General features: G+C 54.3%; 3 protein-coding genes and 1 pseudogene across 8 annotated transcripts in view; 1 reads left to right on the top strand and 3 right to left on the bottom strand.

The window, feature by feature from the left end:
- Positions 1 to 28,986: 28,986 nt before the first annotated feature.
- LOC147100664 (uncharacterized) lies at positions 28,987 to 31,744 on the bottom strand. Of its 2 annotated transcripts, none has more exons than XM_085967157.1 (2): positions 31,657 to 31,744; positions 28,987 to 29,388 (listed from the first exon to the last, which is right to left on the bottom strand). In XM_085967157.1, the coding sequence occupies exons 1-2, from the start codon at positions 31,742 to 31,744 to the stop codon at positions 29,054 to 29,056; spliced, it is 423 nt and encodes a 140-aa protein (XP_085823283.1). In that variant the 3' UTR covers positions 28,987 to 29,053. The 2 variants fall into 2 exon arrangements, 1 of the variants encoding a protein (XP_085823283.1); XR_015073533.1 differs by lacking the exon at positions 31,657 to 31,744 and adding an exon at positions 31,341 to 31,650 and having other exon boundaries at positions 29,302 to 29,388.
- A 69-nt stretch (positions 31,745 to 31,813) lies between these two features.
- LOC147100663 (uncharacterized) lies at positions 31,814 to 33,657 on the top strand (annotated as a pseudogene).
- Positions 33,658 to 33,784: 127 nt separating this feature from the next.
- On the bottom strand, positions 33,785 to 59,647 carry miip (migration and invasion inhibitory protein). Of its 2 annotated transcripts, none has more exons than XM_085967155.1 (10): positions 58,657 to 59,647; positions 58,277 to 58,513; positions 53,932 to 54,654; positions 52,628 to 52,730; positions 52,284 to 52,395; positions 49,577 to 49,644; positions 47,956 to 48,082; positions 43,059 to 43,155; positions 37,691 to 37,816; positions 33,785 to 35,358 (listed from the first exon to the last, which is right to left on the bottom strand). In XM_085967155.1, the coding sequence occupies exons 1-10, from the start codon at positions 58,714 to 58,716 to the stop codon at positions 35,191 to 35,193; spliced, it is 1,821 nt and encodes a 606-aa protein (XP_085823281.1). In that variant the 5' UTR covers positions 58,717 to 59,647; the 3' UTR covers positions 33,785 to 35,190. The 2 variants fall into 2 exon arrangements, with proteins under 2 accessions (XP_085823281.1, XP_085823280.1); XM_085967154.1 differs by having other exon boundaries at positions 53,932 to 54,657; positions 58,657 to 59,645.
- Positions 59,648 to 68,203: 8,556 nt separating this feature from the next.
- mfn2 (mitofusin 2) overlaps positions 68,204 to 71,249 on the bottom strand; it is a 23,007-nt gene continuing 19,961 nt past the window's right edge. For all 4 annotated transcript variants that reach the window (XR_015073532.1, XM_085967152.1, XM_085967151.1 and 1 more), the window contains one exon: positions 68,204 to 71,022. Coding sequence is in view for 3 of the 4 variants with exons in the window: in XM_085967152.1 (XP_085823278.1) it covers positions 70,953 to 71,022 (70 nt within the window). In the remaining variant the exon portion in view is untranslated. The remainder of the gene's footprint in view (positions 71,023 to 71,249) is intronic.

Genomic DNA, 71,249 nt, shown 5'->3' with positions numbered 1-71,249 from the left:
TTTTAAACTTCTGGTCCTGCCTGACCTCTGCGCTGCCATCCTGCTGGGGTTAGATTTTCAGTGCCACCTTAAAAGTGTTACGATGGCGTACGGTGGACCCCTACCCCCACTCACAGTCCGCAGCCAGCAGCTTCCAAACTGCCCGCCGCGCACCAGGTGCAACCTCTCCACACTCAGAGTCACCCCCCCCCCAACTGTTTGCTAACCTCACCCCCGACTGTAAGCCCATCGCCACAAAGAGCAGGCGATACAGTGCCGGGGACAGGGTTTTCATTAAAACCGAAGTGGAGCGGCTCCTGAAAGAAGGGATTATTGAGGGCAGCACCAGCCCCTGGCGAGCCCAGGTTGTGGTCGTTAAGACCGGCGAGAAGCAGCGCCTGGTCATCGACTACAGCCAGACAATAAATCGCTACACCCTGCTGGACGCCTACCCACTCCCCCGTATAGCTGATATGGTCAACCAGATCGCGCAGTACCGCGTCTTCTCGACCATTGACCTGAAATCAGCGTACCACCAGCTCCCCATCCACCCTGAGGACCGCCAGTACACTGCCTTTGAGGCAAACGGCCGCCTCTATCACTTCCTTAGGGTTCCCTTTGGCGTCACCAACGGGGTCTCCGTCTTCCAAAGGGAGATGGACCGGATGGTAGATCAAAATGCGTTGCAGGCCACTTTCCCATATCTGGACAATGTGACCATCTGCGGCCGTGACTTGCAGGACCATGACGCAAACCTCGAAAAATTCCTCTGCACCGCCCAACTCCTAAACCTGACATATAACAAGGAGAAGTGCATATTCCGCACAAACCGCCTCGCCATCCTTGGCTGTGTTGTGGAACACGGAGTCATCGGCCCCGACCCCGACCGGATGCGTCCCCTTATGGAACTTCCACTGCCCCACTGCCTCAAGGCCCTGAAGAGGTGCCTAGGGTTTTTCTCCTATTACGCCCAGTGGGTCCCCTACTATGCGGACAAGGCCCGTCCGCTGATCAAGTCCACCTCTTTTCCCTTGACGGCAGAGGCCCGCTTCGCCTTCCACCGTATCAAGGAGGACATTGCCAAAGCCACCATGCACGCAGTGGACGAATCCATCCCCTTCCAGGTGGAAAGCGACGCGTCTGACTTTGCCCTGGCCGCTACCCTCAATCAGGCGGGGAGACCCGTGGCCTTCTTTTCACGAACCCTCCAAGGCCCGGAGACCAGACACTCCGCTGTTGAGAAGGAGGCCCAGGCGATTGTGGAGGCTGTGCGTCATTGGAGGCACTACCTGGCCGGAAAACGATTTACCCTGCTCACTGACCAGCGTTCAGTTGCTTTTATGTTTAACAACAAGCAGAGGGGCAAAATCAAAAATGACAAGATCTTGAGGTGGAGAATCGAACTTTCCACCTACAACTACGAGATCTTGTACCGGCCCGGGAAGCTAAATGAACCCCCGGATGCGCTATCGCGTGGCACCTGCGCCAGCGCGCAGATCGATAGACTGCGGGCCCTCCACAATGACCTCTGCCACCCGGGGGTCACCAGGTTCTTCCACTTCATCAAGGCCCGCAACCTGCCTTACTCTATTGAGGAGGTCAGGACCATGACCAGGAACTGCCAAGTCTGCGCTGAGTGCAAACCGCACTTTTATAGACCAGACAGGGCCCACCTGATAAAAGCCACTCGCCCCTTCGAGCGCCTGAGCGTCGATTTTAAAGGGCCTCTCCCCTCCTCCGACCGCAATGTGTACTTCCTCAATATTATTGATGAGTACTCCCGTTTCCCGTTCGCCTTCCCCTGCCCGGACATGACCAGTGCCACGGTCATTAAATGTCTGAACAACCTCTTCACCCTGTTCGGCTTCCCCAGCTATATCCATAGCGACCGGGGCTCATCGTTTATGAGCGACGAACTCCGTCAGTACCTGCTAACTAGGGGTATTGCCACAAGCAGGACCACCAGTTACAACCCCCGGGGGAACGGACAGGTGGAAAGAGAAAATGCGACAGTTTGGAAGGCCGTCCTGCTAGCCTTAAAGTCTAGGGGCCTTCCAACCTCCCGCTGGCAGGATGTGCTCCCCGATGCGCTCCACTCTATTCGGTCACTGTTCTGCACTGCCACTAACGCCACCCCTCATGAGAAAATGTTTGTCTTCCCAAGGAAGTCCACATCGGGGACATCGCTACCGCCATGGCTGACGTCCCCAGGGCCGGTCCTACTGAGAAGACACGTGAGGACCCATAAAACGGACCCCCTGGTCGAGAGGGTCGACCTCCTCCACGCCAACCCCCAGTATGCTTACATCGCATACCCGGACGGGCGGGAGGACACAGTCTCCATAAGAGACCTTGCACCCTCGGGGGCCGCAGTAACCCACTACCACCCCCCCCCACGATCCGATATCCAGCCCCAGCAGACGGCAGGCCTGGGCCCCGCGACCCGCTCGACATCTACGAGGACGACACGCCTGTGCCACAGCCTACGCTGGACTCGACGCCGGAAACTTCACTACCCCTGCCGTCGCCACGCAGATCACAGCGGCAGACAAGACCTCCGGAGAGACTCCAATACACTAACTTTTAATACACTTCACCCCGCCGGACTCAATTTTAAACAAGGGGTGAATGTGGTAAACCACTGTTTGTATTCCTGTTTGTCCTGTTTGTATTCCACTGTGTACATGCCTGGACATGCCTCGGCTGACTCCTCCCACAGGTCCTAGTATAAAGGTGACTGCTCCCCAGCCCTTAGTATCATGGACCGGTCGACCACGCGAGGCAGACCTCCATTCTGTTGTTAATAAAAGCCTTTGGTTACTCTTCTAACTCTCAGTCTTTTATGAGTAATTGATAGCGCATCAGTTACTCGCTTAACCTCAGTCTTTTGAGTAATTGATGGCGCATCAGCGTGGTGGCCAGAACTGGATGTTTTTCAGACTTCAGGAAGTGCGCAGTGGTGTTCCCCAGGGGTCGGTGTTGGGATCACTGCTCTTTTTGATATATATTAATGACCTGGACTTGGGTATACAAGACATAATTTCAAAGTTTGCAGATGACACAAAACTCAGAAATGTAGTAAACCGTGAGGAAGATAGTAACAGACTCCAGAAAGACAGAGACAGACTGGTGAAATGGGAAGACACATTGCAGATGAATTTTAATGCAGTGAAGTATGAAGTGATACATTTTGGTAGGAAGAATGAGGAGAGATGATATAAACTACAATTTTAAAGGGACAGAGACCTGGGGGTGTATGTACACAAACCTTTGAAGGTGGCAGGACAACTTGAGAAGGCTGTTAAAAAAGCATATGGGATCCTCGGCTTTATAAATAGCGGCATAGAGTACAAAAGCAAGGAAGTTATGCTAAACCTTTATAAATCGCTGGATAGGCCCCAGCTGGAGTATTGTGTGCAATTCTGGGCACCACACTTTAGGAAGGATGTCAAAGCCTTGGAGAGGGTGCAGAAGAGATTTACTAGAATGGTGCCAGGGATGAGGGACTTCAATAATGTGGAGAGACTGGAGAAGCTGCGGTTGTTCTCCTTAGAGCAGAGAAGGTCAAGAAGAGATTTGATAGAGGTGTTCAAAATCATGAAGGGTTTTGATAGAGTAAATAAGGAGACACTGTTTCCAGTGGCAGAAGGGTTGATAATCAGAGGACACAGATTTGAGGTGATTGGCCCAGTTTAGCATTTTTAATTCAGTGATCACTCGAAGGTTGAGCATTTATCCTCTCAGTGACAGAATCGGTTTGAAAGGAAGGTATTGGCTATTGAGTTCGATACTGGGAGCTACCAGCTGCTTTAGGAGCCAATTCTAGCTGGTTACCAAGAGATTTGATTGAAAAACTCCATTTTTCCCAAAGTCCTAGCGATGACAGATAACAGGGTTTGGCTCCCTGCACCTGCACCATCTCAGTGCCCCAGGGCTCATGGTGTCACAGACCCACATCTACACCAATGACTCATTCACTAACACTCAGCACTCTCCATATCTACATCTTCATACTGCAAGGCACTTCAGTCATCTCCCTCCCGCATCCACTCATCTGTAAACTGCAGGACACCGAGGTTGGTTAGGTCTCGGTTAAAAAAAGTTAGAATGGAGTGCCTCACACAAGTTTCATTTTGCAGCATGTTTCCCAAGGGTTGGCGTGTGATGCATCTATAGGAAATACAAAAATAAAGACAGACCTGAAAATTTGGGTCTTTTCTCAATAGAACAGCACAGATTAAAAAGACTTATATTTCTATAGCGCCTTTCAGAACCTCAGGACGTCCCAACGCGCTTTACAGCCAATGAAGTACTTTTGAAGTGTAGTCACTGTTGTAATGTAAGAAATGCAGCAGCTAATTTGCGCACAGCAAGCTCCCACAGCAATGTGATAATGACCAGATAATCTGTTTTAGTGATGGTGATTGAGGGATAAATATTGTCTAGGACACCAGGGATAACTCCCCAGCTCTTCTTCGAAATAGTGCCATGGGATCTTTTACATCCACCTGAGAGAGCAGACGGGGCCTCGGTTTAACATCTGATCCGAAAGAAGGTACCTCTGACAGTGTAGCACTCCCTCAGCACTGCACTGGAGTGTCAGCCTAGGTTTTTGTGCTCGAGTCTCTGGAGTGAGGCTTGAACTCACAACCTTCTGGCTCAGAGGCGAGAGTGCTACCAACTGCACCACGGCTGACACTTAAGGGAAACATGATTGAATAAAATTTTGAAAGGATGAAACAGGGTAGATAAAAGCAGATTGTCTTCAGTGGATGAAGGAGTCATAGATGCAAGATTAAACAGTGATCGTGAGAAACTTCTTCACGCAGTTGAACAATAAGGGAGTGATGGGTTATGGGGAGCGGGCAGGGAAATGGAGCTGAACCCAAGATCAGATCAGCCATGATCTCAATAAATGGCGGAGCAGGTTCGAGGGACCAAATGGCCTACTCCTGCTCCTATTTCTTATGTTCTTATGTTATGAGGCTGTGGAATTCACTTCCAGGTTTAGTGGCTGAGGCAGAAACTGTCACAACATTCAGGACTAGATTGGATAGGTGGATGAAGGAGAAGGGGTTGAAGGGTGAGGAAATAGGATTAGTGTGCACAGCCCACGTGTAACACACAGGAACGAACTAGTCTGGGGTTCCAATATTCAGCTGCAGTTATCACTCCCACAGGAGAGAGGGAACTTGTGCTAGGTCACTGGGGCTCATGGTCACACCCCGGGCTGGGTCATTAGGACTCATGGTCACACCCCGGGCTGGGTCACTAGGACTCATGGTCACACCCCGGGCTGAATCACTAGGGCTCATGGTCACACCCTGGCTGGGTCACTGGGGCTCATGGTCACACCCTGGCTGGGTCACGAGGCCTCATGGTCACACCCCGGGCTGGGTCACTAGGCCTCATGGTCACACCCCGGGCTGGGTCACTGGGACTCATGGTCACACCCCGGGCTGGGTCACTGGGGCTCATGGTCACACCCTGGCTGGTTCACTGGGGCTCATGGTCACACCCCGGGCTGGGTCACTGGGGCTCATAGTCACACCCTGGCTGGGTCACTGGGACTCATGGTCACACTCCGGGCTGGGTCACTGGGGCTCATGGTCACACCCGGGCTGGGTCACTAGGCCTCATGGTCACACCCCGGGCTGGGTCACTAGGCCTCATGGTCACACCCTGGGCTGGGTCACTAGGCCTCATGGTCACACCCTGGCTGGGTAACTAGGCCTCATGGTCACACCCCGGGCTGGGTCACTGGGCCTCATGGTCACACCCCGGGCTGGGTCACTGGGGCTCATGGTCACACCCTGGCTGGGTAACTAGGCCTCATGGTCACACCCCGGGCTGGGTCACTGGGCCTCATGGTCACACCCCGGGCTGGGTCACTGGGCCTCATGGTCACACCCTGGCTGGGTAACTAGGCCTCATGGTCACACCCCGGGCTGGGTCACTGGGCCTCATGGTCACACCCCGGGCTGGGTCACTGGGGCTCATGGTCACACCCTGGCTGGGACACTGGGGCTCATGGTCACACCCCGGGCTGGGTCACTGGGGCTCATGGTCACACCCCGGGCTGGGTCATTGGGGCTCATGGTCACACCCCGGGACGGGTCACTGGAGCTCATGGTCACACCCCGGGCTGAGTCACTGGGGCTCATGGTCACACCCTGGGCTGGGTCATTGGGGCTCATGGTCACACCCTGGGCTGGGTCACTAGGCCTCATGGTCACACCCCGGGCTGGGTCACTGGGGCTCATGGTCACACCCCGGGCTGGGTCACTGGGGCTCATGGTCACACCCCGGGCTGGGTCACTGGGGCTCATGGTCACACCCCGGGCTGGGTCACTAGGCCTCATGGTCACACCCTGGGCTGGGTCACTGGGGCTCATGGTCACACCCCGGGCTGGGTCACTGGGGCTCATGGTCACACCGAGGGCTGGGTCACTGGGGCTCATGGTCACACCCCGGGCTGGGTCATTGGGGCTCATGGTCAACACCCCGGGCTGGGTCACTGGTGCTCATGGTCACACCCCGGGCTGGGTCACTAGGCCTCATGGTCACACCCCAGGCTGGGTCATTGGGGCTCATGGTCAACACCCCGGGCTGGGTCATTAGGCCTCATGGTCACACCCCGGGCTGGGTCACTGGGGCTCATGGTCACACCCCGGGCTGAGTCACTGGGGCTCATGGTCACACCCTGGCTGGGCCACTGGGGCACATGGTCACACCCCAGGCTGGGTCACTGGGCCTCATGGTCACACGCTAGGCTGGGTCACTGGGGCTCACGGTCACACCCTGGGCTGGGTCACTAGGCCTCATGGTCACACCCTGGCTGGGTCACTAGGCCTCATGGTCACACCCCGGGCTGGGTCACTGGGGCTCATGGTCACACCCTGGGCTGGGTCACTAGGCCTCATGGTCACACCCTGGCTGGGTCACTAGGCCTCATGGTCACACCCCGGGCTGGGTCACTGGGACTCATGGTCACACCCCGGGCTGAGTCACTGGGGCTCATGGTCACACCCCGGGCTGGGTCACTAGGCCTCATGGTCACAACCTGGGCTGGGTCACTAGGCCTCATGGTCACATCCCAGGCTGGGGCACTGGGGCTCATGGTCACACCCTGGGCTGGGTCACTAGGCCTCATGGTCACACCCTGGGCTGGGTCACTGGGGCTCATGGTCACACCTGAGGCTGGGTCACTGGGGCTCATGGTCACACACTGGCTGGGTCACTAGGCCTCATGGTCACACCCCGGGCTGGGTCACTAGGCCTCATGGTCACACCCCGGGCTGGGTCATTGGGGCTCATGGTCAACACCCCGGGCTGGGTCACTAGGCCTCATGGTCACACCCCGGGCTGGGTCACTAGGCCTCATGGTCACACCCCGGGCTGGGTCATTGGGGCTCATGGTCAAACCCTGGGCTGGGTCACTGGGCCTCATGGTCACACCCTGGGCTGGGTCACTAGGCCTCATGGTCACACCCTGGCTGGGTCACTGGGCCTCATGGTCACACCCCGGGCTGGGTCACTGGGGCTCATGGTCACACCGAGCGATGGGTCACTGGGGCTCGTGGTCACACCCAGGGCTGGGTCATTGGGGCTCATGGTCAACACCCCGGGCTGGGTCACTGGGGTTCATGGTCAAACCCCAGGCTGGGTCACTAGGCCTCAAGGTCACACCCCAGGCTGGGTCACTGGGGCTCATGGTCACACCCCGGGCTGGGTCACTGGGGCTCATGGTCACACCCCGGGCTGGGTCACTGGGGCTCATGGTCACACCCTGGCTGGGCCACTGGGGCACATGGTCACACCCCGGGCTGGGTCACTGGGCCTCATGGTCACACCCCGGGCTGGGTCACTAGGCCTCATGGTCACACGCTAGGCTGGGACACTGGGGCTCATGGTCACACCCTGGGCTGGGCCACTAGGCCTCATGGTCACACCCTGGCTGGGTCACTAGGCCTCATGGACACACCCTGGCTGGGTCACTGGGCCTCATGGTCACACCCCGGGCTGGGTCACTGGGGCTCATGGTCACACCCCGGGCTGGGTCACTGGGGCTCATGGTCACATCCCGGGCTGGGTCACTGGGGCTCATGGTCACACCCTGGGCTGGGTCACTGGGCCTCATGGTCACACGCTAGGCTGGGTCACTGGGGCACATGGTCACACCCTGGGCTGAGTCACTGGGGCTCATGGTCACACCCCGGGCTGGGTCACTAGGCCTCATGGTCTCATGCTAGGCTGGGTCACAGGGGCTCATGGTCACACCCCGGGCTTGGTCACTGGGGCTCATGGTCACACCCCGGGCTGGGTCACTGGGGCTCATGGTCACACCCTGGCTGGGTCACTGGGGCTCATGGTCACACCCCGGGCTGAGTCACTGGGGCTCATGGTCACATGCTGGGCTGGGTCACTAGGACTCATGGTCACACCCTGGCTGGGTCACCCGGGCTCATGGTCACACCCTGGCTGGGTCACTGGGGCTCATGGTCACATCCCGGGCTGGGTCACTGGGGCTCATGGTCACACCCCGGGCTGGGTCACCGGGGCTCATGGTCACACCGCGATCTGGGTCACTAGGCCTCATGGTCACACCCCGGGCTGAGTCACTGGGGCTCATGGTCACACCCCAGGCTGGGTCACTAGGGCTCATGGTCACACCCCGGGCTGGGTCAGTAGGCCTCATGGTCACACCCCGGGCTGGGTCACTAGGCCTCATGGACACACCCTGGCTGGGTCACTGGGCCTCATGGTCACACCCCGGGCTGGGTCACTGGGGCTCATGGTCACACCCCGGGCTGGGTCACTGGGGCTTATGGTCACATCCTGGGCTGGGTCACTGGGGCTCATGGTCACACCCTGGGCTGGGTCACTGGGCCTCATGGTCACACGCTAGGCTGGGTCACAGGGGCTCATGGTCACACCCTGGGCTGAGTCACTGGGGCTCATGGTCACACCCCGGGCTGGGTCACCGGGGCTCATGGTCACACCCTGGCTGGGTCACTGGGGCTCATGGTCACACCCCGGGCTGGGTCACTGGGGCTCATGGTCACACCCTGGCTGGGTCACTGGGGCTCATGGTCACACCGCGAGCTGGGTCACTAGGCCTCAAGGTCACACCCCGGGCTGAGTCACTGGGGCTCATGGTCACACCCCAGGCTGGGTCACTAGGGCTCATGGTCACACCCCGGGCTGGGTCACGAGGCCTCATGGTCACACCCCGGGCTGGGTCACTGCGGCTCATGGTCACACCCCTGGCTGGGTCACTGGGGCTCACGGATCACAACCCGGGCTGGGTCACTGGGGCTCATGCTAACACCCTGGGCTGGGTCACTGGGGCTCATGGTCACACCCCGGGCTGGGTCACTGGGGCTCATGGTCAACACCCTGGGCTAGGTCACTGGGGCTCATGGTCACACCCTGGCTGGGTCACTGGGGCTCATGGTCACACCCTGGGCTGGGTCACTGGGGCTCATGGTCACACCCTGGCTGGATCACTGGGGCTCATGGTCACACCCTGGCTGGGTCATTCGGACTCATGGTCACACCCTGGGCTGGGTCACTAGGCCTCATGGTCACACCCTGGCTGGGTCACTAGGCCTCATGGTCACACCCCGGGCTGGGTCTCTGGGGCTCATGGTCACACCCCGGGCTGAGTCACTGGGGCTCATGGTCACACCCTGGCTGGGCCAATGGGGCGCATGGACACACCCCAGGCTGGGTCACTGGGCCTCATGGTCACACGCTAGGCTGGGTCACTGCGGCTCACGGTCACACCCTGGGCTGGGTCACTAGGCCTCATGGTCACAACCTGGCTGGGTCACTAGGCCTCATGGTCACACCCCGGGCTGGGTCACTGGGGCTCATGGTCACACCCTGGGCTGGGTCACTAGGCCTCATGGTCACACCCTGGCTGGGTCACTAGGCCTCATGGTCACACCCCGGGCTGGGTCACTGGGACTCATGGTCACACCCCGGGCTGAGTCACTGGGGCACATGGTCACACCCCGGGCTGGGTCACTAGGCCTCTTGGTCACAACCTGGGCTGGGTCACTAGGCCTCATGGTCACATCCCAGGCTGGGGCACTGGGGCTCATGGTCACACCCTGGGCTGGGTCACTAGGCCTCATGGTCACACCCCGGGCTGGGTCACTGGGGCTCATGGTCACACCTGAGGCTGGGTCACTGGGGCTCATGGTCACACACTGGCTGGGTCACTAGGCCTCATGGTCACACCCCGGGCTGGGTCACTAGGCCTCATGGTCACACCACGAGCTGGGTCATTGGGGCTCATGGTCAACACGCCGGGCTGGGTCACTAGGCCTCATGGTCACACCCCGGGCTGGGTCACTAGGCCTCATGGTCACACCCCGGGCTGGGTCACTGGGGCTCATGGTCACACCCTGGCTGGGTCACTGGGGCTCATGGTCACACCCCGGGCTGGGTCATTGGGGCTCATGGTCACACCCTGGGCTGGGTCACTGGGCCTCATGGTCACACCCTGGGCTGGGTCACTAGGCCTCATGGTCACACCCTGGCTGGGTCACTGGGGCTCATGGTCACACCCCGGGCTGGGTCACTGGGGCTCATGGTCACACCGAGCGATGGGTCACTGGGGCTCGTGGTCACACCCAGGGCTGGGTCATTGGGGCTCATGGTCAACACCCCGGGCTGGGTCACTGGGGTTCATGGTCAAACCCCGGGCTGGGTCACTAGGCCTCAAGGTCACACCCCAGGCTGGGTCACTGGGGCTCATGGTCACACCCCGGGCTGGGTCACTGGGGCTCATGGTCACACCCCGGGCTGGGTCACTGGGGCTCATGGTCACACCCTGGCTGGGCCACTGGGGCACATGGTCACACCCCGGGCTGGGTCACTGGGCCTCATGGTCACACCCCGGGCTGGGTCACTAGGCCTCATGGTCACACGCTAGGCTGGGTCACTGGGGTTCATGGTCACACCCTGGGCTGGGCCACTAGGCCTCATGGTCACACCCTGGCTGGGTCACTAGGCTCATGGACACACCCTGGCTGGGTCACTGGGCCTCATGGTCACACCCCGGGCTGGGTCACTGGGGCTCATGGTCACACCCCGGGCTGGGTCACTGGGGCTCATGGTCACATCCCGGGCTGGGTCACTGGGGCTCATGGTCACACCCTGGGCTGGGTCACTGGGCCTCATGGTCACACGCTAGGCTGGGTCACTGGGGCTCATGGTCACACCACGGGCTGGGTCACTAGGCCTCATGGTCACACCCTGGGCTGGGTCACTAGGCCTCATGGTCACACCCTGGCTGGGTCACTAGGCCTCATGGTCACACCCCGGGCTGTGTCACTGGGCCTCATGGTCACACCCCGGGCTGGGTCACTGGGGCTCATGGTCACACCCTGGCTGGGACACTGGGGCTCATGGTCACACCCCGGGCTGGGTCACTGGGGCTCATGGTCACACCCCGGGCTGGGTCATTGGGGCTCATGGTCACACCCCGGGACGGGTCACTGGGGCTCATGGTCACACCCCGGGCTGAGTCACTGGGGCTCATGGTCACACCATGGGCTGGGTCATTGGGGCTCATGGTCACACCCTGGGCTGGGTCACTAGGCCTCATGGTCACACCCCGGGCTGGGTCACTGGGGCTCATGGTCACACCCCGGGCTGGGTCACTGGGGCTCATGGTCACACCCCGGGCTGGGTCACTGGGGCTCATGGTCACACCCCGGGCTGGGTCACTAGGCCTCATGGTCACACCCTGGGCTGGGTCACTGGGGCTCATGGTCACACCCCGGGCTGGGTCACTGGGGCTCATGGTCACACCGAGGGCTGGGTCACTGGGGCTCATGGTCACACCCCGGGCTGGGTCATTGGGGCTCATGGTCAACACCCCGGGCTGGGTCACTGGTGCTCATGGTCACACCCCGGGCTGGGTCACTAGGCCTCATGGTCACACCCCAGGCTGGGTCATTGGGGCTCATGGTCAACACCCCGGGCTGGGTCATTAGGCCTCATGGTCACACCCCGGGCTGGGTCACTGGGGCTCATGGTCACACCCCGGGCTGAGTAACTGGGGCTCATGGTCACACCCTGGCTGGGCCACTGGGGCACATGGTCACACCCCAGGCTGGGTCACTGGGCCTCATGGTCACACGCTAGGCTGGGTCTCTGGGGCTCACGGTCACACCCTGGGCTGGGTCACTAGGCCTCATGGTCACACCCTGGCTGGGTCACTAGGCCTCATGGTCACACCCCGGGCTGGGTCACTGGGGCTCATGGTCACACCCTGGGCTGGGTCACTAGGCCTCATGGTCACACCCTGGCTGGGTCACTAGGCCTCATGGTCACACCCCGGGCTGGGTCACTGGGACTCATGGTCACACCCCGGGCTGAGTCACTGGGGCTCATGGTCACACACCGGGCTGGGTCACTAGGCCTCATGGTCACAACCTGGGCTGAGTCACTAGGCCTCATGGTCACATCCCAGGCTGGGGCACGGGGGCTCATGGTCACACCCTGGGCTGGGTCACTAGGCCTCATGGCCACACCCCGGGCTGGGTCACTGGGGCTCATGGTCACACCTGAGGCTGGGTCACTGGGGCTCATGGTCACACACTGGCTGGGTCACTAGGCCTCATGGTCACACCCCGGGCTGGGACACTAGGCCTCATGGTCACACCCCGGGCTGGGTCATTGGGGCTCATGGTCAACACCCCGGGCTGGGTCACTAGGCCTCATGGTCACACCCCGGGCTGGGTCACTAGGCCTCATGGTCACACCCCGGGCTGGGTCACTGGGGCTCATGGTCACACCCTGGCTGGGTCACTGGGGCTCATGGTCACACCCCGGGCTGGGTCACTAGGCCTCATGGTCACACCCCGGGCTGGGTCACTGGGCCTCATGGTCACACCCCGGGCTGGGTCATTGGGGCTCATGGTCACACCCTGGGCTGGGTCACTGGGCCTCATGGTCAAACCCTGGGCTGGGTCACTAGGCCGCATGGTCACACCCTGGCTGGGTCACTGGGGCTCATGGTCACACCCCGGGCTGGGTCACTGGGGCTCATGGTCACACCGAGCGATGGGTCACTGGGGCTCGTGGTCACACCCAGGGCTGGGTCATTGGGGCTCATGGTCAACACCCCAGGCTGGGTCACTGGGGTTCATGGTCAAACCCCGGGCTGGGTCACTAGGCCTCAAGGTCACACCCCAGGCTGGGTCACTGGGGCTCATGGTCACACCCCGGGCTGGGTCACTGGGGCTCATGGTCACACCCTGGCTGGGCCACTGGGGCACATGGTCACACCCCGGGCTGGGTCACTGGGCCTCATGGTCACACCCCGGGCTGGGTCACTAGGCCTCATGGTCACACGCTAGGCTGGGTCACTGGGGCTCATGGTCACACCCTGGGCTGGGCCACTAGGCCTCATGGTCACACCCTGGCTGGGTCACTAGGCCTCATGGACACACCCTGGCTGGGTCACTGGGCCTCATGGTCACACCCCGGGCTGGGTCACTGGGGCTCATGGTCACACCCCGGGCTGGGTCACTGGGGCTCATGGTCACATCCCGGGCTGGGTCACTGGGGCTCATGGTCACACCCTGGGCTGGGTCACTGGGCCTCATGGTCACACGCTAGGCTGGGTCACTGGGGCTCATGGTCACACCCTGGGCTGAGTCACTGGGGCTCATGGTCACACCCCGGGCTGGGTCACTAGGCCTCATGGTCACACCCCGGGCTGGGTCACTAGGCCTCATGGTCACATCCTGGGCTGGGTCACTGGGGCTCATGCTCACACCCTGGGCTGGGTCACTGGGGCTCATGGTCACACCCTGGGCTGGGTCACTGGGGCTCATGGTCAACACCCTGGGCTAGGTCACTGGGGCTCATGGTCACACCCTGGCTGGATCACTGGGGCTCATGGTCACACCCTGGGCTGGGTCACTGGGGCTCATGGTCACACCCTGGCTGGGTCACTGGGGCTCATGGTCACACCCTGGCTGGGTCACTAGGACTCATGGTCACACCCTGGGCTGGGTCACTAGGCCTCATGGTCACACCCTGGCTGGGTCACTAGGCCTCATGGTCACACCCCGGGCTGGGTCACTGGGGCTCGTGGTCACACCCCGGGCTGGGTCATTGGGGCTCATGGTCAACACCCCGGGCTGGGTCACTGGGGTTCATGGTCAAACCCCGGGCTGGGTCACTAGGCCTCATGGTCACACCCCAGGCTGGGTCATTGGGGCTCATGGTTGCACCCCGGGCTGGGTCACTGGGGCTCATGTTCACACCCCGGGCTGGGTCACTGGGGCTCATGGTCACACCCCGGGCTGGGTCACTGGGGCTCATGGTCACACCCTGGCTGGGCCACTGGGGCACATGGTCACACCCTGGGCTGGGTCACTGGGCCTCATGGTCACACCCCGGGCTGGGTCACTAGGCCTCATGGTCACACGCTAGGCTGGATCACTGGGGCTCATGGTCACACCCTGGGCTGGGCCACTAGGCCTCATGGTCACACCCTGGCTGGGTCACTAGGCCTCATGGACACACCCTGGCTGGGTCACTGGGCCTCATGGTCACACCCCGGGCTGGGTCACTGGGGCTCATGGTCACACCCCGGGCTGGGTCACTGGGGCTCATGGTCACATCCCGGGCTGGGTCACTGGGGCTCATGGTCACACCCTGGGCTGGGTCACTGGGCCTCATGGTCACACGCTAGGCTGGGTCACTGGGGCTCATGGTCACACCCTGGGCTGAGTCACTGGGGCTCATGGTCACACCCCGGGCTGGGTCACTAGGCCTCATGGTCTCATGCTAGGCTGGGTCACTGGGGCTCATGGTCACACCCTGGCTGGGTCACTGGGGCTCATGGTCACACCACGATCTGGGTCACTAGGCCTCATGGTCACACCCCGGGCTGAGTCACTGGGGCTCATGGTCACACCCCAGGCTGGGTCACTAGGGCTCATGATCACACCACGGGCTGGGTCACTAGGCCTCATGGTCACACCCCGGGCTGGGTCACTGCGGCTCATGGTCACACCCCTGGCTGGGTCACTGGGGCTCACGGATCACAACCCGGGCTGGGTCACTGGGGCTCATGGTCACACCCTGGGCTGGGTCACTGGGGCTCATGCTCACACCCTGGGCTGGGTCACTGGGGCTCATGGTCACACCCCGGGCTGGGTCACTGGGGCTCATGGTCCCACCCCGGGCTGGGTCACTGGGGCTCATGGTCACACCCTGGCTGGGTCACTGGGGCTCATGGTCACACCCTGGGCTGGGTCACTGGGGCTCATGGTCACACCCTGGCTGGGTCACTGGGGCTCATGGTCACACCCTGGCTGGGTCACTAGGACTCATGGTCACACCCTGGGCTGGGTCACTAGGCCTCATGGTCACACCCTGGCTGGGTCACTAGGCCTCATGGTCACACCCCGGGCTGGGTCACTGGGACTCATGGTCACACCCCGGGCTGAGTCACTGGTGCTCATGGTCACACCCCGGGCTGGGTCACTAGGCCTCATGGTCACAACCTGGGCTGGGTCACTAGGCCTCATGGTCACATCCCAGGCTGGGGCACTGGGGCTCATGGTCACACCCCGGGCTGAGTCACTGGGGCTCATGGTCACACCCTGGCTGGGCCACTGGGGCACATGGTCACACCCCAGGCTGGGTCACTGGGCCTCATGGTCACACGCTAGGCTGGGTCACTGGGGCTCACGGTCACACCCTGGGCTGGGTCACTAGGCCTCATGGTCACACCCTGGCTGGGTCACTAGGCCTCATGGTCACACCCCGGGTTGGGTCACTGGGGCTCATGGTCACACCCTGGGCTGGGTCACTAGGCCTCATGGTCACACCCTGGCTGGGTCACTAGGCCTCATGGTCACACCCCGGGCTGGGTCACTGGGACTCATGGTCACACCCCGGGCTGAGTCACTGGGGCTCATGGTCACACCCCGGGCTGGGTCACTAGGCCTCATGGTCACAACCTGGGCTGAGTCACTAGGCCTCATGGTCACATCCCAGGCTGGGGCACTGGGGCTCATGGTCACACCCTGGGCTGGGTCACTAGGCCTCATGGTCACACCCCGGGCTGGGTCACTGGGGCTCATGGTCACACCTGAGGCTTGGTCACTGGGGCTCATGGTCACACACTGGCTGGGTCACTAGGCCTCATGGTCACACCCCGGGCTGGGTCACTAGGCCTCATGGTCACACCCCGGGCTGGGTCATTGGGGCTCATGGTCAACACCCCGGGCTGGGTCACTAGGCCTCATGGTCACACCCCGGGCTGGGTCACTAGGCCTCATGGTCACACCCCGGGCTGGGTCACTGGGGCTCATGGTCACACCCTGGCTGGGTCACTGGGGCTCATGGTCACACCCCGGGCTGGGTCACTAGGCCTCATGGTCACACCCCGGGCTGGGTCACTGGGCCTCATGGTCACACCCCGGGCTGGGTCATTGGGGCTCATGGTCACACCCTGGGCTGGGTCACTGGGCCTCATGGTCACACCCTGGGCTGGGTCACTAGGCCGCATGGACACACCCTGGCTGGGTCACTGGGGCTCATGGTCACACCCCGGGCTGGGTCACTGGGGCTCATGGTCACACCGAGCGATGGGTCACTGGGGCTCGTGGTCACACCCAGGGCTGGGTCATTGGGGCTCATGGTCAACACCCCAGGCTGGGTCACTGGGGTTCATGGTCAAACCCCGGGCTGGGTCACTAGGCCTCAAGGTCACACCCCAGGCTGGGTCACTGGGGCTCATGGTCACACCCCGGGCTGGGTCACTGGGGCTCATGGTCACACCCTGGCTGGGCCACTGGGGCACATGGTCACACCCCGGGCTGGGTCACTGGGCCTCATGGTCACACCCCGGGCTGGGTCACTAGGCCTCATGGTCACAACCTGGGCTGGGTCACTAAGCCTCATGGTCACATCCCAGGCTGGGGCACTGGGGCTCATGGTCACACCCTGGGCTGGGTCACTAGGCCTCATGCTCACACCCCGGGCTGGGTCACTGGGGCTCATGGTCACACCTGAGGCTGGGTCACTGGGGCTCATGGTCACACACTGGCTGGGTCACTAGGCCTCATGGTCACACCCCGGGCTGGGTCACTAGGCCTCATGGTCACACCACGGGCTGGGTCATTGGGGCTCATGGTCAACACCCCGGGCTGGGTCACTAGGCCTCATGGTCACACCCCGGGCTGGGTCACTAGGCCTCATGGTCACACCCCGGGCTGAGTCACTGGGGCTCATGGTCACACCCTGGGCTGGGTCACTGGGCCTCATGGTCACACCCTGGGCTGGGTCACTAGGCCTCATGGTCACACCCTGGCTGGGTCACTGGGGCTCATGGTCACACCCCGGGCTGGGTCTCTGGGGCTCATGGTCACACCGAGCGATGGGTCACTGGGGCTCGTGGTCACACCCAGGGCTGGGTCATTGGGGCTCATGGTCAACACCCCGGGCTGGGTCACTGGGGTTCATGGTCAAACCCCGGGCTGGGTCACTAGGCCTCAAGGTCACACCCCAGGCTGGGTCACTGGGGCTCATGGTCACACCCCGGGCTGGGTCACTGGGGCTCATGGTCACACCCCGGGCTGGGTCACTGGGGCTCATGGTCACACCCTGGCTGGGCCACTGGGGCACATGGTCACACCCCGGGCTGGGTCACTGGGCCTCATGGTCACACCCCGGGCTGGGTCACTAGGCCTCATGGTCACACGCTAGGCTGGGTCACTGGGGCTCATGGTCACACCCTGGGCTGGGCCACTAGGCCTCATGGTCACACCCTGGCTGGGTCACCAGGCCTCATGGACACACCCTGGCTGGGTCACTGGGCCTCATGGTCACACCCCGGGCTGGGTCACTGGGGCTCATGGTCACACCCCGGGCTGGGTCACTGGGGCTCATGGTCACATCCCGGGCTGGGTCACTGGGGCTCATGGTCACACCCTGGGCTGGGTCACTGGGCCTCATGGTCACACGCTAGGCTGGGTCACTGGGGCTCATGGTCACACCACGGGCTGGGTCACTAGGCCTCATGGTCACACCCTGGGCTGGGTCACTAGGCCTCATGGTCACACCCTGGCTGGGTCACTAGGCCTCATGGTCACACCCCGGGCTGTGTCACTGGGCCTCATGGTCACACCCCGGGCTGGGTCACTGGGGCTCATGGTCACACCCTGGCTGGGACACTGGGGCTCATGGTCACACCCCGGGCTGGGTCACTGGGGCTCATGGTCACACCCCGGGCTGGGTCATTGGGGCTCATGGTCACACCCCGGGACGGGTCACTGGGGCTCATGGTCACACCCCGGGCTGAGTCACTGGGGCTCATGGTCACACCCTGGGCTGGGTCATTGGGGTTCATGGTCACACCCTGGGCTGGGTCACTGGGCCTCATGGTCACACCCCGGGCTGGGTCACTGGGGCTCATGGTCACACCCCGGGCTGGGTCACTGGGGCTCATGGTCACACCCCGGGCTGGGTCACTGGGGCTCATGGTCATACCCCGGGCTGGGTCACTAGGCCTCATGGTCACACCCTGGGCTGGGTCACTGGGGCTCATGGTCACACCCCGGGCTGGGTCACTGGGGCTCATGGTCACACCCCGGGCTGGGTCATTGGGGCTCATGGTCAACACCCCGGGCTGGGTCATTGGGGCTCATGGTCAACACCCCGGGCTGGGTCATTAGGCCTCATGGTCACACCCCGGGCTGGGTCACTGGGGCTCATGGTCACACCCCGGGCTGAGTCACTGGGGCTCATGGTCACACCCTGGCTGGGCCACTGGGGCACATGGTCACACCCCAGGCTGGGTCACTGGGCCTCATGGTCACACGCTAGGCTGGGTCACTGGGGCTCACGGTCACACCCTGGGCTGGGTCACTAGGCCTCATGGTCACACCCTGGCTGGGTCACTAGGCCTCATGGTCACACCCCGGGCTGGGTCACTGGGGCTCATGGTCACACCCTGGGCTGGGTCACTAGGCCTCATGGTCACACCCTGGCTGGGTCACTAGGCCTCATGGTCACACCCCGGGCTGGGTCACTGGGACTCATGGTCACACCCCGGGCTGAGTCACTGGGGCTCATGGTCACACCCCGGGCTGGGTCACTAGGCCTCATGGTCACAACCTGGGCTGAGTCACTAGGCCTCATGGTCACATCCCAGGCTGGGGCACTGGGGCTCATGGTCACACCCTGGGCTGGGTCACTAGGCCTCATGGTCACACCCCGGGCTGGGTCACTGGGGCTCATGGTCACACCTGAGGCTGGGTCACTGGGGCTCATGGTCGCACACTGGCTGGGTCACTAGGCCTCATGGTCACACCCCGGGCTGGGTCACTAGGCCTCATGGTCACACCCTGGGCTGGGTCATTGGGGCTCATGGTCAACACCCCGGGCTGGGTCACTAGGCCTCATGGTCACACCCCGGGCTGGGTCACTAGGCCTCATGGTCACACCCCGGGCTGGGTCACTGGGGCTCATGGTCACACCCTGGCTGGGTCACTGGGGCTCATGGTCACACCCCGGGCTGGGTCACTAGGCCTCATGGTCACACCCCGGGCTGGGTCACTGGGCCTCATGGTCACACCCCGGGCTGGGTCATTGGGGCTCATGGTCACACCCTGGGCTGGGTCACTGGGCCTCATGGTCACACCCTGGGCTGGGTCACTAGGCCGCATGGTCACACCCTGGCTGGGTCACTGGGGCTCATGGTCACACCCCGGGCTGGGTCACTGGGGCTCATGGTCACACCGAGCGTTGGGTCACTGGGGCTCGTGGTCACACCCAGGGCTGGGTCATTGGGGCTCATGGTCAACACCCCAGGCTGGGTCACTGGGGTTCATGGTCAAACCCCGGGCTGGGTCACTAGGCCTCAAGGTCACACCCCAGGCTGGGTCACTGGGGCTCATGGTCACACCCCGGGCTGGGTCACTGGGGCTCATGGTCACACCCTGGCTGGGCCACTGGGGCACATGGTCACACCCCGGGCTGGGTCACTGGGCCTCATGGTCACACCCCGGGCTGGGTCACTAGGCCTCATGGTCACACGCTAGGCTGGGTCACTGGGGCTCATGGTCACACCCTGGGCTGGGCCACTAGGCCTCATGGTCACACCCTGGCTGGGTCACTAGGCCTCATGGACACACCCTGGCTGGGTCACTGGGCCTCATGGTCACACCCCGGGCTGGGTCACTGGGGCTCATGGTCACACCCCGGGCTGGTTCACTGGGGCTCATGGTCACATCCCGGGCTGGGTCACTGGGGCTCATGGTCACACCCTGGGCTGGGTCACTGGGCCTCATGGTCACACGCTAGGCTGGGTCACTGGGGCTCATGGTCACACCCTGGGCTGAGTCACTGGGGCTCATGGTCACACCCCGGGCTGGGTCACTAGGCCTCATGGTCACACCCCGGGCTGGGTCACTAGGCCTCATGGTCACATCCTGGGCTGGGTCACTGGGGCTCATGCTCACACCCTGGGCTGGGTCACTGGGGCTCATGGTCACACCCTGGGCTGGGTCACTGGGGCTCATGGTCAACACCCTGGGCTAGGTCACTGGGGCTCATGGTCACACCCTGGCTGGGTCACTGGGGCTCATGGTCACACCCTGGGCTGGGTCACTGGGGCTCATGGTCACACCCTGGCTGGGTCACTGGGGCTCATGGTCACACCCTGGCTGGGTCACTAGGACTCATGGTCACACCCTGGGCTGGGTCACTAGGCCTCATGGTCACACCCTGGCTGGGTCACTAGGCCTCATGGTCACACCACGGGCTGGGTCACTGGGGCTCGTGGTCACACCCCGGGCTGGGTCATTGGGGCTCATGGTCAACACCCCGGGCTGGGTCACTGGGGTTCATGGTCAAACCCCGGGCTGGGTCACTAGGCCTCATGGTCACACCCCAGGCTGGTCATTGGGGCTCATGGTTGCACCCCGGGCTGGGTAACTGGGGCTCATGTTCACACCCCGGGCTGGGTCACTGGGGCTCATGGTCACACCCCGGGCTGGGTCACTGGGGCTCATGGTCACACCCTGGCTGGGCCACTGGGGCACATGGTCACACCCTGGGCTGGGTCACTGGGCCTCATGGTCACACCCCGGACTGGGTCACTAGGCCTCATGGTCACACGCTAGGCTGGGTCACTGGGGCTCATGGTCACACCCTGGGCTGGGCCACTAGGCCTCATGGTCACACCCTGGCTGGGTCACTAGGCCTCATGGACACACCCTGGCTGGGTCACTGGGCCTCATGGTCACACCCCGGACTGGGTCACTGGGGCTCATGGTCACACCACGATCTGGGTCACTAGGCCTCATGGTCACACCCCGGGCTGAGTCACTGGGGCTCATGGTCACACCCCAGGCTGGGTCACTAGGGCTCATGATCACACCCCGGGCTGGGTCACTAGGCCTCATGGTCACACCCCGGGCTGGGTCACTGCGGCTCATGGTCACACCCCTGGCTGGGTCACTGGGGCTCACGGATCACAACCCGGGCTGGGTCACTGGGGCTCATGGTCACACCCTGGGCTGGGTCACTGGGGCTCATGCTCACACCCTGGGCTGGGTCACTGGGGCTCATGGTCACACCCCGGGCTGGGTCACTGGGGCTCATGGTCCCACCCCGGGCTGGGTCACTGGGGCTCATGGTCACACCCTGGCTGGGTCACTGGGGCTCATGGTCACACCCTGGGCTGGGTCACTGGGGCTCATGGTCACACCCTGGCTGGGTCACTGGGGCTCATGGTCACACCCTGGCTGGGTCACTAGGACTCATGGTCACACCCTGGGCTGGGTCACTAGGCCTCATGGTCACACCCTGGCTGGGTCACTAGGCCTCATGGTCACACCCCGGGCTGGGTCACTGGGACTCATGGTCACACCCCGGGCTGAGTCACTGGGGCTCATGGTCACACCCCGGGCTGGGTCACTAGGCCTCATGGTCACAACCTGGGCTGGGTCACTAGGCCTCATGGTCACATCCCAGGCTGGGGCACTGGGGCTCATGGTCACACCCTGGGCTGAGTCACTGGGGCTCATGGTCACACCCTGGCTGGGCCACTGGGGCACATGGTCACACCCCAGGCTGGGTCACTGGGCCTCATGGTCACACGCTAGGCTGGGTCACTGGGGCTCACGGTCACACCCTGGGCTGGGTCACTAGGCCTCATGGTCACACACCGGGCTGGGTCACTGGGGCTCATGGTCACACCCTGGGCTGGGTCACTAGGCCTCATGGTCACACCCTGGCTGGGTCACTAGGCCTCATGGTCACACCCCGGGCTGGGTCACTGGGACTCATGGTCACACCCCGGGCTGAGTCACTGGGGCTCATGGTCACACCCCGGGCTGGGTCACTAGGCCTCATGGTCACAACCTGGGCTGAGTCACTAGGCCTCATGGTCACATCCCAGGCTGGGGCACTGGGGCTCATGGTCACACCCTGGGCTGGGTCACTAGGCCTCATGGTCACACCCCGGGCTGGGTCACTGGGGCTCATGGTCACACCTGAGGCTGGGTCACTGGGGCTCATGGTCACACACTGGCTGGGTCACTAGGCCTCATGGTCACACCCCGGGCTGGGTCACTAGGCCTCATGGTCACACACCGGGCTGGGTCATTGGGGCTCATGGTCAACACCCCGGGCTGGGTCACTAGGCCTCATGGTCACACCCCGGGCTGGGTCACTAGGCCTCATGGTCACACCCCGGGCTGGGTCACAGGGGCTCATGGTCACACCCTGGCTGGGTCACTGGGGCTCATGGTCACACCCCGGGCTGGGTCACTAGGCCTCATGGTCACACCCCGGGCTGGGTCACTGGGCCTCATGGTCACACCCCGGGCTGGGTCATTGGGGCTCATGGTCACACCCTGGGCTGGGTCACTGGGCCTCATGGTCACACCCTGGGCTGGGTCACTAGGCCGCATGGTCACACCCTGGCTGGGTCACTGGGGCTCATGGTCACACCCCGGGCTGGGTCACTGGGGCTCATGGTCACACCGAGCGATGGGTTACTGGGGCTCGTGGTCATACCCAGGGCTGGGTCATTGGGGCTCATGGTCAACACCCCAGGCTGGGTCTCTGGGGTTCATGGTCAAACCCCGGGCTGGGTCACTAGGCCTCAAGGTCACACCCCAGGCTGGGTCACTGGGGCTCATGGTCACACCCCGGGCTGGGTCACTGGGGCTCATGGTCACACCCTGGCTGGGCCACTGGGGCACATGGTCACACCCCGGGCTGGGTCACTGGGCCTCATGGTCACACCCCGGGCTGGGTCACTAGGCCTCATGGTCACACGCTAGGCTGGGTCACTGGGGCTCATGGTCACACCCTGGGCTGGGCCACTAGGCCTCATGGTCACACCCTGGCTGGGTCACTAGGCCTCATGGACACACCCTGGCTGGGTCACTGGGCCTCATGGTCACACCCCGGGCTGGGTCACTGGGGCTCATGGTCACACCCCGGGCTGGGTCACTGGGGCTCATGGTCACATCCCGGGCTGGGTCACTGGGGCTCATGGTCACACCCTGGGCTGGGTCACTGGGCCTCATGGTCACACGCTAGGCTGGGTCACTGGGGCTCATGGTCACACCCTGGGCTGAGTCACTGGGGCTCATGGTCACACCCCGGGCTGGGTCACTAGGCCTCATGGTCACACCCCGGGCTGGGTCACTAGGCCTCATGGTCACATCCTGGGCTGGGTCACTGGGGCTCATGCTCACACCCTGGGCTGGGTCACTGGGGCTCATGGTCACACCCTGGGCTGGGTCACTGGGGCTCATGGTCAACACCCTGGGCTAGGTCACTGGGGCTCATGGTCACACACTGGCTGGGTCACTGGGGCTCATGGTCACACCCTGGGCTGGGTCACTGGGGCTCATGGTCACACCCTGGCTGGGTCACTGGGGCTCATGGTCACACCCTGGCTGGGTCACTAGGACTCATGGTCACACCCTGGGCTGGGTCACTAGGCCTCATGGTCACACCCTGGCTGGGTCACTAGGCCTCATGGTCACACCCCGGGCTGGGTCACTGGGGCTCGTGGTCACACCCCGGGCTGGGTCATTGGGGCTCATGGTCAACACCCCGGGCTGGGTCACTGGGGTTCATGGTCAAACCCCGGGCTGGGTCACTAGGCCTCATGGTCACACCCCAGGCTGGGTCATTGGGGCTCATGGTTGCACCCCGGGCTGGGTCACTGGGGCTCATGTTCACACCCCGGGCTGGGTCACTGGGGCTCATGGTCACACCCCGGGCTGGGTCACTGGGGCTCATGGTCACACCCTGGCTGGGCCACTGGGGCACATGGTCACACCCTGGGCTGGGTCACTGGGCCTCATGGTCACACCCCGGGCTGGGTCACTAGGCCTCATGGTCACACACTAGGCTGGGTCACTGGGGCTCATGGTCACACCCTGGGCTGGGCCACTAGGCCTCATGGTCACACCCTGGCTGGGTCACTAGGCCTCATGGACACACCCTGGCTGGGTCACTGGGCCTCATGGTCACACCCCGGGCTGGGTCACTGGGGCTCATGGTCACACCCCGGGCTGGGTCACTGGGGCTCATGGTCACATCCCGGGCTGGGTCACTGGGGCTCATGGTCACACCCTGGGCTGGGTCACTGGGCCTCATGGTCACACGCTAGGCTGGGTCACTGGGGCTCATGGTCACACCCTGGGCTGAGTCACTGGGGCTCATGGTCACACCCCGGGCTGGGTCACTAGGCCTCATGGTCACACCCCGGGCTGAGTCACTGGGGCTCATGGTCACACCCCAGGCTGGGTCACTAGGGCTCATGATCACACCCCGGGCTGGGTCACTAGGCCTCATGGTCACACCCCGGGCTGGGTCACTGCGGCTCATGGTCACACCCCTGGCTGGGTCACTGGGGCTCACGGATCACAACCCGGGCTGGGTCACTGGGGCTCATGGTCACACCCTGGGCTGGGTCACTGGGGCTCATGCTCACACCCTGGGCTGGGTCACTGGGGCTCATGGTCACACCCCGGGCTGGGTCACTGGGGCTCATGGTCCCACCCCGGGCTGGGTCACTGGGGCTCATGGTCACACCCTGGCTGGGTCACTGGGGCTCATGGTCACACCCTGGGCTGGGTCACTGGGGCTCATGGTCACACCCTGGCTGGGTCACTGGGGCTCATGGTCACACCCTGGCTGGGTCACTAGGACTCATGGTCACACCCTGGGCTGCGTCACTAGGCCTCATGGTCACACCCTGGCTGGGTCACTAGGCCTCATGGTCACACCCCGGGCTGGGTCACTGGGACTCATGGTCACACCCCGGGCTGAGTCACTGGGGCTCATGGTCACACCCCGGGCTGGGTCACTAGGCCTCATGGTCACAACCTGGGCTGGGTCACTAGGCCTCATGGTCACATCCCAGGCTGGGGCACTGGGGCTCATGGTCACACCCTGGGCTGGGTCACTAGGCCTCATGGTCACACCCCGGGCTGGGTCACTTGGGCTCATGGTCACACCTGAGGCTGGGTCACTGGGGCTCATGGTCACACCCCGGGCTGGGTCATTGGGGCTCATGGTCAACACCCCGGGCTGGGTCACTAGGCCTCATGGTCACACCCCGGGCTGGGTCACTAGGCCTCATGGTCACACCCCGGGCTGGGTCACTGGGGCTCATGGTCACACCGTGGCTGGGTCACTGGGGCTCATGGTCACACCCCGGGCTGGGTCACTAGGCCTCATGGTCGCACCCCGGGCTGGGTCACTGGGCCTCATGGTCACACCCCGGGCTGGGTCATTGGGGCTCATGGTCACACCCTGGGCTGGGTCACTGGGCCTCATGGTCACACCCTGGGCTGGGTCACTAGGCCTCATGGTCACACCCTGGCTGGGTCACTGGGGCTCATGGTCACACCCCGGGCTGGGTCACTGGGGCTCATGGTCACACCGAGGGCTGGGTGATTGGGGCTCATGGTTGCGCCCCGGGCTGGGTCACTGGGGCTCATGGTCACACCCCGGGCTGGGTCACTGGGGCTCATGGTCACACCCCGGGCTGGGTCACTGGGGCTCATGGTCACACCCTGGCTGGGCCACTGGGGCACATGGTCACACCCCGGGCTGGGTCACTGGGCCTCATGGTCACACCCCGGGCTGGGTCACTAGGCCTCATGGTCACACGCTAGGCTGGGTCACTGGGGCTCATGGTCACACCCTGGGCTGGGCCACTAGGCCTCATGGTCACACCCTGGCTGGGTCACTAGGCCTCATGGACACACCCTGGCTGGGTCACTGGGCCTCATGGTCACACCCCGGGCTGGGTCACTGGGGCTCATGGTCACACCCCGGGCTGGGTCACTGGGGCTCATGGTCACATCCCGGGCTGGGTCACTGGGGCTCATGGTCACACCCTGGGCTGGGACACTGGGCCTCATGGTCACACGCTAGGCTGGGTCACTGGGGCTCATGGTCACACCCTGGGCTGAGTCACTGGGGCTCATGGTCACACCCCGGGCTGGGTCAGTAGGCCTCATGGTCTCATGCTAGGCTGGGTCACTGGGGCTCATGGTCACACCCCGGGCTTGGTCACTGGGGCTCATGGTCACACCCCGGGCTGGGTCACTGGGGCTCATGGTCACACCCTGGCTGGGTCACTGGGGCTCATGGTCACACCCCGGGCTGAGTCACTGGGGCTCATGGTCACATGCTGGGCTGGGTCACTGGGCCTCATGGTCACACCCTGGCTGGGTCACTGGGGCTCATGGTCACACCCTGGGCTGGGTCACTGGGCCTCATGGTCACAACCTGTGCTGGGTCACTAGGACTCATGGTCACACCCTGGCTGGGTCACCCGGGCTCATGGTCACACCCTGGCTGGGTCACCGGGGCTCATGGTCACACCCTGGCTGGGTCACTGGGGCTCATGGTCACACCACGATCTGGGTCACTAGGCCTCATGGTCACACCCCGGGCTGAGTCACTGGGGCTCATGGTCACACCCCAGGCTGGGTCACTAGGGCTCATGGTCACACCCCGGGCTGGGTCACCAAGCCTCATGGTCACACCCCGGGCTGGGTCACTAGGCCTCATGGACACACCCTGGCTGGGTCACTGGGCCTCATGGTCACACCCCGGGCTGGGTCACTGGGGCTCATGGTCACACCCCGGGCTGGGTCACTGGGGCTCATGGTCACATCCTGGGCTGGTTCACTGGGGCTCATGGTCACACCCTGGGCTGGGTCACTGGGCCTCATGGTCACGCGCTAGGTTGGGTCACTGGGGCTCATGGTCACACCCTGGGCTGAGTCACTGGGGCTCATGGTCACACCCCGGGCTGGGTCACCGGGGCTCATGGTCACACCCCGGGCTGGGTCACTGGGGCTCATGGTCACACCCTGGCTGGGTCACTGGGGCTCATGGTCACACCGCGAGCTGGGTCACTAGGCCTCAAGGTCACACCCCGGGCTGAGTCACTGGGGCTCATGGTCACACCCCAGGCTGGGTCACCAGGGCTCATGGTTACACCCCGGGCTGGGTCACTAGGCCTCATGGTCACACCCCTGGCTGGGTCACTGGGGCTCACGGATCACAACCCGGGCTGGGTCACTGGGGCTCATGGTCACACCCTGGGCTGGGTCACTGGGGCTCATGCTCACACCCTGGGCTGGGTCACTGGGGCTCATGGTCACACCCCGGGCTGGGTCACTGGGGCTCATGGTCACACCCCGGGCTGGGTCACTGGGGCTCATGGTCAACACCCTGGGCTAGTTCACTGGGGCTCATGGTCACACCCTGGCTGGGTCACTGGGGCTCATGGTCACACCCTGGGCTGGGTCACTGGGGCTCATGGTCACACCCTGGCTGGGTCACTGGGGCTCATGGTCACAACCTGGCTGGGTCACCAGGGCTCATGGTCACACCCCGGGCTGAGTCACTGAGGCTCATGGTCACACCCTGGGCTGGGTCACTAGGTCTCATGGTCGCACCCCGGGCTGGGTCACTGGGGCTCATGGTCAACACCCCGGGCTGGGTCACTGGGGCTCATGGTCAACACCCCGGGCTGGGTCACCGGGGCTCATGGTCAACACCCTGGGCTGGGTCACTGGGGCTCATGGTCACACCCCGGGCTGAGTCACTGGGGCTCATGGTCACACCCCTGGCTGGGTCACTGGGGCTCATGGTCACACCCCGGGCTGAGTCACTGGGGCTCATGGTCACACCCTGGGCTGGGTCACTAGGCCTCATGGTCACACCCCTGGCTGGGTCACTGGGGCTCATGGTCACACCCCGGGCTGGGTCACCGGGGCTCATGGTCACACCCCGGGCTGGGTCACCGGGGCTCATGGTCACACCCCGGGCTGGGTCACCGGGGCTCATGGTCACACCCTGGGCTGGGTCACTGGGGCTCATGGTCACACCCCGGGCTGGGTCACTGGGCCTCATGGTCACACCCTGGCTGGGTCAGTGGGGCTCATGGTCACACCCTGGGCGGGGTCACTGGGGCTCATGGTCACACCCTGGCTGGATCACTGGGGCTCATGGTCACACCCCGGGCTGGGTCACTGGGGCTCATGGTCACACCCTGGCTGGGTCACTGGGGCTCATGGTCACACCCTGGGCGGGGTCACTGGGGCTCATGGTCACACCCTGGGCTGGGTCACTAGGCCTCATGGTCACACCCTGGCTGGGTCACTGGGGCTCATGGTCACACCCTGGCTGGGTCACTGGGGCTCATGATCACACCGAGGGCTGGGTCACTGGGGCTCATGGTCACACCCTGGGCTGGGTCACTCGGCCTTATGGTCACACCCCGGGCTGGGTCACTGGGGCTCATGGTCACACCCTGGGCTTGGTCACACCCTGGGCTGGGTCACTGGGGCTCATGGTCACACCCTGGGCTGCGTCACTGGGGCTCATGGTCACACCCTGGGCTGGGTCACTAGGGCTCATGGTCACACCCCGGGCTGGGTCACTGAAACACAAAGTTTAAATAAATTGTCTGCGATATGATTTATTTCTGTAAAATGAGCAGAGATGTGAAGCTGACGGAGGCTGCTGAGCCCTATCCAACATCGTCGATCACCGGCAGACTGTCGTAGGAATTTGCCTGGGCGAGTTTGGTGTTGGGGATTCGCAGGTTGCCGGCGGCGGGCCGACTGAACCGGCGGCCGAATGGCGGGGCCGCTCTCACTGCGACCTCCGGGATCGGGCACTCGGTTGTCTGGCAGTTCGCACAGTCGGCGAGGACGCAGGGCTTCACCTGCCAGAATTCCTCTGTGCTCACGTTGCTCCTTGCTCCGTCCGACGACACCACGAAGTAGCGGATCCGCCCTTGTTTGCCGATGTCACACATGCACACCCAGGGTTCCCACTGGTTCCACTGGAAATCCGGGCCATCTGGGGAGACAGGCGGTGCAGACAGTCGCACATAAACCTCATCAAAACTAAAGACCCCCTTTAAACAAACTGGAATCCAAGTCGCCAACACCGACCCAGTGCCCCGAGATGGTGTTTAGTCTCGTAGATTCCCCGAGTATTTAAGAGAATAGAATATCAAACATTTCAACTATGAAGCTTCATCCAGCAAAGCAAGTTTTGATTTAATTGATTTCTGATCTAAGGTATTTGCTCTTTTGCTATCTGCAGCTCCCCATTCTGTGGTTAGCCATTTGGAAACGATGACATAAAGATGTTACAATTCATAGAATCGCAAAATGTTACAGCTTAGGAACAGGGCATTCCCCACATGAGGCAACCAGTCTAATCCCACTGTTCTGTTCTCTCCCCGATAATATTCCTCTTTTTCAAATGACTTTTATTTTCCTTTAAAATGATTTATGGACTCTGCTTCAACATTGATCTCTGACAGAGATTCTAACCATCCGGTGTTAAATTTGGGATCTGTCACTATCTCACCAACTAGTGGAATGAATCTCAGATTATTTACCTCTTCACAGAATCACAGAATGATACAGCACAGGAGACGACCATTCGGCCCATCGTGCCTGTGCCAGCTCTTTGGTAGAGCTATCCAATTAACCCCACACCCCTGCTCTTTCCCCATAACGCTGTATTTTCCCCTTCAAGTATTATCCAATTCTCTTTTCAAAGTTATTATTGAATCTGCTTCCACCACCCTTTCAGGCAATGCATTCCAGGTCACAACAATTCGCTGTGTAAAAAAATGTTTCCTTATGTCGCCTCTGGTTCTTTTGCCAATCACCTTAAATCTGTGTCCTCTGATTATCAACCATTCATGATTTTAAACACCTCTATCAAATTACCTCTTAACCTTCTCTGCTCTAAGGAGAACAGCCCCAGCTTCTCCAGTCTCTCCACGTAACTTAAGTCCCTCATCCCTGGTACCATTCCAGTAAATCTCCTCTGCACCCTCTCCAAGGCCTTGACATCCTTCCTAAAATGTGGTGCCCAGAATTGGACACAATACTCCAGCTGAGGCCAAACCAGTGTTTTATAAAGTTTTAGCTTTTGTACTCTATTTATAAAGTCAAGGATCCCATATGTTTTAACAGCCTTCTAAACTTGTCCTGCTACCTTCAAGGATTTGTGTGCATACACCCCCAGGTCTCTCTGTTCCTATACCTGCTTTAAAATTGTACCAATTAGTTCACATTGCCTCTTCTCATTCTTCCTACCAAAATGTATCACTTCACACTTTGTGTTAAATTTCATCTGCCACGTGTCTGCCCATTTCATCCTCCTGAAGTCAGTTACTATCCTCCACATTGTTTATTACACATTTCCGAGTTTCGGATCATCTGCAAACTTTGAACTTATGCCCTGTATACACAAGTCCAGGCCATTAATACGTATCGAAAAGAGCAGTGGTCCTAATACCGACCCCTGGGGAACACCACTGTATACTTCCCTACAGTCTGAAAAAACAACCGTTCACCACTACTCTCCGCTTTCTGTCCCTTAGCCAATTTTGTATCCATGCAGCCGCTGTCCCTTCATAATTTTGGAGATTTCGAACAGGTCGTCCCTTAACCATCAGCTCTAATGAACAATAACGAACCTCTCACTGCCCGAGACTGACGGACCCCAGCTCCTCACAATTTACCAGTTTAACCATCCTTTCTGGGGATAGGCTTCATCAATGCTGCTGCATATTTGAGAAGCTTCTGTCCTTGTGACAGTAACCACATGTGCTCCACAAGAGAATCCCCACTCCCCGCCCCTATCTCACTCCACCATGGCTTTAGATCTTAATCTGGTCCCAGATAAACTCACCCAGCGACAGAGCCAGGGAACAAACTCAGACCCGGGGAATCAGCCCTGAGCAGAGGGTCAAATCCCAGCAGTGTTTGACACAGGGGGTCACTCACATTCCTCACAGACACCAGCCAGCCACTCCCCAGGTGCTGCGGTGACACCTTCCAGCCGGTTAGTATCAGGCTTTTGTTGGGTTTAGTTTGTTCCAATGGGCCGAGGTCACGAATCTTTGCTGATTTCACTCTGCCGCCGGCGGAATTGCTTCACGTTCACGATCCCAGAATTAAAGGGCTCGCGGCCCGCGATCATTGGCCTCTGACAGCCGCCGCCCTAACCCAGCCCGAGGCCTGAGCTAGCCGGCTTTCCCGGCCTTTCCCCAGACTGGGGCCTGGGTTTGGGGTGCCCGGGTTTCCCGTCCTCTCCATTTACCTCCTTGCTCGGTCCCCGCCTCCCCCTCCGGGCCAGCCCCGCCCACCGCCGCCGCCACCAATAGCAGCAGCCGCCAGCGCGACGCCATCTTTAAACACCAGGACGCTGTAACCTGGCAACCAGGGCTGTGCACTCAGAGCGCATGCGCAAGAAACACGTGCCCCCACCACCACCACCCCGGACTAGCTGTCAATCACAGGGCTCAACCCAGCAACCAGTGAAAAGCAGGAGGCAGGAACCATTTTGTAGCGGAGGGAAGGAACAATAAAAATTAGGTGCTCCAGCCGGGGAGAGCAGAGAGACCGAGGCTGAGACCCAGGCCTGCGAGTATTGGAGATGGAAGGTTTGCAAACAGCGAGCTCGAACCCAGCAACCCCCCAGGCCTTGAGCAGCAGCCGACACCCAGCTCGGCCTGCAGAGCAACCTGTGAGAGTAGCAGGGAAGCCCTTTGTCTGCTCAGTCTGTGGGAGAGTTTAAGACACCACAGTGGCTGGAGAAGCACCGGGAGACACATGCACGAGTGAAGGTGTTTCAATGCCCAGACTGTGGCAAGAGTTTCAATCAGGCCCACAGCCTAAAGCGGCACTCCACCATTCACGGGGGTGAGAGGCCGTACACCTGCTCCGAGTGTGGGAAGGGATTCACCGTGTCATCCAGCCTTCTGGAACACCAGCGCATCCACAGCGGAGAGAAGCCGTTCATCTGCTCAGAGTGTGGGAAGGGATTCACTGTATCTTCGAACCTGCTGAAACACCAGCGGATTCACACGGGAGAGAGGCCATTTATTTGCTCCGACTGTGGGAAGGGATTCACTTTTAAATCCAACCTGGTTAAACACCAGCGAGTTCACACTGGCGAGAGGCCATTCATCTGCTCCAACTGTGGGAAGAGATTCACTTTTAAATCGAACCTGCTGACACACCAGCGCCTTCACACGGAGGACAGACCATTCATCTGCTCTGTGTGTGGAAAAGGATTCATCAATTCAACCGAACTGCTGACACATCAGCACATTCACACCGGAGAGAGGCCGTTCACCTGCTCAGTGTGTGGGAAGGGATTCATTCATGCATCGGATATGCTGACACACCAACGCATTCACACTGAAGGGAAGCTATTCACCTGCTTAGTGTGCGGGAAGGGATTCACTCAGTCATTCAGCCTGCAGACACACCAGCGCATTCACACTGGGGAGAGGCCGTTCACTTGCTCAGTGTGTGAAAAGGGATTTACTCAGCTATCCCACATGTTGACACACCAGCGTGTTCACACTGGAGAGAAGTCGGTCACTTGTTCCGGGTGTGGGAAAGGATTTGTTGATTCTTCAAGCCTCATAAAACACCAGCGCATTCACACTGGCGAGAGGCCATTTACCTGCTCTGTATGTGGAAAAAGATTCACTCAGTCAGCTAGCTTGACAAAACATCTGTGCACTCACACTGGAGAGTCATCCACCAGTTAGGCGCGCAGAAAATTATTCACACCTGCTGACACATGAATGCGATCATCCTGATGAGACTTGTTATCAAATGCTTTGTCTGTGGCATGCTCTTTAAACACTATAATGCATCATTTCATTACATAATGTCAGCTGTGGCTCAGTGGCAGCACACTCGTCTGATTCAGAGGTTGTGGGTTCATGATTCACTCCAGAGACTTGAGCCCATAATCTACCCTAACAATGCAGTTGCAGTGCTGACGGAGTGCTGCATTGTCAGAGATGCCATCTTTCTTGAGATGTTAAAACAAGGCCCCGTCTGCCCTTTCAGGTGGACGTAAAAGATCCTGTGGCACTATTCGAAGAAGAGCAGGAGAGTTCTCCTTGCTGTCCTGGCCAATATTTAACACGCAACCAACAGATTATCTGGTCATTTATCTCACTGCTGTTTGTGGGATCTTGCTGTGCGCAAATTGGCAGCCAGGTTTCCTACAGTGATTACACGTCGTAAATACTTCATTGGATTCTCAAAATATGTGAAAGGAAACTCTTGATTACAATAAAAAAAGTAACAAAAAAAATATTCCGTTGTTGTTGTTATTCCTACGTTCACCGTTTCACCCTGGAGCAAGCTGCTGAGTGTGGCACACCAGGTAACCGGACGCCCCGTGGAAATGTTCAGAGGCAGCATCACAGACATCAAAGGGTTTTTATTAGGAAAGTTAAAAAAGTGAGAAACTGATTGCAGTAAAAGATAAGATGGCCTGAGCCAGCAGCCAGAAGATCGCACACTGCAAGCGGTAATCTGTAGTTAAAATACTCAACATCCAGGTTACAATTTCAGTCAAAGACAGAAGGGCGCAGGTTAAAGTCACACATCAAAGACAGATACCAGCAATTCTCAACATACCCACTGGTGTTTTATACAGCAATGGTCACCACTGAGCAAATCCCTGGTAAAGAGGCAAGATGTTACTACCGACCTCTCACCTGGAACTAAGGGGATTAAACGGCAGGTACAGGCACTCTCCAACAGCTGCTGACTGTGGGATTGTTGAAAAAGCTCCAGTCAGGCAGGTGTGGGTGAGCAGCCTCCTGTTTCACTCCACAATTCTCCTAGTTTCCTCACACTCTCCCAGCCAAATCAGGGAGTGTGTGTGTGGGGATTCGCATTGCTCAGTGATGCTGCCACCCCGCACATCCAGTCACACCACTCATCAGTATTCACCTCATTCATCCGTTTCAAATTATTCAACTAGTGATTTCTCATTGACACCAAACATTAAAGCCATATTAAAAACATAAAAAGATTAGTTTAAAAAAAACAAGAACCCTGCAGGAATCTTCCCCGCCATCAACTGCCGTTTGCTACAAATGGCAAGTGTTTGCAGCACAGAGTTAATATCCGTTGATGGTGACTGCAAACACTATTACAGAAGTGATCCACAGAAGCCAACTCAACTGGTACAGAGACATGAACAGCCACGCGAACACACGGGATGGCCACGCATACACACAGACACCGACACACACAGCTAGGCAGTCATGCTCACCATACAGAAACAGGTCAGACAGGTTACCATTTGGTGGCGAGACTGTTCAGAAGCAAACATTAAGCTGCCGTTTCTCTTTCTGGCGCTGACGGATCAGCTGTGCATCTGCTTTTATTTCACCTTTGCACCATTCACTTTACAACTCAATTCCAAACGTACAGCTGCAGTGACCACATCCTTTCCTAGTATATTCTGATAAATGGCTTCTCCAGCCTGACCATGCTTGTCCAGATAGTCGCACCCAAAACACCTCTCAGGTTGACTGGCCTACTGTGTATTACCACCCCCCCCCCCCACTGTTCTAGTCTCATTCCAATATTCCCAATCATTTTTGCCTTGAGCTGGGCTGATGGACACAGCAGGATCTGATAAGATGTTAATCCCAGCCACTGCCATCTTTCCTCCTTTTCTTGGATTTTCAGTGGTCACTGTACGCAACTCATCTCCAAACCAGATTCAAAAATCCCCGGGGTTGGAACAAAGCTCAGGCACTTGTTCAACGCACGCGTGTGTGTATGTGTATGTTGGGGGTGGGGTTAGGTGCTAATAGACAGGGTAGGATGTTGAATGAGGTCTGTCCGGTCTCAGTCTCAGGCTTTGCTCCAGTCTCTGGCTTTGCTCCAGTCTCTGAAACTGGTAGCGTGTCGAACGCGAGAGGTTTAGCAGCTCATCTGACCTGGTACCTCCAGCCACTCGAGACACAGCAGCACTCTGGAACACAAGCACAAAACACACGTGTTACTCATTCAACTGTTTCTTCACAGAAATTACAGCACAGAAGAAAGCCATTTGCTCTTTGTGCCTGTTTCAGCACTAGTGAAGCTTTGTACTCCTATGTACACGATGGGCTGGATTTTGTGAATGGAGGCGAGACAGCTGCTTGTCATATCAATGTCCCGCCTCCATCCTCGTCTGACCAACCAGAGGGATTTTCCCCTGATTGAGCTTGTTAAGCCCGCCCTGCGGGCTCAGCAGGCCAATTAGGGAGGAAGTCACTGACAGATCACGTCACTGACAGATCACGTCAACGTCAGATGTGCTATCTGTCAAGATTTCTTCAAAGAAGAAATGTCAGCGTTTGACAGCTCTGTGAAGCTGTCAAACACTGACATTCTCTTTAGTTTGATGAGTCCTTGTGTTCAGGACTCATCAAACCTTTCAAAGTTGTAAATTTCACATGGCTGTTGGAACGGAGGGTTCAACAGCCATTCTGTGAAATTGACAAGCAGGATGTCGGCTCTCCCGATCCACCGCGGCTGAAGGCTGTAGAAAGAAAACAAGGTAAGTGAACACTTTTTTAAACTTATCACTCACCTTGCATACTTGCCACTCCACACTTGCACCCATCACTCACCTTTACATCTTACTTCCAGGTGGCTCCGACCGCCGCAGACCTCCTCCACATCTCCTCCAACCCGGCGGGGTTCTCCGAGGTTGGGAAGCCTTCACCTGTGAAGGTAAAATGGCACTAATCCTTTTTTCTGCCTGTTAACAGGCAGTTAAAAGGATTAAATGCCTTTCCTGCCTCCAGGAGACGGGACCCGAAGCTGCACATCTTCCCGCCTCCTGGCAAAAGGGCACAGAGGCGGGATGGGGACGGCTTTGCCAACCGCCCCCACTTTCTCCGAGTTTACTGGCTGTCCCGCCTCCATGCCCGCCTCCTCAGGGCTTGGAAAATCCAGCCCTATGTTTCCTCTTCACGTGTTTATCTAATTTCCTTTTAAATGCATCGATAGCCTTCGTTTCAGTCAGTTGCGGGAATGTATTCTACTCCTGCGTGATGGAACTATAGTACAGGAAACTTTGTGCTATCCGGCACCGATGGGGCCGAGCTGTTGCCGTCCCATCAAAACTGCCGGACAAACCAGCGCTAATGTTAAAACATACGCTCCATATCTAGCAACAAACCCTGTTGCTTAGCAACAGCTTCTAAACAGTCGGCCGTAGCTTGCAAGCGTCTCTGTAGCTAAGCAACAGCTTTAGCTAGACCTTGCAGAGCCTGACTGGTGAAAAAAAAGCAACGAAAAGAAAAAAAACTTACTGAACCGACTCCTGAATTTTGCCGGTGGCTCGAGCATTCCGGACAGTTAACCTCCGGATAAACCAAAGTTTCCTGTATAACAACAGAAAATGCTGGAAAAACTCAGCAGGTCAGGCAACATCCGTGGAGAGAAATTTGAGTTGACGTTTCGGGTCGAACCCTTCTTCAAAACTGGAAGGAAAATAAAATAGATCGAAGGCAGGGCTGCGATCAGACAAAAGAAGTGAAAGAGACAAAAGAAGTAGAAGAGACAATAAAAGGTATTCGAAGCCAGACGAGATGGTAATAGGCTGAGATTAGGTGTGAAGTGTACTGGCAGGGCAAGAGATAGCTGCCAGGTGGGAGAGTGAAACAAAAGGGGGGGGGGGGGGGAGAAAGGAGTGGAAAAATTACAGGTAAAAAATTAATAGGGGCCGAGGTTATGATCTGAAATTGTTGAACTCGATATCGAGTCCGGAAGGCTGCAAAGTGCCTAGTTGCAGAAGGTGTTGGCCACCATTTTGGGATGAATCTATTTGAAGTTTTAAAGATTATGAAGAGGATTGAGGAAGGTGATCTGGGCAAATTGTTCACTGTGAAAAGGGTTCAAATGTGAAGGGACACAAGTTAAGGAGCCAAGAGTAAAAGGGAAATCAATCAAAATATTCACATATAAAGAGCACTGGAATTGTGAAATAAGTGAGGGAAAGTCATGGAAAAAGGCAGATCAATGGGTTCAAGCAGGTCAATGATTTTCCAGAGATATGGTGAGAAGGCAGGTACGGAGTTGAACTCTGGTAAAAGGACAGGTGATAAAGGCAGAAATAGTGCCTACTGTACACGCCCGGCAGGAGCTATATATAGAGACTAAACCTTGTGGAAGTCTTACTACACAAATGCTGAAAAATATTGGCTGTTTTGTACCATCCTTAACTGAAACATTTACTACACCAGAAACATTTCATTGGCTGCTGGATAGCGTAACTAATGACAGACTACAGTATTACAGCATTAGCACCTTACCAGGTTGGAGAGGTTAAGGGACAATGGCGATGAAGGCTTTTTGGGTTCCAGCGTGCTGCGTAAGTCCAGGGTGCTTGCGACAGGAGTGGTGGAGGGCACGGTACTCTCCCAGCCCAACAGACAATGCTGACAGAGGCAAGACAGTGCAAGATCAGACTCACAACCACTTATATTTTGTCAGTGTACAAGGGGCGACCAAGCCCAAACCTGCCCTCACCAGATGTCTGTTTACATGCCCTTCCCAGCACCAAGCGCTGATTACTAATCAGCCGAGTGTTCTCCTAACTCTGATCAATTGTAGCCCCATACTGCTAACTCAGCACAGGCCAGTGGGTGAATTCTCGAGGCTCAGTCCAACACTTGCTGCTGCCTTCACTCACTAATCACGGGACTGCTCTTTTTCTTCTCTATACCAGATCCCACTTTTGGTTTGCCAGTGCTTTATGGTCATTACATTGTAAACAAGAAACATTTTTGTCCAACTTTTTTTTAAAAAACTGTTGGTATTTACAGGTTAAACACTAGGCAACAGATAAGGTTTTATAAAAGAGCACTAATAGTCATGTGCGCACAGATGCTGGATGAAAGGTGAGACTGTCATAGATTCAGCACACTCCAGGCAGTCAGCCAGGTGTATTAGAGAGAAATTTTCCAATGGGCAGAATGGTAGTGTTAGGAACGCTAGCAGGAAAAGTTTTATTAAAGAACCCATTTATGTTCAGGACTACATTTTGTGGTTAAAAGACAGTTTTTGCAAAATCTGTTGAAACAGGCAATAGTTATAGAATTTCACAAGTTCTAACCTCCAATAGATACATCTATCTGTAGGAGGACTGTATGCTTACCTATTCTGTATGTGTAATGATACCGTTCATTATTTTTTAAAATTCGTTCCTGGGATGTGGGCGTCACTGGCAAGGCCAGCATTTATTGCCCATCCCTAATTACCCATGAGGAGGTGGTGGTAAGCCGCCTTCTCGAACTGCTGCAGTCCATGTGGTGAAGGTACTCCCATAGTGCTGTTAGGGAGAGAGTTCCAGGATTTTGACCCAGCGACAATGAAGGAACAGTGATATATTTCCAAGTCACGGTGGTGTGTGACTTGGAGAACTTGCACGTGGTGGTGTTCCCATGTGCCTGCTGCCCCTGTCCTTGTCCTTCTAGGTGGTAGGGGTCGCAGGCTTGGGAGCTGCTGTTGAAGAAGCCTTGGCGAATTGCTGCAGTGCATCTTGTACACAGTGCAGCCACGGTACGCCGGTGGTGGAGGGATTGAATGTTTAAGGTGGTGGATGGGGTGCCAATCAAGCGGGCTGCTTTGTCCTGGACGGTGTTGAGCTTCTTGAGTGTTGTTAGAGCTGCACTCATCCAGGCAAGTGGAGAGTACTCCATCACACTCCGGACTTGTGCCTTGTAGATGGTGGAAAGGCTTTGGGGAGTCAGGGGGTGAGACACTCGTTGCAAAATACCTAGCCTCTGACCTGCTCTTGTTGCCACAGTATTTATGTGGCTGGTCCAGTTAAGTTCCTGATCAATGGTGACCCCCCCAGGATGCTGATGGTGGGGAACTCGCGGATGGTAATGGTTGAATGTGACGGGGCGGTGGTTAGACTCTCGCTTGTTGGAGATAGTCATTGCCTGGCATTTGTGTGGTGTGAATGTTACTTGTCACTTACCAGCCCAAGCCTGAATGTTGTCTAGGTCTTGCTGCATGCGGGCATGGACTGCTTCATTATCGGAGGTGTTGCGAACACGGCAATCATCAGCGAATATCCACACTCCTGACCTTATAATGGAGGGAAGGTCATTGATGAAGCAGTGGAAGATGGTTGGGCCCAGGACACTGCCCTGAGGAACTCCTGCAGCGATGTCCTAGGGCGGAGATGATTGACCTCCAACAACTACAACCATCTTCCTTTGTGCTAGGTATGACTCCAGCCAGTGGGGATTTTCCCCGATTCTCATTGACTTCAATTTTACTAGGGCTCCTTGATGCCATACTCTGTCAAATGCTGCCTTGACGTCAAGGGCAGTCACTCACCTTTGGAATTCAGCTCTTTTGTCCATGTTTGGACCAAGGCTGTAATGAGGTCTGGAGCGGAGTGGTCCTAGCGGAACCCAAACTGAGCATCAGTGAGCAGGTTATTGGTAAGTGCCGCTTGATAGCACTGTCGACGACACCTTCCATCACTTTGCTGATGATTGAGAGTAGACTGATGGGGTGGTAATTGGCTGGATTGGATTTGTCCTGCTTTTGTGGACAGGACATACTTAAGCAGTTTTCCACATCGTCAGGTAGATGCCAGTGTTGTAAGAGGTGCGGCTAGTTCTGGAGCACATGTCTTCAGCACGACAGCCGGGATGTTGTTGGGGCCCATAGCCTTTGCTGTATCCAGTGTGCTCAGCTGTTTCTTGATATCACGTGGAATGAATCAAATTGGCTAAAGACTAGTTTCTGTGATGGTGGGGACCTCAGGAGGAGGGCGATATGGATCATCCACTCGGCACTTTTTTGCATTCACGTGCTGGGCTCTGCCATCATTGAGAATGAGGATATTCATGGAGCCTCCTCCTCCCGTTAGTTGTTTAATGGTCCACCACCATTTATGACTGGATGTGGCAGGACTGCAGAGCTTTGATCTGATCTGTTGATTGTGGGATCTCTTAGCTCTGTCTATAGCATGTTGCTTCCACTGTTTAGCATGCATGTAGTCCAGTGTTGCAGCTTCCCCAGGTTGGCACCGCATTTTTAGGTACGCCTGGTGCTGTTCCTGCCATGCTCTTCTACACTCCTCATTGAACCAGGGTTGGTCCACTGCCTTGATGGTAATGGTAGAGTGAGGGATATGCCGGGCCATGAGGTTGCAGATTGTGGTGAAATACAATTCTGCTGCTCCTGATGGCCCACAGTGACTCATGGATGCCCAGTTTTGAGCTGCTAGATCTGTTCTGAATCTATCCCATTTAGCACGGTGGTAGTGCCACACAACACGATGTAGGGTGTCCTCAGTGAGAAGACGGGACTTCGTCTCCCCAAGGATTGTGCCGTGGTCACCAATGCGGTCAGGGATAGATGCATCTACGACAGGTGGATTGGTGAGGACGAGGTCAAGTAGGTTTTTCCCTTGTGTTGGTTCTCGCACCACCTGCTGCAGGCCCAGTCTGGCAACACTGTCCTTCAAGACTCAGCCAGCCCCGTCAGTAGTGGTGCTACCAAACCATTCTTGGTGATGGACATTGAAGTCTCCCACCCAGAATACATTCCGTGCCCTTGTTACCCTCAGTGCTTCCTCCAAGTGGTGTTCAACATGGAGGAGTACTGATTCATCAGCTGAGGGAGGGCGGTAGGTGTTAATCAGCAAGAGGTTTCCTTGCCCATGCTTGACCTGAAGCCATGAGACTTCTGGAGTCAATGTTGAGGACTCCCAGAGCCACTCCCTCCTGACTGTATACCACTGTGCCGCCAACTCTGGTGGGTCTGTCCTGCCCAGGACATACCCAGGGATGGTGATGGAGGAATCTGGGACATTGGCTGAAAGGTATGATTCTGTGAGTATGACTGTGTCAGACTGTTGCTTGACTAGTCTGTGTGACAGCTCTCCCAATTTTGGCACAAGTCCCCAGATGTTGTTGAGGAGGACTTTGCAGGGTTGACTGGGCTGGGTGTGCCGTTGTTGTGTCCGAAGCCAGTGCAGAGGTCGATGCCGGATAGTGTGTCTAATTTTATTCTTTTTATTGTCCACCACCACTTTTTGTAGCGGTTTGTTACAACTGAGTAGGCCATTTCAGAGGGCAGTTAAGAGTCAACCACATTGCTGTAGACCAGGTAAGGATGGCAGATATCCTTCCCTAGTGAACCAGATGAGTTTTTACGTCAATCCGATAGTTTCATGATCACCATTACTGATACTAGCTTTTTATTCCAGATTTATTTAATTAAGTGAATTTAAATTCCCCAGCTGCCAACTATGCTACCAACCCACTCTCTGGAATGCTGAGTTAGTGGAAACCAAGCATGAAGATTATGGAGGAAGTATGATGTAATGGCCTTTTAGCTGTAGGATAAAAAGCGAGAGCATCGGAAAAGAGTTAAGGAAGACCTGGGGGCTAATCACCCTGAGCTGAGCTCAGCAATTGTAACGCGAGGTCTCCTGCAGCCTTCACATCGTCGTGTGTATGTTGTCTGTGAGCATCGTTCTCTCGATTAAAATCTGTAAGTGAAGACTCTGCATCTAGAACTGGCACAGAGACAACAGCTTCAAGCTGGTCTCTCTCTCAGTATTAACAGAAGGATAAATATCTGATCAGGTCATAAGATAGGAAGGGGATACTTTCCCAGGAATATCACTGACTATACAGATTATAATGTGGGCTCTCAATCTGTTACAAGAAATCATGGATTAGCTAGGGAAACATTTAAACATGTTATGAAAATCACTGGGATGGTCAAGTTTTGTGATGTTTATTTTTCTATTTTCCTCTTTCGTCTTTGCTCTGGTTTTTGCCTCTCTCGCACTCTTCCCCATTTTGTTCTGCTTTTATCTCCTCTGTTCCTGTTTCTCTCTCCCTTCTCTGCCACTTTGTTTTCCCTTTCTCCTCCCCTCTCTTGCCTCTCTGCAGTTTGCCTCTACAGCACTTTCTCTCTCGTTCCTGCAGGACTTGCACTGCTGCATGCTGAGATTGCAGGGGTGGGAGGGAGCTGAAGTCATTGAAGGGGTGAAAATCACTCATGAAGGCCGAAAGAAAAATACTTCTGGAACAAATCAATCACGTGTGCGTATCGCTGAGGGTAGCAGTTTGACAAGACTGACAGACTCCAGCCAACCAGGAGAAACCTCGGCAGAATCGCCGGCCCCTGTAACTACAGGAAACTTTCGATTTACCGGCACCTAAATAACCGGAAATCTCGGTTAACCGGCAAAATGCAGGAGTAGGTTCAGGTAAGTTTTACTTCAGATTACTTGCCTTCCTCGATCTGTTGCTGTGCAATTGGGTGTGGCTGCAGCTGTTGCTAAGCTACAGAGACGCTTGGAACTTGTGGCCATTGTTCTGCACTTGTTGCTAAGCAACAGGGTTTGTTGCTTTATACGGAGCTCTCAGCTCTCCGTATCTTTTACTATAGCTCTCGGTTATCTGGAATTTTTCATGAACCGGCACCACGTCGGTCCCGTCGGTGCCGGATAAAAAAAAGTTTCCTGTAATTTTATTAAAACCATCGTAACCACAGGAACTCTGATCAAGATCACAACTTGGTCATAATCAGGGTCCCTAGAAATCTGCAATCACAGACCAGGGACCTCGGGTAATAAGTGGGTGGACAGGGCCGATACTGTAAATGAGGTTCAAGCAGGTAAGTGTGTAAAAGTCTTACCGAAGGCAGAGACAGGCTATCAGTGGGATCGAAGCTTTTCCTACGGTGTGGCTTGTATTCATGCGGAGGGAGCAAGGTTGATCTGGGGATGCTGACACTGAAAGTGATACAAACATAGAACAAGTCTGATCAATTCGCAGCACATTTCAGACCCAGTGACTGCCTAGCCCAGGTATTGCTCCTGATAAGAACACAGCCACTTGGAGATCCTGCCCAAAACTCATGCCTGGAAACTCCACTCTGCAGTTCAGAGAGCAACTATCAGAGCCATGCATAAAACCTAAACACATGAACATTTGATAAGCCTCACTGTTTTACTTCAGTTATTCCTGATACCTGCCCCACACTGTAAGTACCCATTCAGTGTGTGAGCTGAAGGATAGGCACTCGATGGGGCTCTTTCTTCTCACGGATAACAGGCATGAGGGAATGAAGGAGCAGAATCACTTTCAGTTTTTTAGCGAAAGAGAAAAGTAGGTTCAGTGAGATACATCCACATCATTTTCAGAAAGAACAAAACAAAATACATCAAACTCAGAACTAGTGGTGACTAAATCAGTCAAATCAGTTGTTATTACTCAGGATTCAGGGATTGTTACTGCTATTTTGAGGATTATATTTCATTATTCCATCTGCTTTTCCCATTAAAACCAAAGTCAGTAATCTTGATTAAGTGTATATAACAAAATAATTAGGATGCATTACGTATGAAGTACACACAGGTTAAAGTATGTCAGCAGGAACTGGACCCCAATATGTGTTATGGTCCTTGGCTGTCATTCACTGCACTGTTAGAAGTGACAGACATCACTAGCTCCGACAATCCAATCATACAAAGTGCCTTTGTACTCTGATTTCGCCAGCACTGATAAACTATTGATTTATTTACATTTTATTTATATGTTACGGGGCAAGACATCAGAATCTTACAGCACAGGAAGCCATTTGGCCCATCATGCCTGTGATGGCTCTTTGAAAGCGCTATCCAATTAGGCTCAATCCTCTGCTCTTTCCCCATAGCCCTGCATGTTTTTCCTTTTCAAGTATTTATCCAAATCCCTTTTCAAAGTTACTATTGAATCTGCTTCCACCATCCTTTCAGGCAGTGCATTCCAGATCATTACTCACTGAGTAAAATAATTTTTCCTCATGTACTCTCTAGTTCTTTTGCCAATGACCTTAAATCTGTGCCCTCTGGTTACCAACCCTTCTGCCACTGGAAACAGTTTCTCCTCATTTACTCTATCGAAATCCTTCATGATTTTGAACGCCTCTACCAAATCATCCCTTAACCTTCGCTGCTCTAAAGAGAGAAGTCCCAGTTTCTCTAATCTTTTCACATCACTGAAGTCTTTTATCCCGGGTACCATTGTAGTAAATCTCCTCTGCACCTTTTCCAAGGCCTTGACATCCTTCCTAAAGAAGATGTCCAGACACAATACTCTGGATACGCCGAACCAGTGATTTTATAGAGGTTTAACATAACTTCCTGGCTTTTGTACTCTATGCCTTTATTTATAAAGCCAAGGATCCCATATGCTTTTTTAAAAGCCTTCTCAACATGTCCTGCCACCTTCAAAGACATGTGTACGTACACCCCCAGGTCTCTGTTCCTTCACCCCCTTTAAAATTGTATCTTTTAGTTTAAATTGCCTCTCCTCATTCTTCCTTCCAAAATGTATCACTTCACACTTTTCTGCATTAAATTTAATCTTCCTGCCCATTTTACCAGTCTATGTCCTCCTGAAGTCTGTTACTATGCTCCTCACTGTTTAATACATTCACGAGTTTTGTATCATCTGCAAACTTTGAAATTATGCTCTCTATAGTCCAGAACATTAATATATATCAAAAAGAGCCGTGGTCCTAATACCAATCCATCACTGTATACGTCCATCCAGTCTGAAAAACAACCAATCGCCACAAGTTCTCCTCCAGTTGAGTATCTTCATCTTTGATTATTCCTTGTCCTTTTCCGTAACTACTCTGCACCTAATGATACTCCTAGAGGTATATATAAAATCTTACATCTGCACACTTCCCGTCAACTTTTGCCATTATAAATTCCTACGCTCACATTTATTACATCGGATATACGGCACAGAAACAGGCCATTCGGCCCAACCAGTCCATGCCGGTGTTTATGCTCCACTCGAGCCTCCTCCCGTCTTTCCTCCTCTAAATCTATCAGCATAACCCTCGATTCCCTTCTCCCTCATATGCTTGTCTAGCCTCCCCTTAAATGCTTTTCAATACTTTTTGCTTCAACCACTCCCTGTGGTAGCGAGTTCCACATTCTCACCACTCTTTGGGTAAAGAAGTTTCTTCTGAATTCCCTATTGGATTTCTTGGTGACTATCTTATATTGATGGCCTCTAGTTATGCTCTTCCCCACAAGTGGAAACATTCTCTCTGTATCCACTCTATCAAAACCTTTCATAATTTTAAAGACCTCTATTAGTTCACCCCTCAACCTTCGTTTTTTCAAGAGAAAAGAGACCCAGCCTGTTCATCCTTTCCTGATATTCCTCGCATTTCTGGTATCATCCTTGTAAATCTTCTCTGCACCCTCTCCAGTGCCTCTATATCCTTTTTATATGGCGACCAGAACTGTACACAGTACTCGAAGTGTGGTCTAACCAAGATTCGATACAGGTTTAGCATAACTTCCCTACTTTTCAATTCTATACCTCTAGAAATAAACCCTAGTGCTTGGTTTGCTTTTTTATGGCCTTGCTAACCTGTGTCGCAACTTTCATTGATTTGTACTCCAAGATCCCTTTGTTCCTCTACCCCACCTAGACTTGCACCCTCCAAGTAATAAGTGACCTCCCTATTCTTCCTACCAAAAAATGTAATACCTCACATTTATCTGTGTTGAACTTCATTTGCCAATTATATGCCCATTCTGCAAGTTTATTAATGTTCTCCTGTAATTTGTTGCAGTCCTCCTCAGCATTGACTATCCCCCCCCACCCCCCCAATTTGGTGTCATCCCCAAATTTAGAAATTGGGTTGTTGATTGCAAAGTCTAAGTCGTTAATATAAATTGTGAACAACAGTGGTCCCAGCACTGATCCTTGTGGAACATCACTACCCATCTTCTGCCACTGTGAATAGCTACCTTTTACCCCACCTCTCTGCTTTCTGTCTTGAAGCCAGCTAGCTATCCATTCTGCTACTTGTCCCCCGACTCTGCATTCTCTGACCTTGTTCATCAGCCTATTATGGGATACCTTATCGAAAGTCTTTTGAAAATCTAGATAAATTACATCTACTGCATTACCATTGTCTACTCTCTGTTACCTCTTCAAAAAATTCAATGAGGTTGGTCAAGCAAGACTTTCCCTTTTGAAATCCATGCTGACTATTCATTACTATGTTTTTTGGTTTCTAGATGTTCTTCTATTTTCTCCTTTAGTAGAGATTCCATTATTTTTCCTACCACCGATGTTAAGCTGACTAGTCTATGATTCCCTGGACATGTTCTATCCCCCATCTTAAATATAGGTATTATTATGTTAGCTATCTGCCAGTCCTCTGGCACTACACCTTTTTCTAACAAGTTATTAAATATGTGTAGTAATGCCTCTGCTATCACTTCCCTAAATTCTTTTAAAATGCGTGGATGCAATCCATCTGGACCAGGGGTCTTATCTTCTTTAAGTTTGATTAGTTTATTTAATATATATCCCCTCTTTTTATTTTAAATGCACTTATCTCATTACTAATCTCATCATCCAATGTCATGTCCACCTGTTGTATCTCCCTGGTAAATACTGAAGCAAAATAATTATTTAATAATTCTGCAACCTCTCTATCGTTACCTGTGGTATTATCCTGTCTATCCCTTAAATTCCCATCCCAACCTTCCTTTTTTTATTGGTGTGCCTGTAAAATATTTTACTATTTTGTTTTATGTTCCTCTTTGCCTTCCTAATTGTTTTTTTGACTTCTCTCCTAATCTCTTTGTATTCTCCCTTATCATGCACTCCCCTGCTGTCTATGTACTTAATGTATGCCTCTTTCCTTACCCTCAATTTATAGTGGAAAATGCCTATTTAAACTTGTTACACTGTAATTACACCATATACCCAGTGGATGTGCTGCAGCAACAGTTTCAATTATAAATGTGGACAGGAATTTATAATGGAAATATAAAAATAAGAACAGAATGTATGACTTTAAAATGGGAACTGAATTACATCTACGGCTCTGATCTAATTATCTAGTTATCTAACCCCATTTCAAAAAGTAAGAAGGACTTGCATTTATATAGCACCTTTCACGACCACCGGACGTCCCAAAGCGCTTTACAGCCAATGAAGCACTTTTTTGAAGTGTTGTAATGTAGAAAACGCAGCAGCCAATTTGCACACAGCAATCTCCCACAAACAGCAATGTGATAATGACCAGATAATCTGTTTTAGAGATGTTGATTGAGGGATAAATATTGGCTAGGACACCAGGGATAACTCCCCTGCTTTTCTTCGAAATAGTGCCGTGGGATCTTTTACGTCCACCTGAGAGAACAGACAGGGCCTCGGTTTAATGACTCATCCGAAAGACGGCACTGGAGTGTCAGCCTAGATTTTTGTGCTCAAGTCCCTGGAATAAGACTTGAACCCACAAGCTTCTGACTCAGAGGTGAGGGTGCTACCAACTGAGCCACAGCTGACACATGGCTGCCACTTCACCTGAAACAAGGACATGGATTGAGAACCAGAGACAGCAAAAACAAGGAGCCGGAGTCTGAGAATCAGAGAGCAAAAACATGGACCTGGAGTCTCGGTGGAATCAGACTCTGTACACCCACCTCAGTTTGTGCTTCAGACATTACGGCTGCTGTTTTACAAATAGCTTTGTGTGGTGCGTGCGGTGATGGCTGGAGCCTCACCGGATATAAGCAGGCTCCTCCATAGTGTGTGGCCGCTTTGATTTGGGAGTTTTACAAACAGGACAGGCTGCCGCTGGTTCCAGTGGAACTGCAAACAGGCGACTGTTAACACGGTACGAGTGAGTGCCTGAAAGAGAGAATCACAGTCATGCGTTTGAGAAACTTTTATCTTAAGCAGATCCACCATTGTCAACTCGAAAAATCACTGCAACAGGTCACTCTGCAGCCTGAATCTGGGCAATATGCAGGACCGCTCTCAAGTTTCCCCATGAGCCTGGTTATAAACACTGCCCTTCTACTGGGGTCAATCAATGACAATCTTCCAGTTTCAGATTCTGTGACGTGTGAACATGTGCCATCACATTGTTTTTAAAATTTGTTCTGAATTTATTGCCCATCCACAGTTACTCGGAGAAGTTTGAGGAGTTCAGGTCCCCTCCTCTCCCGAAGGTGCTGACTCTCACTGGGGTTCAGTTTCCCCTCCTCTCTCGAAGGTGCTGACTCTCACTGGGGTTCAGGTCCCCTCCTCTCTCGAAGGTGCTGACTCTCACTGGGGTTCAGCTTCCCTCCTCTCCTGAAGGTGCTGACTCTCACTGGGGTTCAGGTCCTCTCCTCCCCTGAAGGTGCTGACTCTCACTGGGGTTCAGGTCCCCTCCTCTCCCGAAGGTGCTGACTCTCACTGGGGTTCAGCTTCCCTCCTCTCCTGAAGGTGCTGACTCTCACTGGGGTTCAGGTCCCCATCTCTCCCGAAGGTGCTGACTCTCACTGGGGTTCAGCTTCCCTCCTCTCCTGAAGGTGCTGACTCTCACTGGGGTTCAGGTCCCCTCCTCTCCTGTAGGTGCTGACTCTCACTGGGGTTCAGCTCCCCTCCTCTCCTGAAGGCACTGACTCTCACTGGGGTTCAGGTCCCCTCCTCTCCTGAAGGTGCTGACTCTCACTGGGGTTCAGGTCCCCTCCTCTCCTGAAGGTGCTGACTCTCACTGGGGTTCAGGTCCCCTCCTCTCCTGAAGGTGCTGACTCTCACTGGGGTTCAGGTCCCCTCCTCTCCTGAAGGTGCTGACTATCACTGGGGTTCAGGTCCACATCTCTCCCGAAGGTGCTGACTCTCACTGGGGTTCAGGTCCCCTCCTCTCCTGAAGATGCTGACTCTCACTGGGGTTCAGGTCCCCTCCTCTCCTGAAGGTGCTGACTCTCACTGGGGTTCAGGTCCCCTCCTCTCCTGAAGGTGCTGACTCTCACTGGGGTTCAGGTCCACATCTCTCCCGAAGGTGCTGACTCTCACTGGGGTTCAGCTCCCCTCCTCTCCTGAAGGTGCTGACTCTCACTGGGGTTCACTACATCACAGTCGAACTTGATCCTGTCCTAACAAGTGTCCCAATCAAGCACTGGACTGTGATTAGGAGCAGGAATTCTGGCTAATTTCCCCTCCCTAGTCCAGGCATTGTGGCCAATTGTAGCTCCTACTGCTGCCTGGATAACATCAGGCAACTGAGCACAGGCCAGGAATGGAATCCTCGATACCACAACACACAGCACCTTTACCCACTGAGCCATCACTGGACCAAACTGTCGCAACTTTAACACATTGTGAACACAATCTCCTAGCAGGACAGTTACTCACACTGGTGAACGTGACGGTTGTAATCGAGCTCCTCATGATCCACGACCTGAACATCCAGTTCCTCTGCCCTGAGTGAAAGAATAAAAACATCTGATTAAAGACCCACCACTGTTCTAAATACTGGGCCTTTTACCAGATTCTAACCTAGTTTCCTCTGAGCAAGGGAGGACAAACACAATCGGCTCAGGCGCTTGCTCACTAACCTGTTATCCCCGGGTTAGAAGGGAAATCGGCCAGGGTTCCTGATCACTAACTAGTAATCCCTGGGTTAGAGAGAGGAAATCGGCCAGGGCTCCTGATCACTAACCTGTAATCTCTGGGTTAGAGGAGAAATCGGCCAGGGCTCCTGATCACTAACCAGTAATCCCCGGGTTAAAGGAGAAATCAACCAGGACTCCTGATCACTAACCTGTAATCCCCGGGTTAGAGGGGAAATCGGCCCAGGCTCCTGATCACTAACCTGTAATCCCCGGGTTAGAGGAGAAATCGGCCAGGGCTCCTGATCACTAACTAGTAATCCCCGGGTTAGAGAGGGGAAGTCGGCCAGGGCTCCTGATCACTAACCTGTAATCCCCGGGTTAGAGGAGAAATCGGCCAGGGCTCCTGATCACTAACTAGTAATCCCCGGGTTAGAGAGGGGAAGTCGGCCAGGGCTCCTGATCACTAACTAGTAATCCCCGGGTTAGAGAGGGGAAGTCAGCCAGGGCTCCTGATCACTAACCTGTAATCCCCAGGTTAGAGGAGAAATCGGCCAGGGCTCCTGATCACTAACCTTAATCCCCGGGTTAGAGAGGGAAAGTCGGCCAGGGCTCCTGATCACTAACCTTAATCCCCGGGTTAGAGGGGAAATCGGCCAGGGCTCCTGATCACTAACCTGTAATCCCCGGGTTAGAGGGGAAATCGGCCAGGGCTCCTGATCACTAACCTGTAATCCCCGGGTTAGAGGGGAAATCGGCCAGGGCTCCTGATCACTAACCTGTAATCCCCGGGTTAGAGGGGAAATCGGCCATGGCTCCTGATCACTAACCGTAATCCCCGGGTTAGAGAGGGGAAGTCGGCCAGGGCTCCTGATCACTAACCTTAATCCCCGGGTTAGAGGAGAAATCGGCCAAGGGTCCTGCTCCTGTTGACCGCCCTGTACCACTGGGTTACAGAAACATTTAATAAATCACAGGGAAAGTACCAATACTTTGTTGCAGGCCGCATATCAGAGGTAAATTAGAAATCAGCGAATGTTCTCCCGCAAAATAAAGAGATGGTTTCGTTGAATCTCTCCACCATCAACACTTACGCCCCCAGATAGTTGTAAAAACATAAGAAATAGGAGCAGGAGTAGGCCATTCGGCTCTTCGAGCCTGCTCCGTCATTCAATAAGATCATTGTTGACCTTCTACCTCAACTCCACTTTCCCGCACTATCTGCGTGTCCCTTGATTCCCTTAGTATCCAAAAATTTATTGATCTCGATCTTGAATATGCTCAACGACTGGGGTAGAGAATTCCAAAGATTCACAACCCTTTGAGTAAATAAATTTCTCCTCATCTCAGTCCTAATTAGCCGACCCCTTATTCTGAGACTGACCCTTAGTCTCCACTCTCCTGCCAAGGGAAACCTCCTCCCAGCATCTACCCTGTCAAGCCCCTCAAGAATTTGATATGTTCCAATGAGATCACCACTCATTCTTCTAAACTCTAGGGAATATAGGCCTAATTACTCAATCTCTCCTCATAAGACAATCCCCTCATTTGCTTTCCTAATTGTTTGCTGTACCTGCATGTTAACTTCCTGTGATTCATGTACAAGGACACCCAGGTCCCTCAGAATACTAACATTTCCCAGTCTCTCACTTTAAAAAAAAATATTGCTTTTCTATTTTTCCTACCAACTTGGATAACTCCACATTATATTCCATCAATCACGTTCTTGCCCGCTCACTTAACCTGTCTATATCCGTTTGTATCCTCCTCGCAGCTTACATTCCCACCTAGCTTTGTATCGTCAGCAAACTTGGATACATTATACTCGGTCCCCTCATCCAAGTCATTAATATAGTTTGAAAATAGCTGAGGCCCAAACACTGATCCGTACGGCAATCCACTAGTTACAGCCTGCCAACCTGAAAATGACCCGTTTATTCCTACTCTCAGTTTTCTGTCCGTTAACCAATCCTCAATCCATGCTAATACATTACCCCCAACCCCATGAGTCCCTGCTCACACTTACACCTCCCGGACCATCCCAGCTCACAGTTACTCCCCCTGGACAGACCCAGCTCACACTTACACCTCCCGGACCATCCCAGCTCACACTTACACCTCCCGGACCATCCCAGCTCACACTTACTCCACCTGCACAGTCCCAGCTCACACTTACTCCCCCTGCACAGTCCCAGCTCACACTTACACCTCCCGGACCATCCCAGCTCACACTTACTCCACCTGCACAGTCCCAGCTCACACTTACTCCCCCTGCACAGTCCCAGCTCACACTTACTCCCCCTGCACAGTCCCAGCTCACACTTACTCCCCCTGGACAGACCCAGCTCACACTTACTGCCCCTGGACAGTCCATGACGAAGGGTCATTGACCTGAAACGTTAACTCTGTTTCTCTCTCCACAGATGCTGCCTGACCTGCTAAGTATTTCCAGCATTTTCTGTTTTTATTCCAGCTCTTACTGCCCCTGGACAGTCCCAGCTCACACTTACTCCATGTACTCCTGGTGCACACATTCTTCCTTGTTCACCCGTCGGAAATTCTGCAGTTCCATAAAATACTGCTCAGATTTTTCTGACACTGGTGAGTCCACATCTATCAGACCTGACAAACACAAAGCAGCAATCAAAAATCAATGGTCTTGCACTCCAGAGGGATTGCACAGCACAGCACAGCACGGCAGGTGGAGGCTGGTAACTAATCGTTCCACAGCTCCTTCAGCAGGATGAATGAAGAGCAACACAGACAGGGCAAAAGCAGGATTGCTGGGAACAAACAGGCCTGTCCCTCAGCCAGTTAAAGTCCCAGGACAATTCCAACAAGCTCAGCACATTACCTGCTATCCAATCGTAGCCGAGGAGGGGTTGCACTGACGGAACCTCTGCCCTGAGGCTGGCCGCCTCATCCGGGGACAGGAATGTCACATGACCCACATCGACCTGCGAATTAAACAGGAAAACTTAATAGTCTGACCTGCATCGACCAACAGCCAAATCTGCAGGAGACATCGGCCTGCTTCCCCTCTACCAGTGACGGCTGGTACAGCCCTCAGCACGCACTATGTGCCCCACAATGACAGAGAGCATTGTACAAAAACGGTGGTGGGGGGGTGCGAAAAGAGGTCAGGTGATTGAACTCACACTGTCACATGATTGAGAAGCCACTCAGACCTCAGCCCCACTCCAGCCCATTCAGTTCCCGTATCCCTCCACTCTGGCCCTGTCACAGTTCCCATATCCCTCCACTCCGGCCCAGTCACAGTTCCCGTATCCCTTCACTCCGGCCCATTCACGGGCCCCGTATCCCTCCACTCTGGCCCTGTCACAGTTCCCATATCCCTCCACTCCAGCCCTGTCACAATTCCTGTATCCCTCCACTCCGGCTCCGTCAGTTTTTTGTAAAAATTTATTTTTATGGGATCTGGGCGCCGCTGGCAAGGCCAGCATTTATTGCCCATTCCTAGTTGCCCTTGAGAAGGTGGTGGTGAGCCGCCTTCTTGAACCGCTGCAGTCCGTGTGGTGATGGTACTCCCACAGTGCTGTTAGGGAGGAAGTTCCAGGGTTTTGACCCAGCGATGATGAAGGATCGGTGATATACTTCTAAGTCAGGATGGTGTGTGACTTGGAGGGGAACTTGGAGGTGGTGGTGTTCCCATGTGCCTGCTGCCCGCATCTCTCCACTCCGGCCCTGTCACAGTTCCCGTATCCCTCCACTCCGGCCCAGTCACAGTTCCCGTATCCCTCCACTCCGGCCCGGTCACAGTTCCCGTATCCCTCCACTCCAACCCGGTCACAGTTCCCGTATCCCTCCACTCCGGCCCTGTCACGGAACCTGTATCCCTCCACTCCGGCCCGGTCACGGAGCCTGTATCCCTCCACTCCGGCCCTGTCACGGAACCTGTATCCCTCCACTCCGGCCCTGTCACGGAACCTGTATCCCTTCACTCCGGCCCTGTCATGGAACCTGTATCCCTTCACTCTGGCCAGCAGTGTATATTATAGGGACAGGTTACCTACACCTGGTATATCTCCAATCATTGACATGGAAGCCGGTTCTTCAGATGTCCCTGGCTCTGTAGTGCCTAACCTGGGTAAAGCTTGTCGCAACAAATATCAGTCGTAAATGAGGATAGCCTCCTACCTTCGCCACCTTGTCGCGAGATTCTAAGAGGATCGATTTTGGCTTCCGAGTATCTCTGATGAACTGCTCTCTGTGTCGATCATTGCCCTCATCCAGCAGCCAGTCCACATAGAGTGGCGGCTCCAGCTTGGACCTTGGCTTTAGGCCCTCACTGCGGGTCTGCAGGAAGTGGGAATGGTGCCCGGGGCTGCTTCCCCTGTAGCCAGCACCCCCTGTGCTTTGCTGTCTTGGAGTGGGAGGCTCCGGCTGTCTCGTTAACCTCGGGGCCGAGGGGGGTTTGGTAAAAGGGGTTGAGCTTCTAAAAAGTTCTGTTACATGGCCGTCGGTCAGCTGCTTGCAGGTGGTGCTTCTGGGCTCCGGCTTCAGCTCGCTCCACTCCCGGCCCAGTGCCTCCGCTGGGGTGTGGCTTCCTTCAGGTGAAAGACCTGCTGAGAGGGAACCGTTCTGTTCTACACTGGGAATCGCTTTGTTCTCACCGACAGGAAGCCAGTCAGGCAGCTCCATGCCTGCTCCATTCCCCGCACCAAGGTTCCAGCATTGCTTCTTGGCTCTGCGCATTGAAAGAGCGGAAAGCGCTGCTCGAGATTCTTCCCTTCTCTGTAGGGATTCAGATATCACCACCTCAGCGGGCTGCTGTGACCCATCCTCCTCTGTCACTCGCCCCGGCAGTTCTGAACAAGCTTGGTATTTCAAATTAGGATTCCTCTGTGAACTGGCATCACCCTGCTGAAAGAGGTCAGAATATTGTGTTTTAGGTCAGTGAGTACACAGGCTTGTAACCAGCCCTAAACACTGCACTCAGCCTGGATTTAATCCCAGTTCACAGGTACAGAGCCACAATCACAACACAGAAACAAACTGAAAAAAATGTAGCTCATTTGGCAGCTCAGTAAGAAACATTAAGGGTGGCTGATGTGAGATCAATGAACGTCATACCAATGGCCCTTCAGGTATGAGAGTTAAAGCATGTTGTTGGGCTAATTTATTCCGTATCTATCTGATGTTGGAACATTTGATGGGACAGTATACAACAACAACTTGCATTTAACAACATAAGAATTAGGCGCAGGAGTAGGCTATACGGCCTTGAGCCTGCTCCGCCACTCTAAGATCATGGCTGATCTTCGACCTCAACTCCACTTTCCCGCCCGATCATCCATACCCCGAGAGTCCAAAACTCTGTACTACGTTAATGGTGCTATATAGATAATGTCCCAAGGCGCTTCACAGGAGTGTTATCAAACAAAATTTGACACCGAGCCACAGAAGGAGGTTACAGAGATGGGGAAGGGTGAGGCCATGGAGGAATATGAAAATGAGGATGAGAATTTTAAAGTCAATGCAGTGTTCATCCGGGAGTCAAAATGTAGGTCAGCGAGCACAGGGGTGATGGGTGAACGGGACTTAGTGCGAGTTAGGACATGGGCAGCAGAGGTTTGGAACAAGCTCAAGTTTATGGAGGGTGGAAGATGAGAGGCCAGCCAGGATAGCGTTGGAATAGTCAAGTCTAGAGGTACCAAATGCATTGAAGAAGATTTCAGAGCTGAATCATAGAAAGTTACAGCACGGAAGGAGGCCATTTCGGCCCATCGTGTCCACGCCGGCCAACAAAGATCTATCCAGCCTAATCCCACCTCCCAGCTCTTGGTCCATAGCCCTGCAGGTTACAGCATCCCAAGTGCACATCCAAGTACTTTTTAAATGTGGTTAGAGTTTCTGCCTCTACCACTCTTTCAGGCATTTAGTTCCAGACCCCCACAACCCTCTGGGTGAAGAAATTTCCCCTCAAATCCCCTCTAAACCTTCCCCCAATTACTTTAAATCTGTGCCCTCTGGTTTCTGACCCCTCTGCTAAGGGAAAATAGGTCCTTTCTATCCACTTTATCTAAGCCCCTCATAATTTTATACACCTCAGTGAGGTCTCCCCTCAGCCTCCTCTGTTCCAAGGAAAACAGACCCAGCCTATCCAGTCTTTCCTCATAGCTAAGATTCTCTACTCCCAGCAACATCCTTGTAAATCTCCTCTGTACTCTCTCTAGTGCAATCACATCTTACCTGTAATGTGGTGACCAGAACTGCACGCAGTACTCTAGCTGAGGCCTAACTAGTGTTTTATACAGTAGAAGCATAACCCCCCTGCGCTTGTATTCTATGCCATGGCTAATAAATGTAAGAAGTCACACAACACCAGGTTATAGTCCAACAGCTTTATTTGAAATCACAAGCTTTCGGAGCGCTGCTCCTTCGTCAGGTGAAGGAGCACGGTGGCATAGTGGTTAGCACTGTTGCCTCACAGCGCCAGGGACTCGGGTTCGAATCCGGCCTCGGGCGACTGTCTGTGTGGAGTTTGCACATTCTCCCCGTGTTTGCGTGGGTTTCCTCCGGGTGCTCCGGTTTCCTCCCACAGTCCAAAGATGTGCGGGTTAGGTTGATTGGCTATGATAAATTGACCCTTAGTGTTAGGGGGATTAAATACGTGGGGTTACGGGGATAGGGTGGGATATGTGTTGGTGTAGGGGTTACGGGGATCGGGTGGGATATGTGTCGGTGCAGGCTCGATGGGCCGAAATGGCCTCTATCTGCACTGTGGAGTTTCTGTGATTCTGTGATACCCCCTATATTCAAGTCTAGATCATTGATATATACCGCAAAAAGCAAGGGACCTAGTACTGAGCCCTGCGGAACCCCACTGGAAACAGCCTTCCAGTCACAAAAACACCCATCAACCATTACCTTCTGCTTCCTGCCTCCCGAGCCAGTTTTGAATCCAACTTGACACTCTGCCCTGGATCCCATGGGCTTTCAACTTCGTGACCAGTCTGCCACGTGGAACCTTATCAAAAGCCTTGCTAAAGTCTATATACACTACATCGAACACACTACCCTCATCTACACTCGTTACCTCTTCAAAAAATTCAATCAAGTTTGTCAGACACAACCTTACCTTAACAAATCCGGCTGACTATTCTTGATTAATCCGTGTCTTTCTAAAAGATTTATCCTGTCCTTCAGAATTCTTTCCAATAATTTTCCCACCACCGAGGTTAGGCTGACTGGCCTGTAATTACTCAGTCTATCCTTTTCTCCCTTTTTAAACAAGGGTACCGCATTAGCAGTCCTTCAGTACCACACCTGAAGCCAGAGAGGATTGGAAAATGATGGTCAGGGCCTCTGCTATTTCCTCTTTTGCTTCACTTAACAGCCTGGGATACATTACATCCAGGCCTGGGGATTTATCCACTTTTAAAGCTGCTAAACCCCTTAATACTTCCTCTCTCACTAGGTTTATTTCATCTAATATTTCACACTCCTCCTCCCCGCTAGCAATCTCTGCTTCGCCCCTCTCCTTTGTAAAAAAACAGACGCAAAGTATTCATTAAGAACCCTACCGACACCTCCCGCCTCCACACACAGATTACCCTCATGATCTCTAATAGGCCCTACCTACCCTTTCTTTAGTTATCCTCTTACTCTTAATATATTTATAAAACATCTTTGGGTTTTCCTTGATTTTACTTGCCAAGAATTTTTCATGCTCTCTCTTTGCTTTCCTAATATCCTTTTTAATTGCACCCCTGCACTTTCTGTACTCCTCTGAAGATTCTGCAGTATTTAGCCCTCGGTATCTGTCATACGCCTCCCTTTTTTCTTGCTGAGGCAAGGCGGAGGCGGGCGATGTTACGGAGGTGGAAGTAGGTCTTGGTGACGGAGTGGATGTGTGGTCAGAAGCTCATCTCAGGGTCAAATATGACACCAAGGTTGCGAACAGTCTGGCTCAGCCTCAGACAGTTGCCAGGGAGAGGGATGGAGTCGGTGGCTTGGGAACAGTGTGTGTGGCGGGGATCGAAGACAATGGCTTCAGTCTTCGCAATATTTAGTTGGAGAAAATTTCTGCTGATCCAGTACTGGATGCCAGGCAAGCAATGTGACAAATTAGAGACTGTGGAGGGGTCAAGAGAGGTGGTGAGGTAGAGCTGGGATCTTTACTCTGTATCTAACTCGTGCTGTACCTGCCCTGGGAGTGTTTGATGGGACAGTGTAGAGGGAGCTTTACTCTGTATCTAACCCGTGCTGTACCTGCCCTGGGAGTGTTTGATGGGACAATGTAGAGGGAGCTTTACTCTGTATCTAACCCGTGCTGTACCTGCCCTGGGAGTGTTTGATGGGACAATGTAGAGGGAGCTTTACTCTGTATCTAACCCATGCTGTAACTGCCCTGGGAGTGTTTGATGGTACAGTGTTAAGCTATTTATATTTTTTAAAGGCTATAAGCTTTTCATTAACACTTTAATGTCATTCTACTTTGAGCACTGCACCCTCCTTACAATGTGGAGCCGACACCTACCGCAAACCTCTTGTTACTGTAGCTGTTCCCTCGGGAATGTGCAGCACCTCGGCTCTGCGCTGAGATGAGGGCAGTCGCACAGGCTCCATCGCCGCTCTCAGGGGGCACGGGCCCTCTCCCTCTCCATGGAGCCCTGAGCCGCTCCGCTCTCAGCCTCTGCAGCAGATGTTTGTTCTGATCTCGAAGGGACTGCAAACGGTCGGAGTGCGACATCCCCCCCAACAGGCAAATCAGCAGCTGCGGGGAATCAGGGCAGGGGTCAGTTTGGGAAGCGACAAATAGCAAGTGCACAAAGCCCCAGCGTTAGGGCAACAGAAGTACCGAGAGCTGGGAATCTGGAGGTGGAAGCTCTCGGGGCCCCGCCTGAGGCCGGTCGTTACCTTGGCGACCGATACCGTAGGCCGCCGTTTGAGGAACCGTTTTTCCCGCTGTTTTCTCATTGGTTTCCCCGAAACGAGCGGCGCAGTAAGCCGCTCTCTGATTGGTTGGACGCTTACTCCGCGGCCTAGATCGCGAGCTGTGATCGGTCATTATGCCTGTCTGTTAGAAACCTTATTGGCCCACTCTCAAAAGGGGCGAGTACCATCTATTTGAGCGACAGGTGAATGGGAGGAGACTTGAGTGGAGCATAAACGCTGGCATGGGCTGGTTGGGCCAAATGGCCCGTTTCTGTGCTGTACATCCTATGTAAGAACATAAGAAATAGGAGCAGAAATAGGCCATTCGGCCCCTCAAGCCTGCTCTGCCATTCAATAAGATCATGGCTGATCTACCTCAACTCCACTTTCCTGCACTATCCCCATATCTCTTGATCCCCTTAATATCGAAAAATCTATCGATCTCGGTCTTGAATATACTCAACGGCTGAGCCTCCACAGCCCTCTGAGGTGGAGAATTCCAAAGATTCACCCCCCTCTGAGTGAAGAAATTTCTCCTCATCTCAATCCTAAATGACCGACCCCTTATTCTGAGATTGTGATCCTGGTGAACCTTCGTTGCACTCTCCCTGTGGCAAGTATATCCTTCCTTCGGTAAGGAGATCAAAATTGTACACAATACTCTAGGTGTGGTCTCACCAAGGCCCTATATAATTGCAGTAAGATGTCTTTACTCTTATACTCAAATCCTCTTGTAATAAAGGCCAACATACCATTTGCTTTCCTAATTGCTTGCTGTACCTGCAGGTTAACTTTCAGTGATTCGTGTACAAAGACACCCAGGTCCCTCTGAACACCAACATTTCCCAATCTCTCACCATTTATAAAATACTCTGCTTTTCTATTTTTCCTACCAAAGTGGGTAACTTCACATTTCTCCACATTATATTCCATTTGCCATGTTCTTGCCCACTCACTTAGTCTGTCTATATCCCCTTGAAGCCTCTTTGCATCCTCCTCACAACTTACATTCCCACCCAGCTTTGTATCATCAGCAAACTTGGATATATTACATTTGGTCCCCTCATCCAAATCATTGATGTAGATTGTGAATAGCTGAAGCCCAAGCACTGATCCTTGCGGTACCCCACTAGTTACAGCCTGCCAACCCGAAAATGACCAGTTTATTCCTACTCTTTGTTTTCTGTCCGTTAAACAATTCTCAATCCATGCTAGTATATTACCCCCAAACCCATGAGTCCTAATTTTGTTTAATAACCTCTTTTGTGGCACCTTATCGAATGCCTTCTGAAAATCCAAATACACCACAGCCACTGGTTTCCCCTTATCTATTCTGCTAGTTACAACCTCAAAAAACTCAAACAGATTCGTCAAACATGATTTCCCTTTCATAAATCCGTGTTGACTCTGCCCAATCCTTTTTTGTAAGTGCTCTGTTACCACATCCTTAATAATAGATTCTAGCATTTTCCCTGCTACTGATGTCAGGCTAACTGGTCTGTAAGTTCCCCATTTTCTCTCTCCCTCCTTTCTTAAATAGTGGGTTTACATTTGCAACCTTCCAATCCGTGGGAACCATTCTAGAATCTGGAATTTTGGAAGATGACAACCAATGCATCCACTAACACTATAGCCACCTCTTTTAAAACCTTAGGATGTAGGCCATCAGGTCCAGGGGATTTATCGGCTTTCAGTCCCATTAATTTCTGCAGTACTACTTTTTTTATTAATACTAATTTCTTTCAGTTCCTCATTCTTGCTAGACCCTTGGTTCTCCACTATTTCCGGGAGGTTTTTTGCATCTTCATCTGTGAAGACAGACACAAAGGATTTGTTTAATTTCTATGCCATTTCCTTATTCCCTATTATAATTTCTCCTGTCTCAGCCTGTAAGGGACCCACGTTTACTTTAGCTAATCTTGTCCTTTTTACATACCTATAGAAGCTTTTACAGTCTGTTTTTATGTCTCTCGCTAGTTTACTCTCATATTCTATTTTCCCTATCTTTATCAATTTCTTGATCCTCTTTTGCTGAATTCTAAAATCCTCCCAATCCTCAGGCATACTACTGTTTTTGGCAACATTATAAGCCTCTTCCTTTAATCTAATACTATCTTTAATTTCTCTGGTTAGCCACGGTTGGATCATTTCTCCCGTGGTGTTTTTATTCCTTAAGGGAATGTATATTCGTTGTGAATTATGAATTATTTCTTTAAATGTTTGCCATTGCTTTTCGACCATCATATCTTTTAATCTAGTTTCCCAACCTACCTTAGCCAACTTGCCTCTCATACCTACGTAGTTTGCTTTGTTCAGGTTTAGGATCCTAGTTTCGGACTTAACTAAACCACTCTCAAACTCAACATAAAAATCTATCATATTATGATCACTGCTCCCCAGAGGCTCCTTTACTACAAGGTTATTAATTAACCTGTCTCATTGCACAGTACTAGATCTAAAATAGCCAATTCCTTCGTAGGTTCCTTGTCATACTGATCTAGAAAACTATCTTGAATGCATTCCATTAACTCTTCCTCTGCACTATTTCTGAAAATTTGGTTTGCCTAGTCTATATGAAGGTTAAAGTCCCCCATGATTACTGTATTACCCTTGTTACATGCATCTCTAATTTCCCGATTTATACTTTGCCCAACTCTACAACCACTGTTAGGGGGCCTATAGACTACTCCTACTCATGTTTTCTGCCCCTTGTTGTTTCTTAGCTCCACCCAAACTGATTCTACATTTTGTTTTTTCCGAGCCAAGATCCTTTCTCTCTTCTGTCTTTATTCCCTCCTTTATCAGGACTACCCCATCTCCTTTTCCATTCTGCCTGTCTTCTAAAAGTCAAATATCCTGGAATATTTAATTCACAACCTTGGTCACTCTGCAACCACGTCTCTGGAATGGCCATTAAATCAAACCCATTTATTTCAATCTGCTCTATTAACTCATCTATTTTGTTGTGAATGCTTCGCGCAGTTATATTACCTTTAGCTTTAACTTTTTTCTATTTTTCCCGATGTCACTTTAGTCACTAATTACCTTCATTAATCTTTCTGTCCCTTCCTGACCTACTCTGCCCTACAGACTTGACGTTTCTCTTACTGCTTTTAAATTTACACTTTCCTGAATCCCACCCCCCCTTCATTAATTTAAAGCCCTATCGAACGCTCTCGTTATTCGATTTGCCAGGATACCTGTCCCAGCCCGGTTTAAGTGGAGCCCGTCCCCACAGAACAGCTCCCTCTTTCCCCAGTACTGGTGCCAGTGCCCCATGAATTGAAACTCCTGTCTCCCACACCACTCTTTGAGCCATGTTTTTAACCTTCTAATCGGTTTGTCCCTATGCCAATTTGCACATGGCTCAGGTAACAATCCAGAGATTATTACCTTTGAGGTTCTGTGTTTTAATTTGAACCCTAGCTGCTCAAACTCCCTCAGCAGAACCTCATTCCTAGTTCTACCTATGTCGTCGGTTCCTAGGTGGACCACGACCACTGGATCCTCCCCCTCCCTGTTCTTCTCCAGCCGCGAGGAGACATTCTTTACCCTGGCACCAACCAGGCAACCCAACCTTTGGAACTCCTGGTCGCGGCTGCAAGAACAATATCCATCCCTTTGACTATACTGTCCCCTGCCACATTCTTTTTCACTCCCCCCACTTGAATGGCCTCCTGCACCATGGTGCCATGGTCAGTTTGCTCATCCACCCTGCAGTCCTTGTTCTCATCCTCACAGGTAGCAAGTATCTCATACCTTTTGGTCAACGTCAAGGGCCGAGGCTCCTCCATCACTACAGCCTGGGTCCCCATACCTTCCTGACTCACGGTCACACCCTCCTGTCCCTGACCATTGACAAACTCTAAAGTACTAAATCTAAGGGGTGTGACTGCCTCCTGGAATAAAGTGTCATGGTAACTGATATACCTATCAATTCATCCAATGAAAAGCGACGAGTTAAGACAGTAACTATAGGTTTTTATTGGCTAAATAACAGAGCCCACCCTCGTGGGTGATCGGATCCAACAAGGAGGAATACCAGCCAGTCGACCACCTTTATACCTGGGCAAGTAGGTGGAGCCATGGGCGGAGTCAGCAGTGGTCAGCCCAGGTATAACAGCGTGACAAGAGGCGACCTCGTGTAGTGATACAACAGTGTAAACAGTGATAACCATAGTGTAACGATATAACAGTGATAACCATAGTGTAACGATAGTGAACGATAAAAGTGGTTTACCACATTCACCCCTTGTTTAGATTTGAGTCCGGCGGGGTGAAGTGTACTACCAGTTCGGGTATGTCAGTCTGTCCGGAGGCCTCGTAAGCCTTTCCGATCGTCGCAGCAGCGGCGGCGGTGATGCAGTATCCGATGTTAATGCTGGTGTCTGCGTGGTCGGCGAAGGCTCGTGGGGTTCCGGCATGCCGTCTACCTGGGCTGGATTTGGGGGGGTGGTGGGGGGTAACGGTGGTGTCTCAGGGGTGCCAGAGGGTGCGAGGTCTCGTAAGGAGACTGTGTCCTCCCGCCCATCTGGGTGTGCCACATAGGCGTACTGGGGGTTGGCGAGCAGGAGGTCCACCCTCTCGACCAGGGGGTCCGTTTTATGGGCCCTCGCGTGCTTTCGCAGCAAGACGGGCCCCGGAGAGGTCAGCCAAGTTGGTAGCGTGGTTCCCGTAGTCGACTTCCTGGGGAAAACAAACATTCGTTCATGGGGGGTGGCGTTAATGGCAGTGCAAAGCAGTGACCGGATGGAATGCAGCGCTGCCGGGAGGACTTCCTGCCAGCGAGAGGTTGGGAGGCCCTTGGACTTTAAGGCTAAGAGAACGGCCTTCCAGACAGTCGCGTTCTCTCTTTCCACCTGGCCGTTCCCTCGGGGGTTGTAGCTGGTGGTCCTGCTTGCAGCAATACCTCTCGCTAGTAGGAACTGGCGAAGTTCCTCGCACATGAAGGAGGAGCCCCGGTCGCTATGTATATAGTTCGGGAACCCGAACACGGCGAAGAGGTCGTTCAGGCATTTGATGACCGTGGTACTGGTCATGTCTGGGCAGGGGAAGGCAAAGGGGAAACGGGAGTACTCATCAGTGATGTTGAGGAAGTACACATTACGGTCAGAGGACGGGAGGGGCCCCTTAAAATCGATGCTCAAGCGCTCGAAGGGGCGGGTGGCCTTGATCAGGCTTGCTCTGTCCGGCCTAAAGAAATGCGGTTTGCATTCGGCACAGGTTTGGCAGTTCCTGGTCATGGTCCTGACCTCCTCGATGGAGTAGGGCAGGTTGCGGGCCTTAATGAAGTGGTAAAGTCTGGTGACTCCGGGGTGGCAGAGGTCGTTGTGGAGGGTCTGCAGTCTATCAATTTGCGCGTTGGCGCATGTACTTCGTGATAGAGCATCTGAGGGTTCGTTCAGTTTACCAGGCCGGTACAAGATCTCATAATCATAGGTGGAGAGCTCGATTCTCCACCTCAAGATCTTGTCGTTCTTGATTTTGCCCCTCAGCTTGTTATTAAACATAAAAGCGACCGAACGCTGGTCGGTGAGGAGGGTAAATCGTTTGCCTGCCAGGTAATGCCTCCAGCGTCGTACAGCCTCCACGATCGCCTGGGCCTCCTTCTCGACCGAGGAGTGTCGGATCTTGGGGCCCTGGAGGGTCCTTGAGAAGAAGGCCACCGGTCTCCCCTCCTGGTTAAGGGTTGCGGCTAGGGCGAAGTCGGATGCATCGCTCTCCACTTGGAAAGGGATAGACTCATCCACCGCGTGCATTGTGGCCTTAGCAATGTCTCCCTTAATGAGGGAGAAGGCTGCGCACGCTTCTGCCGTCAGGGGGAAGGAGGCGGACTTCATGAGGGGTCTGGCTTTGTCCGCATAATTCGGCACCCATTGGGCATAGTAGGCGAAGAGCCCCAGGGTCCTCTTCAGCGCCTTTGGACAGTGGGGGAGGGGAAGCTCCATGAGGGGGCGCATTCTTTCGGGGTCGGGGCCGATGACTCCGTTCTCTACTACGCAGCCGAGGATGGCAAGGCGCGAGGTGTTAAACACACATTTCTCCTTATTGTAGGTGAGGTTCAGCCGTTGGGCCGTACGGAGGAATCTCTCCAGATTAACATCATGGTCCTGCCGGTCGCGGCCGCAGATGGTGACGTTATCTAGATAGGGGAACGTGGCTTGCAGCCCGTTCTGGTCAACCATCCGGTCCATCTCCCTTTGGAAGACCGAAACCCCGTTGGTGACGCCGAAGGGAACCCTAAGGAAGTGGTAGAGGCGGCCATTCGCCTCGAAGGCGGTATACTGGCGGTCCTCAGGGCGGATAGGGAGTTGGTGGTAGGCCGACTTAAGGACGATGGTAGAGAATATTCGGTACTGTGCAATCTGATTGACCATATCAGATATGCGGGGAAGGGGGTATGCGTCCAGCTGGGTGTACCGGTTTATGGTTTGGCTGTAGTCGATGACTAGGCGGTTTTTATCGCTGGTCTTAACGACTACGACCTGGGCACGCCAGGGGCTGTTGCTCCTCTCGATGATGCCCTCTTTCAGGAGATGCTGCACCTCAGAGCTAATAAAAGCTCTGTCCCCGGCGCTGTACCGCCTGCTCTTGGTAGCGACGGGTTTACAGTCGCGGGTGAGGTTGGCGAACAGGGAGGGGGGCGGAACCCTGAGGGTGGATAGGCCGCAGGTGGTACGCGGTGGGCGGTTTAAAGGCTGTTGGTTGTCGACTGTGAGTGGGGGGAGGGGTCCACCGTATGCCAAAGTGACACTTTGAAGGTGGGATTGGAAATCCAGCCCTAGTAGGATGGCAGCGCAGAGTTGGGGCAGGACGAGAAGTTTAAAATTTTTATACTCCGTGCCCCTAACCGACAGGGTCACAACACAGTATCCGCTGATGTCTGTTGAATGGGACCTCGACGCCATCGAGATCCGGTTGCGCGTTGGCCGGACAGTGAGGGAGTAGTGGCTCACCGTGTCTGGATGGATGAAACTCTCCGTGCTTCCGCTGTCGAACAGGCAGGTCGTGGCGTGGCCGTTTACTTTGATGTCCATCATGGACTTGGACAGGTGATGCGGGCGAGCTTGGTCCAGTGTGACGGAGGCTAGTGTATGGCTGAGCGAGCTGCTGTAGTCTGCGGGTGAGGCTGCGGTCGGGTCTGGAGACAAGGTGGCGGTCGAGTGTGGTGAACAAAATGGCGGCGCCCACGACGTTGCATAAAATGGCGGAGAAGATGGCCGCCCCCACAACTCACATGAGGCACTGCCGGTGTCGGTGGCCTTGATCAAAGATGGCCGCCCCCACAACTCGCATGAGGCACTGCTGGCGTCTGTGGCTTTCCCCCTGCAGGCCTTCGCGAAGTGGCCTTTCTTGTGACAGTCGGAGCAGGTCGCGTTTCTTGCAGGGCAGCGCGTCCTCGGGTGTTTCGCCTGGCCACAGAAAAAGCAGCCGGCGGCCCGATCGCGGGGCTCCGATGTCGCAGCCGGTACCAGGGGTGGCGGTCCCGATCGGGTCCGGGACGCCGACGCTGAGGTAGGTCCCAGAGGCGGCGGTGCGAGGGGTATTGCGGTCGGGGTTGGGCCCGAGTCCCAGGGTCGCGCAGCACAGTACCTGGAATACGCCTCGAGGTCCCGATGGGCCACTTCCAGAGAGCGAGCGAGGGCTGCAGCTGTGTTCAGGTCGAGGTCCTTTGATTCGAGCAGTCTTTGCCGTGAGTAGTCGGACCGAAGGCCTTTCACGAAGGCATCGCGGATATTCTCTTCAGTATTTTCTGCAGCCGTTACAGCTTTAAAGTCACAGTCCCTGCCGAGTGTTTGTAGCGCCCGTAAAAATTCATCTACAGACTCTCCTGGCTGTTGCGGGCGGGATCATAGGAGATGTCTGGCATACATAGAATTTACCGGGCTCCGGTACTGCTCTTTCAGCAGGTTGAGGGCGGCCTCGTATGTAGTAAGGTCCTGGATGAGTGCAAATACTTTAGGGCTCACTTGGGAGGTCAGAACTCTTAGTTTGGATCTCTGAGGCACGCCGGATTCTCCCAGGTAGGATTCGAAACAGCTCAGCCAGTGTTTGAAGTCGAGGGCTGAGTTTGCTGCCTGTGGGTTTAGATCCAGGTACGGCGGTCGGAGGGCTCGCAGCCAGGCCGGCTGCTGTGGCTGTTGTAGCTGGGCGTCTGACTGGTCGTTTGGCTGCTCCGTTAAAGACATTTCAAAATTTAGCCAATAAAATTGATATACCTATCAATTCATCCAATGAAAAGCGACGAGTTAAGACAGTAACTATAGGTTTTTATTGGCTAAATAACAGAGCCCACCCTCGTGGGTGATCGGATCCAACAAGGAGGAATACCAGCCAGTCGACCACCTTTATACCTGGGCAAGTAGGTGGAGCCATGGGCGGAGTCAGCAGTGGTCAGCCCAGGTATAACAGCGTGACAAGAGGCGACCTCGCGTAGTGATACAACAGTGTAAACAGTGATAACCATAGTGTAACGATATAACAGTGATAACCATAGTGTAACGATAGTGAACGATAAAAGTGGTTTACCACAGTAACTCTCCCCCTCCCTGATGCCCCGCAATGTCTGCACCTCAGACTCCAGCTCAACAACTCTGAGCCGAAGTTCCTCGAGCTGCAGACACTTACCGCAGACGTGGTTGCTCGGGATCTAGCTGGTCTTCGCAAACTCCCACATGCTGCAGTTATGGCACACCACCTGCCCTGCCACGTCTATCTAACCTTCTTTATTTATTTGATTGAAAAAAAATAATTAACTAATCAATTATTTTAGTTTTATTAACTAATTGGTTTATCTAGTTTAAGTTACTAATTCAGTAAAGTAATAGCAAGTTACAGTTTCCGAGCTCAGAGTTTAACCCACTTCCCTAGCTTAGAGGCCAAAATAAAACGAATACTCACCAACCAATCACCTACCTGCTGCCCTGTGATGTCACTCCTTGATTTTTTTTTGTTTTGAAGATTCCTCGCGCTGCCTCTCTTTATAGCACTGCCGCCGCTGCTCTTACCATTTTATCCCAGGTCTGTGCCTCTCGCCGCTGCATTCACAAACCTGACAGAACTCCTCAGTTACTGTAGCCTGTGAATAAAAGTCATTGTGGCCCATGCAACCAGACTGGCCATTGCAGTCAGGGCTGGAGTTATTCCACCAGGCCGCCTTTTCACTTTTTACAAAATTTCTCCACAGGTTTTTACACATTGAGCAGCTGTCAGTGCCCAGGATTGCTTTCCCGGCCTTGACCCACCAATCTTGCTGCACTCTCCCGCCAGTGCCCAGGATTGCTTTCCCGGCCTTGACCCACCAATCTTGGTGCACTCCCCCGCCAGTGCCCAGGATTGCTTTCCCGGCCTTGACCCACCAATCTTGCTGCACTCCCCCGCCAGTGCCCAGGATTGCTTTCCCGGCCTTGACCCACCAATCTTGCTGCACTCCCCCGCCAGATGATCCAGTGCCCATTTTGTGATGCAAGGAAATATTTTTGATCAAAGAATGGCCCCAAGTGCATCAACAGACAACTGGACACAGAGGGAGTTTTACAAATTAATTTATTTTTCCATTTATTTTAAACAAGCCCAGTACAACGGTTATCAGAACACAAGGAGAACAGTACAAGTCACAGAGGGAGCTTTGCATAAATTTTAACCAAAAAACACGTGCCAAAAAAAACTTCCTTAGAATAAGGAAATAACCTCGAGCAGCAGAAACATAAAGTGCATTTTAACTGAAATTATTTGTTCAACAAAATCCAAGTGAATAGGTACTGTCGAGAGTACCGAGATTTAGACCAATTCTGCAGCCTTGTTATATGGTAGCATCAGCATTGAGCTCCCTGATCATCATCTGTATCTGGCACAGTCACCACTCAGTGCAACAGCTCAAACCTGACAGAACCGAAGCCCAGCCCAGACCACTCGCTTCATTCTTTAGGGATAAACAGAAATGGACAGCAAGTGGACTCGCATCTGAAAAATAAAGCAGGTTAATCCCAGGTCTGCAGCATTAACCAGTCTTTTCTCCGAGGTGCTGACTAGTGTATTTCCAGAATTTTCAGTTCTTATTCCATCTTATTCTTTCCAATATATTTAAACGAAAAAAGGTTTAAATTCATAAAACTATATGAGCATAAGCCTCAACCAAGGTGGTGTTTAAACACAAAACAAGTTGCATTAAGTGTTAAATACAAAAGTTTATCTGCGAGTGATCAGGAGGCAGATTCCAGGATTGTGGTCCTGGGGACATGGTCAACAATCAAACCTGTTATTCATGATGCACATAAATCATTTCATCCTCAGTCAGCAATCTTATCCCTCAATAGAACTGGGTGAGTTCAGAATTAATGCAGCTCTCAACACTCCCAGTACACTGCAGAATTTAACACACAGCATTTACCAATATTCAGGGTGAAGGATTGCCTCCTTCGGTAAAGTCTGGGCAACAAGATCACCATGACAACACAGCAGAGCTCTGGAGTTTTGAAGGCTCATCCTCCCTTTGGGTGTGTGGCGTCGATGCCTCAATACAGTCTGTGCAAGGGATGCAGCCGCCAAACCAACAATAAAATACCTCGCACAGCATTGCACAGGCAATCCACAGGCACAGAGTCCCCAGTGCTCAGCATCCTTGGTCTTTACATTTACATTGATGGCAAATGACCAAACCTTTCATAAATGCGATTCGTGAAATACAGAAAGCTCCTCACCCTTTACTACTTTCTTACTCAATCTCCAGACAGATGCTCTCTGGTCTGAGGCAGGGAGGGAGGGGGTCAGGGAAGATAGGGCGGGGACAGGGGCAGCGGGGGCAGGGGCAGGGACAAAGCTATCCCTTTTATCTTCTGAAACTCCACCGTAATCAGCACTAAATCAGAATTAGCTCTGTACTAATGTCCAGACAGTCTCACCTGAACCCTCCTTTAACACTTCCCCATATCTAGTATTAAATCACAGGCAATCTTTTTTCATACAGCATTAATCTTCCCCGTTTACATACAAGCTCATTACCCGGGTCCTTGTTACTTGCTGGCTCCTCTGTACAGTTGATTGAGACACTGGGGACAACATTACATGCCAGGACTACATTTAGCTCAGGCACTGTGCCCATCCCCTGTCCACACAAATCTCAGCACCAACAACTTTTCATCTTTCTAGCACAGATCAGCTAAAAACAGAGAACATCAAATCTAGAATAATGGAGTGAGTTACAGGCTGGGGTCTAATCGAGGGGTTCAGGATGTTTATATATAGAATAACTGCCACCCGGGAATGAGTTACAGGCTGGATTCTAATCAAAGGGTTCGGGCGGTTTATATATAGAAGAACAAATATCCGGGAGTGAGTTACAGGCTGGATTCTAATCGAGGGGTTTGGGAGATGACACAGACTGTGGAGTGAAGTTTAAATCCTTTGTAACCTCTCTCTAAAACCCAGGATTAGAACTCATATTGTAAACACCACGAGGAACTGTGACCCAGAGACACCATCTCCTGAGCTCCAGGTTGATGTCAAGTGCACCAGCTGCAGACACTATGAGTGTGTGTCTGGGGGTTATAAAGGACTTCTTGGCTTCTTTATTCCTCTGTAAAGACATGTGGTTTAAATGATTAGCTCCAGGAAAGGCCACCAATTGCCCCTGACCAGATTTCAGTCAGCACTCCTGCCCGGGTTAAACTGCAACTGAATCTTTGTATTGAAGGTCTGTACAAAACGATCAGATCACCTGTGTGTGTGTGTGGGGGGGAAGGGGGCTCAGAAGGAGGATCTTTCCCCACCCCCAGTAAATTGTTTATTCTCCAGTCAAAATTCAAATGTACTCCCACCTCCCAGTTGTGCAAGGACCCCATGTTTTGTCAATAGTTAGGGAGCAGTCTGTGGATCACAACAAGCGAAGTCTCCCCACCCCCACCCTACCCAGTTACATGAAAGTTCGAGGTGACCTGTCCTGAAACGTGACAAGCTCCGTGTGTCCAGTGCCAATCAACAAGCCTGAGCAGCAAGATGAACCTGGACTGATTAGTGTTCTGAACCAAAGACATAATAGGAAGAAGGTCTCCTGCTGGCTGCCCTGCCCTGTGTGCGTTATATGGCAGACACTGGTTGGCGAGTCACTGGCATTATTTCAGCCCCCAGCAGCTTTAAATCAATTCCCAAGTGTTTATAAATTATTCCGAGCAAGAAATTAAGATTGCGGCGATGCCCCCCTCCACTGATGCGTGGTGGTCAGTGCTGAACTCGTGGCCCAGGCGGTGGAAACATCTCAATCCCACACCTGCCAGTCGCTCTCATCTGCTCTGCTCCAGGTACTGGTGAGTGAACATGTTCAGCTCACTGTCCAGCCAGCCGGCCTTGTTTCTGCAAAGAACGACACTCAATTACTACAAGTACAGATTGGGGAACCGGCGCTCTGCCACCGGGAACCCAAAGCACCGCGACCGGCCCACCACCCCCGGGGGGGGGATGGGAAACTCCTACCACCCCCAGGGGAACCCATCCCCCGCAACACCTCGTTCCTCAACCGAGGTCAAACAGTTGACAGCTCCCAGGGACTCTGCACTGCAGGAACTAAGTGTCACAAAACA

This window comes from Somniosus microcephalus, chromosome 25 (genome assembly GCF_052327205.1).
Source record: "Somniosus microcephalus isolate GS21.2 chromosome 25, FLI_Smic_1.0, whole genome shotgun sequence".
Taxonomy (NCBI): domain Eukaryota; kingdom Metazoa; phylum Chordata; class Chondrichthyes; order Squaliformes; family Somniosidae; genus Somniosus; species Somniosus microcephalus.
The sequence above is the reverse complement of the archived record's forward strand: the minus strand, read 5'-3'. Positions and strand labels throughout refer to the sequence as shown.

Excerpts from the sequence above, each read along its gene's own strand:
- miip (XM_085967154.1), bottom strand. The coding sequence starts at position 58,716 with ATGAGAAAACAGCGGGAAAAACGGTTCCTCAAACGGCGGCCTACGGTA. Across the intron at positions 54,658-58,276 it reads ACAGTAACAAGAGGTTTGCG|CAGGGTGATGCCAGTTCACA; the intron begins GTAGGTGTCGGC and ends GACCTCTTTCAG. Across the intron at positions 35,359-37,690 it reads CCCTTAACCTCTCCAACCTG|AGTGCTGCTGTGTCTCGAGT; the intron begins GTAAGGTGCTAA and ends CTTGTGTTCCAG.
- LOC147100664 (XM_085967157.1), bottom strand. The coding sequence starts at position 31,744 with ATGGCGTCGCGCTGGCGGCTGCTGCTATTGGTGGCGGCGGCGGTGGGC. Across the intron at positions 29,389-31,656 it reads GGCGGGGACCGAGCAAGGAG|ATGGCCCGGATTTCCAGTGG; the intron begins GTAAATGGAGAG and ends CTGTCTCCCCAG.